Source organism: Scomber japonicus, chromosome 22 (genome assembly GCF_027409825.1).
Source record: "Scomber japonicus isolate fScoJap1 chromosome 22, fScoJap1.pri, whole genome shotgun sequence".
NCBI classification, from domain to species: domain Eukaryota; kingdom Metazoa; phylum Chordata; class Actinopteri; order Scombriformes; family Scombridae; genus Scomber; species Scomber japonicus.
The window spans coordinates 8193497-8263863 of record NC_070599.1 but is presented as its reverse complement, the minus strand read 5'-3'; the positions used below and the strand labels follow the sequence as shown (position 1 = coordinate 8263863).

The 70367-nt window shown below is 39.0% G+C and overlaps 11 protein-coding genes and 1 pseudogene across 12 annotated transcripts in view; 8 read left to right on the top strand and 4 right to left on the bottom strand.

Annotated features, from left to right (window-relative positions):
• Positions 1–5535, top strand: part of chrnb1l (cholinergic receptor, nicotinic, beta 1 (muscle) like) — a 12817-nt gene extending 7282 nt beyond the window's left edge. The window contains exons 10-11 of the mRNA XM_053343005.1: positions 5010–5148; positions 5395–5535. Of these exons, the coding sequence (XP_053198980.1) occupies positions 5010–5148; positions 5395–5535 (280 nt within the window). The remainder of the gene's footprint in view (positions 1–5009; positions 5149–5394) is intronic.
• A 6717-nt stretch (positions 5536–12252) lies between these two features.
• On the top strand, positions 12253–15880 carry cldn7a (claudin 7a). The gene is made up of 4 exons (XM_053343371.1): positions 12253–12475; positions 14614–14778; positions 15538–15622; positions 15712–15880. The coding sequence occupies exons 1-4, from the start codon at positions 12253–12255 to the stop codon at positions 15878–15880; spliced, it is 642 nt and encodes a 213-aa protein (XP_053199346.1).
• A 2670-nt stretch (positions 15881–18550) lies between these two features.
• si:dkey-112a7.4 (uncharacterized) lies at positions 18551–23184 on the bottom strand. 2 transcript variants are annotated; one of them, XM_053343362.1, is made up of 3 exons: positions 22842–23184; positions 22171–22512; positions 18551–20401 (listed from the first exon to the last, which is right to left on the bottom strand). In XM_053343362.1, the coding sequence occupies exons 2-3, from the start codon at positions 22349–22351 to the stop codon at positions 20322–20324; spliced, it is 261 nt and encodes an 86-aa protein (XP_053199337.1). In that variant the 5' UTR covers positions 22352–22512; positions 22842–23184; the 3' UTR covers positions 18551–20321. The 2 variants fall into 2 exon arrangements, with proteins under 2 accessions (XP_053199337.1, XP_053199338.1); XM_053343363.1 differs by having other exon boundaries at positions 22847–23184.
• Positions 23185–26924: 3740 nt separating this feature from the next.
• Positions 26925–32414, top strand: LOC128383774 (placenta-specific gene 8 protein-like). The gene is made up of 4 exons (XM_053343361.1): positions 26925–27060; positions 28478–28593; positions 28778–28932; positions 31861–32414. Exons 2-4 carry the CDS (start codon positions 28494–28496, stop codon positions 32026–32028), a joined length of 423 nt encoding a protein of 140 aa, XP_053199336.1. The 5' UTR covers positions 26925–27060; positions 28478–28493; the 3' UTR covers positions 32029–32414.
• Positions 32415–34267: 1853 nt separating this feature from the next.
• LOC128383440 (cornifelin homolog A-like) lies at positions 34268–36762 on the top strand. Its single transcript, XM_053343062.1, has 4 exons — positions 34268–34341; positions 35578–35691; positions 36102–36256; positions 36640–36762. The coding sequence occupies exons 2-4, from the start codon at positions 35586–35588 to the stop codon at positions 36760–36762; spliced, it is 384 nt and encodes a 127-aa protein (XP_053199037.1). The 5' UTR covers positions 34268–34341; positions 35578–35585.
• Positions 36763–37796: 1034 nt separating this feature from the next.
• Positions 37797–38788, top strand: LOC128383438 (placenta-specific gene 8 protein-like). The gene is made up of 3 exons (XM_053343061.1): positions 37797–37917; positions 38262–38446; positions 38567–38788. Exons 1-3 carry the CDS (start codon positions 37797–37799, stop codon positions 38786–38788), a joined length of 528 nt encoding a protein of 175 aa, XP_053199036.1.
• A 2447-nt stretch (positions 38789–41235) lies between these two features.
• On the top strand, positions 41236–45592 carry ugt5g1 (UDP glucuronosyltransferase 5 family, polypeptide G1). The gene is made up of 2 exons (XM_053343016.1): positions 41236–41297; positions 43893–45592. Exon 2 carries the CDS (start codon positions 43896–43898, stop codon positions 45480–45482), a length of 1587 nt encoding a protein of 528 aa, XP_053198991.1. The 5' UTR covers positions 41236–41297; positions 43893–43895; the 3' UTR covers positions 45483–45592.
• A 3294-nt stretch (positions 45593–48886) lies between these two features.
• Positions 48887–50734, top strand: si:dkey-165a24.9 (G-protein coupled receptor 4). Its single transcript, XM_053343560.1, has 3 exons — positions 48887–48980; positions 49082–49943; positions 50219–50734. The coding sequence occupies exons 2-3, from the start codon at positions 49363–49365 to the stop codon at positions 50634–50636; spliced, it is 999 nt and encodes a 332-aa protein (XP_053199535.1). The 5' UTR covers positions 48887–48980; positions 49082–49362; the 3' UTR covers positions 50637–50734.
• Positions 50735–52152: 1418 nt separating this feature from the next.
• Positions 52153–53295, bottom strand: LOC128383437 (prostaglandin D2 receptor 2-like). The gene has a single exon (XM_053343060.1). It carries the CDS (start codon positions 53293–53295, stop codon positions 52153–52155), a length of 1143 nt encoding a protein of 380 aa, XP_053199035.1.
• Positions 53296–55887: 2592 nt separating this feature from the next.
• On the top strand, positions 55888–57184 carry LOC128383436 (G-protein coupled receptor 4-like; annotated as a pseudogene).
• Positions 57185–58733: 1549 nt separating this feature from the next.
• Positions 58734–59885, bottom strand: LOC128383435 (prostaglandin D2 receptor 2-like). The gene has a single exon (XM_053343059.1). It carries the CDS (start codon positions 59883–59885, stop codon positions 58734–58736), a length of 1152 nt encoding a protein of 383 aa, XP_053199034.1.
• Positions 59886–64168: 4283 nt separating this feature from the next.
• LOC128383434 (prostaglandin D2 receptor 2-like) lies at positions 64169–65320 on the bottom strand. Its single transcript, XM_053343058.1, has one exon. The coding sequence runs from the start codon at positions 65318–65320 to the stop codon at positions 64169–64171; it is 1152 nt and encodes a 383-aa protein (XP_053199033.1).
• Between the last annotated feature and the right edge of the window lie 5047 nt (positions 65321–70367).

Here is a 70367-nt window from a genome sequence, read left to right as displayed (position 1 = left end):
ACTGTAGACTAGTTTTGTTATTATTCTGCAATGTGTTTTTCTTATAGCTGCTTTCTGTTAATATAGTTGTAGTCTCTGTTGTTGACAGCTGGCACTGTTCCTTAACCGTTTAGCCAAGATGGTCATAATGCTAAGACTTACACAGTTACTCTCCTGAATGTACCAGAAAACGGGCGTTTAATTGAACAAATGTCAAGGCTTTAATTAATTGACTGAGCAAAGGATAGGTTATTACCAACGAACTATCAGTTGGTGATGGAGATCAAAATACACATTACCTCAAATTCTGCTTCAGTTTGTGTTGTCTCTCCAACTGTGGGGGCTCCACTTTAGTTAATCTGCCAGTAGGCATCAGCCTTGCCACCCAGCCCTGGCATTATAATCAGTTCCCTGAACCAGGCCTGGTGCTGTGCACCTCTCATCCCGTTCCAAAGGCATCAGATTCAGCCCCGACTAAGCCCCACACCCCCGTCCACAGTCGCCAGCTACTAAGCCTCTGTTTAGTTTGGGCATTAGGGGGTAATCCCACAGAAAGGAGGTGGAGGGACAGTGAAGATTGGATAGGGCTAGATGAGTGGAGGGGAAGACCAGTGCTGAGTGATCAGAGCAGAGAAGGATTTTGTCGTTTTTGATGTGGAAGAGTTGATGGTTGTGCCATCAAGGCAGATAGAAACACAGGCACCAGTGTTCAGTCTGTGTATTATAGATGTTTATTCCTTCATCTGTCTCACTTTATCTTGTTATTCTGACAGAGGGCTAGTTAGAAGCCAAGCATTGTCCATTACAGCATAGAATTTTCTGGATGTTTGATGGTGTGAGCTGCTTCATTTGTCTGTATTTATTTAGTGTCACCAGGCAAGTGAGAGTCTGCCTCCTGCTATGGATGTGTGTTAATGTGAGTATACAGATATAAATCAATATAGATACTTTCAAATGTACAGTATAGATACAGTATCAGTAATATATGTGTGATTGCTTAAGTGTGTGTGAGCGTCATAGTGAGAAGGGTTCCATGAATCTGGCGGATGAATGCAAGCTGTGGAATGTGGATGGCATGCAGCATGTAGAGGACCACATAGCTCTGCCGTGAGCTGTGGCCACACAAACACACACACACACATACACACCACAGCTTTTGGTCACTCATTTTTTATTGTTCAGCAGTCCATCTGTTGTCACTCTGGCTCTTTACGACATTGATAACTTATCCCACTCCTTCACTGACGCCTTCCTCTCTCTGGAGCCCGACGTTCTGCACGTTATTAACACCATACACACCATACACACACTGTACAACCACACACTGCATACATGGACCGTATTGTAGACAGTGAAGGTGCCAGTCTGCACGAGCCAGACGTCCTCAAGGGGGTTACACATTTGTGTTCTCCCTCTCCCTCCCTCTCTCTTTCTCTCTCTCTTTTTTCTTTCCATGCTTCAGTGATCATTTGATTATAATGATAAAGAATGAATGCAAAGCCAGTGAAGTTAGTTAGTATTCTTAATATTATCCCCCGTTAGCAAATGAATGCATAAGTGAGCACAGCCCATAAATAAACAAATTGATGAGCAAATTAAATAGAAAAGCAAGCAAGCAAAAAATTGTATGAGTAAAATCATTAAAAGAGAAGACAAAACACCAATAAAGTACAGACAAACACATAAATCAACTAAGTAATGAACAACAAACAATAAAACATAACAATTGACATGAATGCCAGCAGAGGAATTTTTGATATTTATTCCAAAAATCTAAAATACATTTTTTATATATTTCAAAATCAAAATAAGAACAAAGACAAACGATTGTGACTCATAAAACATGACTTACTTGTTGGAAAGATATATTGTGATAATAAATAAGGACACTGAACAGGACTTAAAAGCAGGCAATATTCTGTAATGCTTTCACATATAGTACTGTATGTACACACAATATTAGACAGAAGTGTATACAAATATTGACATCTTATACAGTAGACTTATACATAGAATAAAAAACACATTAGAAGGAAATTAATCTACATGTTGGTCATTTAATACCAGTACAATACCTTCTATATGCTTATGCTGTTTCTTATGTATGTAATAATCCCACACGCAAACACATATTTGTATATATGTGTATCTGCGCTACATGGTGTATGGTTGAGAAACAGGACAGGTGTACTAAAACTTGCCTGTTCATCACACCACCTCCACGAATGAGTGTCCAATCACCACTCACAAATAACTTTCCCTCCTCAACAGTCATGGTATGTTTTTTTACAGAACAGAGCGAGAGAGAGATATCTCTTCACTGTGTGCAGTGAAGAGATCAAACCCGTCATTATACTGTTACACGCTCAGTAATGTGACATTTAGCCGAAGGCTAGACATGTGCTGTTGACATGTATATACATGTCACCACAGGCCACATATGTCCCTTGTTACTGTAGCGATGTTGATGGATTGATCAGGCTGTGATGGTGACTGGTGTAAGATCATAGCATTCAAATATAGCAACAAAAAAGACATGTACTAATGTACTGTTTAGCATCATATGGATGTGTTCTGATGAAGATATGTGCTATATAAAATATTATTAATATAATTCCCTGTACAGATTTTTTGTGACATATCCATATACTGAAATACTCCTCATTCTCTAGTGGAAAACATACAGTAATGTTCAGATATGATTGTTGTCAGGGAAAATGGAACCAACAGAGTGGGTTGGAATGGTTTAATTGGTTTCATTCTGTATAGGAGAGAATCTTTAAAAAAAGTTAATCTCACCTGACACTGAGGGTATACATAATAATACTAATACTACTAATAATAATGTTTTAAGAGAGGCAAAAGGTGAATGGAGTGGCAGAAAACACAGGGCAGCAGGAGGAAGTAGAATTTTTACCAAGTAGTTAACACCCTATTTAAGTGTTTGCTTGAACTTGTGTGACGTGTGGTCAGGCTGTGACCTCACCTGTAAGGGTCAACTATGAAGGAATGTGCACTTCTACCCAGAAAATAGAACATTATTATATATATATATATTACGCACAAAAACCTTGAAAATAATGTCTGAGTCTGTTAGAAATCTATTTTAAGATATTTTCTGTAAAAGAAAAGGCAATGTGCAACAAATCTTCTTCAATCCCTTTCAAACTGTAATAAACTTGAATTTGACACACTCTCCTTATAAATGATTAATTATATACATTGTTATCTTTTATTTGAACCTGATCATTTCTGAGATACAGAAAATGTATCCCATATTGTAATTTGTACTTTTGAGATTATAGCTTGTGCAAATATATTTTTCTGTTACTTTACTTGCTATCTCTGCATTTATGTTTTGTTTTTGTTTTTTTAGATTCCTGAATTACAATTAAAAATTATTTCTAATCATAATTCTGACTGAGCAATGAGGTTACAGAGTGACCCAACGAAAGCATGTTTGTCTGGTGCTGCAAGAACGCTGTCAATACAAACCACTCCCTCTCTCACTCATATGTTTTGGTTTATGGAACAGCTGTGCGAGCGTAAGAATGAAGGGGTCAAAGATCACGGCATCGCGTAAATATTGACCCAGTCTTTGTGTCAATGTCACCTCTGTGTCGGCCGTACGCTGCTGCTGCCACTCAGTGCTCAGAGGAGCTGCAGGGAGCCTGTCAGTGGCTAGAGGGCACACAAGGATACATGCTGTATGTTAGCAGGAATGTATGTTAGGAGGAAGGCATGAAGAGGCAACACCGACATCTGCTTCTATACTGTGTGTCCTCTGCTGGACAGCTAATGTCAGCCGTGGTTTGTTTCATCAGGGGTGAGCAATGCTGCGCCCGTGACTCATGACGTACAGTACACAACATAAATCTGAGCTAATGGAGCTTTTGTGAGGGGTGTTGTGCGTTTTTTTAACTTCATCCAGAGGACATGTGTCTAAGTATTAGCATGACATCCATGAATGTATGAATGTGTTGCCTCTGGAAAAATCATGGGACATTTACCACATGTCCACTTCAAAACAAACAGCTTATAATAAATATATAAACTAATAATAGCTGTGAGGGGGGGGGGCTTTCTCACAATAGCACTAAAATAATAATTAACTGCAGAATAATTTTAAAATGTTATATTTAACTAATATAAAATGAATTGAGATTGACTGCAGTTATCCTAAAGGAAATGTTTGTGTCAAAAATACAATATACAATTATACAATATGGTCTAATAGTTCATTATGGTATTTATTGTGCTATGCATTTAAGTGCTCAGCCCATGTGGATTGTACTGTATTATGTGTATGTGAGGTAAAGTAAGGTAAGGTGTCATTATTGATCTCCCTAGGGAGAAATTCAAGTGATAAAAATAAATAAAATAAAATAAAATATAAACAATGTAAATAATCTGTAATTATAGAAATATGCAATATGCATAAATTCCTGATATGATATACATGTGTGCAATGTTCCTGGGATTTACACAGTAAGGACAGCCCCATAACTTCTTACGTATAACTTTGCATATAAAAAAAAAGAAAGTTGCTTCTGTCCCAAGCTTGACAATGAAAATTTGCCATAAAAAAGATTACCCTCCAAAAAAAAGTAAAATAATGAATTAAGCCCATTATACTAAAAGTGTGGCACTCTCACATAATGGGCATTACAACTTTAAATGGAATAGCTACATAAGAGAAATATCCTGTGCATACATAATTAAGTTAAATATACTAAATAAGGTCAAATAGTTAAAAAACCTAAAAAGAAGGTTGCATGTATGAAAGTAAAAATATGTAAATTAGAAAATTTAAAGAATGAATAACCCCTCAGCCAGAGATAACTACATTTTTGGTGTAGCTGTTATAAATGGTTTTACTTGTTAAGTAAAAACAAGGGAAGATAGTCATCTATAATATCTGCAGTAGGGCTACACACAGGAACTCAGTGTTCAGTGTTCTATATGTCTTCTTTCATGTGCATCTCTGTTTCTTTACATCCCTCCTCTCCCTCTGTGTCTGTGTGTTTTAGGTGTGAGAGCACAGTGCAGCTCCAGAGGCTCCCGGACACTGATGGCTACTGTCTGATCCTCCCTCCCAACCTGAAGTCAGCCATCGCCGCTGTGACATACATGGCTGAGCAGCTGAAGAAGCAGGACACGGACGACACGGTGAGTACCGTGCATGACATGACACACACTGTCAGGCAGCTTGTTATTCAGGTACTGAGTACAGAATGTTCCAAACATGCCCCAGTGATGTTCATGTGTCACTGCATACATACAGTACACTGCTGACTCAGTGCTTACAGTAAGTCCTTTTGTGTGTGTGTGTGTGTGTGTATGTGTGTGTGTGTGTGTGTGTGTGTGTGTGTGTGTGTGTGTGTGTGTGTGTGTGTGTGTGTGTTCCCTATACAGATGACAGGAGACTGGCAGTTCATTGCCCTGGTGGTGGATCGTCTCTTCCTGTGGTTATTTGTTATCATCACCACTCTGGGAACCCTGGCCATGTTCTTGGATGCCAGTTTAAACTATACACCCAACGAACCCTTCCCATAGAAGACAACATACACACACACATAAATATATATGCACACACACACAACACCTGGATACTATGGTATTTGCAACAAAATCTTAATGAGATATAAGTATATTTTCTTGAATCTTTTGAACTCTTTACTGTTTGTTCTTTGATAAAAAATAAACCATGTAAAGCATGTATAAATCTTGAGAGATCCAGGTCAAACACGTATTACAACTTCCATCTTTTGGTCGTCACTTTTAATTCTTGGTGCTTTCTTAGATCACCAGATCTGACTTTCCATAATTCCATATTTTTCCAGCCGTTGAAATGTAGCAGACAAAAAAGTGTCACCTTGCATAAACTAATAAAATAAGTATACCAGCTCCATTATAATAAATCCATGTATTTGGATCTACAGTATAGAAGGTAAATGCATCAGTAGTTTTTGCATTATTTCTGTCTATATCGTTTATTTATCACATTGTGATCTTTGTTATTTGAGTTTAAAAACGTGAAAATACATGTTTCTTGAAAGTGACAGTGTCTGTGTTGTTTACTGTATTTTGTGAGAGAACATGCAGAAAACTAACTGTTAAAACTAGTTTATCTCTAGTTTGTTATTTGGCTGCTTATCTGCCCCAATTTTACTAATAATAATCTTATTGAAGTAGAGTCTGTCAAATAGTTTTCCACCAATCAACCAAGACAATAAGAAGAGATCATGTAGGTTGTAATGTTGGTGTTTGAGCAGTAGGGGGCAGTAATATTAAAGTAATTCATCAGAGAGCAATGCTGGTGAAAGAAAGCTGAAACAGTTACATTTTAAGAGTCATCACTTTCATCATATTACACATATTATAATGTAAAATATTATAATGTGTAAACTAATCTAAACATGATTATATAAAGAGGGCAGCTGGATTTATAAGTTCTTGACCTAAATGTTGCCAACTTTTGAGACATTGTTTTCAGTGAGTGTTCCTTTGTGCACAATCAGTTTGAGTCAAGAACAAGAAAAATCCATCATGAGTCATGCTGCCATCTCACTTATCACTGTGAATGATTCAATGACTCAAATCTGACTTTCATAAAAAAGTCAATGTCATTCTCCTTTCTGCCAGGCTTACACACACACACACACACACACACACACACCTACACACACACACCAACACACACACACACACACACACACACACACACACACACACACACACACACACACACTGCAGACCTTTATAAATCAAATGGCTTATTTCTTTGTAGAGCTGCAGAGCCTCACACGGTGATGTTACACTGTTTAATCAGAAATCATAATGGGTCTTGGTGGTACACAGTAACAACTACATTTAGTCAGGTACTGCACTTAAGTACAATTTTCAAGTACTTGACTTGAATATTTCCATGTTTGCGCTACTTCACACTTCTTCTTCACTATAGTTCATGCTTTTTCATACATACTTTTTTTCCAATTTAAAATTCATGATCAGGAAAATGTTTAATGAAAAATGTAAGTATCTGAGAAACAAAAGAGCAGAACTAATCAAGCAAGCCACGCAGTACAACAAAACAACAAAAACAAAAAAGGGGGACTATATGCATACATTCACATACATGTGTTTTTTACTCCATAACATATATATGACAGATGAAGAGTTTACATTCAAAGCATGTGATAATGCATTTATATATTCAACCACCAAAGTTATGTTAAGTTATCATATTAGAATATATGATCATATAGAGAACTGATGGCATTATCCTGTATGGAGTGCCTTTACTATTAATACTTTAAATACATTTAGTAAACATGCATTTACCATAAGTAGTTTAATAGCTGAAGATTCAAGTTTCCACATCACACTTGTACGTGTAAGTTGAATGCTCGACTGTGATTGGCTCCAAACGAGTTGTTATGTCACAAAATTCTACTAATACACAAACATGCATAACAGATTTAAGGAAAGCATTGAGAAACATTCCCCTCTTCAAGAGATGAATGTGAAAACAGCCCTCTAGTGTCAAACTCTGCACACACATCAGTCTGCACAGAGGAGCTCAAACATCTAAGTAATAGTAGAATAACACATTTTTAAGAGAAGGAGGGGCTTTCAAGTTCAGAGGCTACTACATAACCATGATGGCTCTTAGCTGTGCTGATTAAGTTGTCTTGAACAGAACAGTCCATAGTTACACTGAAGCTATTTTCACACTCACTGATGTGCAGCGTGAGGCCGCACAATCTAACATTGTATTCATTGTGTCCAAACTGTGCAAATATGTTTCTACCCAATATGTAAAACTTGCCAAACTCTTAAGAGAAAAGAATGCCTCTCTCTCATTGCTTCAGACAAGAAGAAAGAGTCCACAAGACCAACAACACAATCTATTGGCTCTGTCCTGCTGATGCTGCACAAAAGCCAAGTCATGTTGCATAAGAAGGCTGGAGGTGAAAAAGACAGAGGACATGGAGAGAGAAGGGCGCCATCCCCCTCATTTGCGCACTCGGAGCTTTTCAGAGAAAAGCCGTGGGCCCAGCGTGTTTTATTGCTAATGCCTCAGTGACTTCCAAGGGCACTTAAAAGACTTCAGTCATTGGATTTGCACTCCCCTTGCTCACTTCATACCCGCAGGAGGCCTCAGAGACGGGAGGGAGAGCCCCCGAGAGAATGTTGTTAGTGCCCTTCTTTGGGGCTGATTTAGCTGTTTTCTTTTTCGCCTCCCATTGAGCGTTGAGCAACGGCTAAACCAGCAAGATGAATGTGTGTTTACGCTCCTAAAAAATAAAGTAGTGAAAGTCGAAAGAGGCGCGAGGGAAGACGGGAAAAGCACGGGGGGGAAAGGGCAATGTTCATTTTGTGGTCTTTACAATGCAAGATCTGGGTGGAGAAGCAGCCAAGAGGACATCATATAAATCAGGTTGCCAATAGCAACAACACTGGTAGGCCTGTGACTGTCCTCATACTGTGCTCCTAACTTTTCTTCCTCTTCTTTCCTCTCATCTAGCTGTTTGTGCTAAATACATGTTTCTCTCCATTAACTTTCCTTCATCTTTCTCCTTTCACCTTGACCTCAGACCTCTCATCTTCCAACTAACCCCCTTCATCTTCCTCCCTTCTTCAGACCCAGATCAAAGTGAAAGATTCCTTCGGCTACGGGGTCACTCCTCCTTGGTAACAATAGGATATTTGTTGGCATCCACAGTTAAACCTTGAGGCCTATTACCCAATCCTGGATACAGTAGAGGGGCTAAGAGTTATAGTGAGAGGAGAGGTGGAAGGAAAGGGCAAGAACGTGAGAAAATGAAAGTTAGTGCAAGGCAGAGGAGAGACGGAGGAGGAAAACAGGGCCTCCTTACCTCTATAAGTGAGATGATAATCCAGCCAGTTGGTGAGCACATTCCCATTAACCTGGCAGTGGGGGTAACTTCCACCCAGCTTATGGGTTATTACTTCCTCTCCCGTTACTACAGGAGTATTGTTTCTCCACAGTGTGAAGTCATACAGCCCGCAGTGCCAAAGCCTGACCTCTCAACCTCTCATATGGACAATGCTTCCTATTGTCTTTGGGTTTTTGCCCGTTCACTGCAGGAACCGGCTACGGTTGGCATTTTAATGGATCATCTCCAGTTAGGTCATGAACATTTGATTCACTGACTGGAAATAGATTGTACACACAGTTGGCATGGATCAAACAAAATGCTACACTACAAGGTGTGTTGTACAACTTGAAAACCACTACTAAATTTATTATCGCCCAGAGGAGATCATGTGTTTTGTGGTGTTTGTGTATGTCCAAGTGTGTATCTATCAGCCTGAAATTTTTTGTGCACACATACAAATGTGTGCTCAAGGACCTCTCATGGTAGCAGTTGGAAAATCTATTTCATAACTGGGCTTTATACCGCCAGAAGGGGCCCCAAGTAGTCAGCAATTACAGCAAAAGGCATTTCCAGCAATCGGCTAGGCTAACAACTGTCTGTTGCATGTCAAATTTTGGCTCAAAACCTCTAACGAAAAGTTTGCTCTCATCTTGAACATCTGCAGATGAATTCCATACCTGATATGTATGATCCACTAAAGTTAGGCATGATACGGATGATGATTAAATCCCAGTTTTTGTCGGTTTCACCGTAAGGTAAGTGTAAGGGAGCCAGGAGGTTGTTTGGGAGTGGAGAGGAAGGTAATGTAGGTAGTTTTTTGTGAATGGTGCGTTCCAATAAAATGTTCTAAATAAATAACAATGTTTAAATTGAGATGTTTGGACTTATCGTCCCATTTATTGTTACATTTATACAGTTACCTGAACCCTGGAGGACCCTCAGTTACAATATTATAACACTGTTCTATAGATCTTAGAGAAAACTTAGATATACCTGGTGGAGATCTGCAGTCTGTTGAGTGCACTCTTCTAGTTAAATGTGTGACTTGTTGGAGAATACCTGGTTTTACTGTGAGGTATGCTAATGGTCTGTGTAACCCAGCTGTACTGTAGAATATATACTTTCTGCAGGACAGTTTCATTCACTCTTCTTTCTAATTACACATCATGAAACAAGCAGTGGTGAAAGAGGTATTCAGATCTTTTACTTACAATGTAAAAATAATCAGTTACAAGTAGAAGCCAATCAAAAAACACTAATTATGCAGAATGGCGTATTTCATAATATTGTATATATATATATACATATATATCATTGGACCACTAGTATTGCTATACTAACTTGTAAGCAGTACTATTGAGTTTAATCTTTGAAAATTCATTATACTATAAAAGCTGGCCATTTATTTTGTATGTATAATCTACAAAGTAACTAAACTCTCAAATAAATGCAGCAGAGTGAAGACATTTCCATCTGAAATGTAGTGGAGTAGAAGTATAAAGTAAAATAAAATGAGATAACTTTAATACAACACATGAGTAAATGTGGATAGTTACATCACATCACTGGAAACATGGAAGTTATTACTAAATGCGTCTTTTGTTGCTGTTTGCAGTGACTTCACTTGTTTTTAGTGGTTTCATATTCCGTCATGGTTTTCCAGTTTCCTTGAACCTACTATTACCCTATTACTGTCTGAAAAGTAATGCATCAATGAATAAGTCACACATGATTTAATGAATGTTCATGATTCATCATGGTTAATTTAAACCAACTGAGTTTGTTATTACAGAAACATTGTTGATGATCAAGCTTAAGGTTTCAGTAGAAGATCAACATCAGCATGTCATCATGTTTTCTTCTTTTTGACCTGTGGAGAAGCCTCCCTCTTCTTCAGATATCTCTCTGCCAGCACCTCTCAGCTGCTCAACTGAAGCTGGCTAAATGCTCTTTATGGTCTCCTCATCGTAGAGACATGTTGCCCTTCTCTGGCACTAAAAGAGCTTTGTCTGTAGTTCCTCTGTTGCTCACCTGTTGATAGTTTGAATGCCACCAAAAATTGAGCAAAAAATGGGAAAAAGAAAGGTTTTAACATCTCAATTTTCCTGGTAATCTACTTCTTTCTGGTATCTGAAGCTATTTTAACATGATGATACAGCTTTCACTTCACGTTATGAGATTTCAACATTGAATTTTTCCACTTGTACCCAGCAGCTAACGGTTTACAGTTCCTCATTAACACATCAGTGGCAACACAGAGGTTGTGAATCTGTGCTGAGCCGGTCAGCAGCATGTGACTGGTGATCTGTGGTGAGAAGACGGTTGGGAGTTTAGTCTACTTTGTTCAGAGACAGGGACTTGAGTTATAGCATCAATATAGGTCAGTGGGTATTCTGTAGGCTTCATATAGTACAGGTATGCATACAGAGTGTGTAATTAGAAAAAAGGGATGATACTTGTACATGAGGCTGCTTATTGTTCAATTTTGGAGTCATTTATTTTGGCACTGTTGAAAGAATAAGACATAACCTCTTGAACCTTCCTTGAAGGCCTCCTAAGAATATTTTAACCCTTACATACTGTTCAGGGTGAATTTTGACCCATTTTTCACATTTGTGAGGTGTAAAAGTACCCTACACATTTCTTTTAGCTGGACTTTTCCTAATATGACTCACAGTATGCAAAATAGAAATAAAATGAAAGTTTATACCTGTTTATTAAACAAAAATAAAAAAACAGCATTCATCTAATTATATATAGGGCCTAATGTTCTCCTGCATCATAAAATAGTGATAATAAATTCATCATCTTTTTTTTCCGTAAGATTATTCACACAGTTATTAATGACTGTTGTTTATGAATGTGAATATGTGTAGAGACTAATAATGAGTCATAATATAACGAGTATGTGAGGGTTAAACAAGAAAAAAAACATAGCCTACCTCATATAAAGATTATTTTGCTATTTTATGTCTTGTACACATTTTAGACTAATTTCAGGTTTGGATAATGTGTAATGATGGAGTTGAACAGGTTAAAAAGAAAGAAAGAAAAGAAACAGTCTTGAGTGGAGGAACAACCTGTTGCTGTGCTGGGAGCGGAGGGAACATTTCCCAGCAGCGACCCCATGCATCAGCAGGCATGATAACTACACACACCCACTTCACACCATCACCCACATCTTGCATGCCCATCCCCGAGCAGAAGACCCCCGGTATTCCACTCAGGAGCAGGCACGGATACCACCAGCTACTTGTGCATCACTTAAAGACACTTTACAGTAGTTTCAGGATCTTTGCAGTTTGCAGAGGGACACTGACTCATCATTTAAGTTAACTTAGAGACTTAAAAGAAGAAAAAAAAAACGATGGCAAACTCCGGTATTCAGCTGCTGGGATTTTTCTTATCGCTAATAGGTATTGTAGGACTGATCGTCGGGACTATTCTGCCTCAGTGGAAGATGTCAGCATACATCGGGGACAACATCATCACAGCTGTGGCCATGTACCAGGGGCTTTGGATGTCATGCGCTTTCCAAAGCACCGGACAGCTCCAATGTAAAATCTACGACTCCATTCTGCAGCTTGACAGTAAGTAATAAAACAGTGTGGTGATAGTTTCGTCTTTGTTGCGTAAAACTAAAATGATGCACGCTGCAAATCTTCTTATCTTATCTGAAATTAACTTTGCTTGTCTGACTTGACAAGTATGACAGATTGTGTGCAGTTTCTCAGTTGTTTAATTATCGCAGCTTCTCCACCTGGAGACCCACCTGCTCCATCAAAGCATCTCCTTCACCTGACACCTCAATGGATCACACTGTAGTCAGTCAACCTGCTCGTCACACCTTAATTACCTCTCATCCATCCACTGTAGTATATTACAGTGGGACATTGTGTTCTTCATAAGGCTTCCTTTGATAAAGACACTATTGTGACTAACACAAGATATCCATCCATACTGAGAACTCCATTACTAAAGCTTTCTTTAGAAACTTCACCCACATATTGTGAAACCCTCCCACCCTACTCTACATCTCCCAGCATTTCCCCATATACCCACTCTTCAATGCACTCACATGCAATAGATAAGACAAGTTTCACAAGATCATTCTAAAAAGTTCCACCGCAAATATCCGATAACATAAGGTGTTTAAAGCTGCAGCAATTAGTCAATTAGTTGATTAATTGATTGATAGGAATTGATCGTGAACTATATGTTATTCAATTATTAGTTTAAAATGATTTTTTAAAGAAGAAAAAAACACCCAATTCTTTTGGTTCCAATTTCTCACATTTGAATATTGTCTAGTTTTAGTTTTGGCTTTATTCTTCAATATGACAATAAACTGAATATTTTTGGGTTTTAGAGTGTATTATTCTAGGTTACATTTTGGACCTTGGGAAATGGTGATAATCATTTTTCACCATTTTCTGACATTTTTAGACCAAACAACTAACAACATCAGAAAACAATCATCAGATTAATCGATAATGAAAATAATGGTTTGCTGCAGCCCCATGGGTGTACACAACTTCATGGGTAAGGGTGGCCTTTGTAGATGCAGCACAAGCATCCACTGACACACACATACACACAAGGGTTTTCCACACTCAAACTCAAACTGCACCTCTGGGTTTAACCTTTTCTTAATACCACCTGTCCTCTAGTCTTAACAGCTGAAATATTGCAGACTTTTGTTCTCACTGAAGGAAATCTACCTATTTACTTATACTTAACAATAGTAAACTGTGTACAGGTCTATAAACTATAAAGTCATCGTGACCAAAGCAGTGTCTTTCTCAGGTTCATTTTATTTTCTGCAGTAGATTTCCATCATTATACCAGATGTGCTACATTACTGAAACAACTGCAAAGCTTCCATAGAAGGCTCACTGGCAATAATGAGAACACTGTGCCGACTCTGAGACAGGATACTGTGCATCCTTCTCTGGATCTGCATTCACTGTAATCCATCCTATTGTTTCCCCTTCTTCACTATTTTATAGAGTCCACCCCCCTCCTCCCTCCTCTCTCTCTTCCTCTTCCCTTCTGCCTTTCTCTACCCATCCCTCCTTCCCTCCCTCACTGCTGGAGGGTTTTGTTTGTTTGGGCAGGGCAGGGATGGCCTAGACTGGCACAGACTGGTTCTAGGTGGACAGAGAGGGAAGAGACAAAAGGGGGGGGGGACTCACCCTGTGATAGGTTTATAGGATGAGGAGGAGAGGGGGGGTGGCTGACATATGAGGGTCCTGACAGTAGTGTTTCAACAGTGTGTATTTCCACCTCTCAAACAACAATAGAAAGAAAGACTGTGAGATGTGTGTGGGTTTTTTTTCTAGCTGTTTTTGTGTGCTAGCGTGTGTTCATATGTATCCCATGGTTTCTCTTCCAGGAAAAGCTCACATTAAAGTAGCCTGACAGGCTAATGTGAGTGTAATTCACAACCCCTGGATACACACACACACACACACACACATAAAACCCCTGTCTGATAGGTTGAGGCCAGTTTTCTCTTTTTCATTTCCCACTTTGTACCTCCAAATTTGCACTTTGCATACAAAATTTATGCTTTGACTTTATATGCTCTTTGTTTTGTGCAAGATGCTCTATTATCTAACCTTTTCATGCTGTACTCCCACATTCCACAAAACTAAAGGCCACCTATTTAATGCCAGAACCAACACTGTCTTCCTGTGCTCTTCTCATACATTTTTGTCGTCTTCAGGTTCGCTCCAGGCCACTCGTGCCTTGATGATAGTCGGCATCATCGTGTCCATTGCGGGGCTGGGTGTGGCCTGTATGGGAATGAAGTGCACCACCTGTGGAGGAGGTGACAAACTACGAAAGTCCCGCATTGCCATGACGGGAGGCATCATCCTACTAGTGGGAGGTGAGGATTAAAATGCTCCTTTTTAAAATGTCTCAGTACGTCATGCCACAATGATCAACAGTCTTTGGTCATATATTTGACATTATATGTAAATATGATGCAAAACATGAAAAACCTTTCAGACACTTAAAAAGTAACCCATCAGAAAACACATCAAAACAGTTCACTGGGAAGCAGTGCTCATAAATACATTATCACTTGAATTTTTTTAGAATTAGAATGAGCTCCTAGCGTGTCTAAAAGAACATATCAACCTTGCATTAGGAAAATTCAAAAGTGTGGCAAATTGACTTATGAGTAGCTTATATGGTAATATGATACATTATGTATACAAATGTGTGGTTCAGTTCCAGTTTCTGTTCAGAACCTAAAATCAAGGTTATTCTTTGCTGACCAAATGGCAAGCCCTGATAAACAACATATACCTGGTTATGTAATATCATCAAAAACACCCAAACTCACTTCAGATTTTAGATCTTATGTGCACCATACTGTAGGTAGGAGGCAGTTTGATCCTGAGTCCAGTAAGCTTTCTTCCCACTCCACTGCTTCGTCCCTCCAGAGGTCATTACACTGAATGAGTCCGGTGCTGCTGGCACTGATTCTAACATTAGAGGTCTAACTGCCTCTGAAACGGACAGAGACACTAAAAGCTAATTGTGCTGGAGTCAGTAGTGAGGGGATAAAAGCATGTCTGGCCTCTCAGCTTTTGATGATGTGCTGATGGTTGATTGATCTTTGTTGTCGACTTCCTTTCAGGGCTGTGTGCCATCGTAGCATGCTCCTGGTTTGCTCACAATGTGATCCGGGCCTTCTATAATCCCTACACTCCTGTCAACACCAAGTAAGTAACCTGAAAGCACCTTGTCCTCACTTGACCACCATATTTGTATGTGTTTTATGTAAGATTCATATCATGAACTGCTATCCCAGGTTTGAGTTTGGTGCTGCCATCTTCATCGCGTGGGGTGGCTCCCTTCTTGACGTCCTGGGCGGGGCCATGATGGCCGCTTCCTGTCCACGAAAGAAGCATGTCTCCAAATACCCATCTATGCCCAGTTCCCGCTCCGGCCCACCCAGCAGCACTAAGGAATACGTCTGAGCGCGCCCCTTGCAGTCTGGGAGTCCAACAGAAGCTGCTGAAGAAGTTGTTTCAGCACCAGTAAAGAGTGAAACTGAAGGTGTACGGACAGTTATGACTCATAGACAGGAGAACTACTGAAATGGGACTTTTCTTTACTTTTTTTCCAGGCAGGCCTTCGAAAACCCTCTGATTATCATGCAGCACTGTCAGTTATTTCATGAATGATGTCTCTCACCCCGTCCAAACATTCCACAATTGTTTACAATTGGTCTTCACAAATACATTATAATTAGATTGCCTGACTTAATGGACAAGCCCTCAGGGTGTAACCTCTTGAATCGTAGCCTAAATGGTGGATTATGGCCAACACTTGCACCTCCATGTCAGAACCAGCATCTATTAGCGTTTGCCATGTAATTGAATGCAATCAATTCCAGTTTGGTGTCCAGGCTTCGGCTCAGGGGCTCACAGCAGAAACACAGGGTGACAATACTGTGTTTTATATCAACTGTTGGTGGGTCTAAAATAGACATTACAATGAGCAGGGTGTGACTTCACACACAGGGCATACTGTGTAGGGTGACCGTGGGCCACAGGCCTTTTACTACAACACTCACCACAGGCCCTGCAGCTCTTCATACCAGTCTGTTACAAACCCTGCTCATATAAGAAATATTTTATAATGTAGTCACTGTGTCATTATCACTCTAATAGCTTATATATCAGCCACTATGAGATAGTTTTGAACTGCCTCTATTTATTGTGTCAAATGCAGGATGAAGCTTTTGCTCCATTGTAGATTTACATAATTGGTAGTTCACTGTGGCCCGATTCTAGCTTTCAGAGATTATAATGTCATATTTTTATTACAATGTTTTATGCTCTGAACAGCATCTGCTGTTTTTTTAAAATGTCATAGTTGTATGTTGCGTACACGTGGCACATCTAGCTGATGATGGTGTACTGAAAATGACTGGAAGAGACTTTTTAACATGTCCAACAGTACTTAATAATAAAGAAACATTGTTAAACATTGTGTGGTGGTCATAGTAGCTGATTACAGTTGTTTTCTTTTGTGAGAAACAAAGTTACCAGTTTTGATAGTAGGTGACACGAAACTGTCTAAAAAATTGTCAGTTAAGGCAGCAAAAGAACCTTACTTTCATAAAATAAAAATAGAAAATACTTCTACTGACTAATAATAAAATCAAAATAAATTCCCCTTCCACTCAGAAACATTTTTTGCTTATTGTTACTTCACTTGGTTGTTTGAGCTCACAGATTGATGTATTCACAGACTTTGGTTTTCACATTCATCTGCTTAAAGGGGAAAGTTTCACTCTTAGTTTAAGATTTGTATGTTCTGATTTTATCACATTACAGCTATTTCGGAAGCCAATAATGTTACTGAGTACAGAAGTTGGATGTTGAAACTTGAAACCACCAGTCCACACACTGAGAATGGACATGTCCATGTCTAGCTGTTAAACATTTGAAATGGAATGGATTCTCATAAATTATGGATTTTTCAATTCAGGAGAAGCCATCAATGTCATTTTAGGATTTTTTTTACAAGGTAATTATGCTTGTGGAAAAAATGCATCAGGCACAAGTTATTATTCCAAGCAAAGTAATTTTTAATATCTCAAAACATGTATGGAGGGATACTTCTGATGAATCCAGACAATATGACCAGGGGCGCATTAACATCACTGGAGGCTCCTGGGCTACAGGACTTTATGAGCCCCCCATCCCTAAGTGGTTGACCCACTATACTTTGCCTATAAAAACTCAATAGAAGGTCATCTTTGGCTCTGTGCCATTTATTTGTACCATTGTATGTACCATTAACTATGTGCATTTCACTTTTGCAAATGAGCCAACATATACTTATTTACTCACATATGTAGACTAATCAGTTGTGATATTATGAGTCATCTACACATTGATCTCATCAAGGTAAGGCTATAGTCTTACTTAGATGTAGGGGCTGTAGTAAGGCTATAGCCATAATAATTAGATGTAGGGGCTGTAGTAAGGCTATAGCCTTATGTAGATGTAGACTAATTGTGCTTTTATTTTTTTTGTAATCAACTTTTTTATTTATTTAAATACAGTTTGCAACATTACAATAACTACTACCAAGTTAATAATAGTATTCAACATTAATATCACTGGTGCGGTGGAAGCCACCTCATAACACTGATTTTCTTTGCTGCAGTCATGCCAGCCAACCCAATTTTACGTTCTATCTCAGTGATCTTGAGCCTGGAGTCATCATTTAGGAGAAGAAGTGCAGGTTCCAGTTGGAGCTTCATCCCTACCAGATCGGACACCCTATCCACACCTTTTACCCAAAATCTTTGCACATCTGGACACTCCCATAAGACATGCATCAATGCGCCCATAATGCCTTGGCTACAGAATGTACAGTAGAGATTGAGCACTAAACCCAACAGATGTCTTTTACGTGGTGTTAAATGCCACAGATAAACCTTTTTATAGGGTTCTTTGCTTCTTTTTTCTTTTCTTTTCTACTTTATTTTCTGATATATACCTTTAGATTTTATAGTTCTGGAGTCGAACATTTTGTAACTCTGCATATGTGCAAGGAATGAGTCTTCCACTGGGATCAGGATTGAGAATACTTTAAGCAAATACTCATTTGAAGTCTATGTGTGTGTAAAAATGCTCTACTACACTGCATTCAATGCGATAGAAAAGAGGACTAGTGAAAAAACAATTATCACTGAAAGTTATGTGAATGCATCTGATGCTGTTTTTTTATCACCTCATCCCTGGATTCGCCCTTTTAGAACACATTTAGCAGAGAAAACATGTCAATGGTATATTAAAATACCACACTATACAAAATATTTCACAAAGATTCATCCTTTATTTCCCGAGATGCATTAAGAAAAGTCGACCATTTCCATGCAAACGGCCACCACAATCCAAACAACAATCTTTGAGTCAGAGAATGAGCTGTGAAACGCAGTGCTTTGATGACACAGAAAAAAAAGTGAAGTAGTAACAATTTCACAGCCAACAAAGTAACATGACATCAGCATGAGCCTTTGTAAGCAAAAATATGTCATTAGGTGCATCTTTTAAAAAAACCCAGATGACCCAAAGCACGTCAGTGTAGGATTGTCTCAGCAGTGAGAGCTAATTATAAGCTGTCATTTGCTTCCCATGATCCCATACTGTAATTATAAAGGTGCAGGCTGACATTATCTTTAAATAGTCCACCTCAACCTCAAACACGCCATTACCTCATCTAGCTGTAGTTAAGCAAGCACTTTGTACTGCTACACAACTACATATTCGTACAAAATAGGTGTTGTTCATCATGATAAGCCAATCAGAATTACGTTGAATGATTTCAATCTGATGTAGCGTTAAATATCATTTGGCAATTTATTTAAAACATTTAGAGCTGTACATATTCTTCTTTTTAATCACAGTTGTCTGGCCAATTCGGGAAACCCTGCCTTTAAAAAACAAACAAACCCTCCATAAGTCAGTTGTTTATGATATTTTCCTGCTGAGTCTGCAACTCAAGCTAACAATGAGCTCGAGAGAAGTGTTGACTCCGCAAGATCTAAAGAGCAAAACGGTGGCGTGGTTTACTACATAGCCCTTAATAACGGGATACCAGTTACGTGTTTTGATGCTTTAACAGACTTCATGCATAGAATTCTGCAACATGTCACTGCACATAACAGGCATTCCCACAAAGTGCACCATTTGGAAACATAATACATCTCAGTTATAGATGACTAAAGCAATATTCATTCGAAAACAAGTAAAAAACATGTAGAAGCCATATCAACACAACAGAGTGTTTCTTCTCGTTTTTTTAAACAATAAATAATTAGCAGTAGTTTTTTCCCCCCCTGTATATAGCGAGCTTTCATCCACTGGATAATAGTACATCACTTGCATCAGTGTGAGAGTAGAGAGTGATAGTCATTGCACAACCTAAGCGTAACATTTCACCTGTGTGGTACACATTTACAGGCTTGTGTTCCCTCACACGACCAACCCACAGACAATCAGTAACCCATACCAGAAACCAGGCTGGTGAGAGGCTGCTTCTCATCTAACCATTTGCTTAGTGCAACTTTAGAAATGTAGCCCTTGTTAAGAAGCTCTGAAAAAATATAGACACTTCCTTCAAATCTTTCTCAAGTCCTGACAGTCTAGTACCTACCGAGGTATAGAGTAGAGGGCAATGCAATACAATTCATTCACAGTCTGACCAAAGGTTAAGTTAAATAAAGACTATTTACAAAGAGGGCCTAGGCTTCAGCTGGCGCTAAATAAGCCATTTTTGTGCCTTGTTGAGCCATCAGAAGCTTCGTTAGGACACTTGACAGGATCAAGGCCAAGAGCACTGATGAGGAGTTTTGGCATCCCGGGGGGATTTTTTCTTTTTGGCACTTCTCGGTGAAGTTTAGGAGATGGGTGACAGGGATACAGGACACTGCCCGTTGTTGTTCATGATGTCATCCAAGTCCTCATCGCCCAGGTCCACTGAGGAGGAAAAGTCAGAGTCAAGAATGTGCGACTCTAGGTGAACTAACACCAGATACTAGAAGGCTGAATCTGTTCTGTCAATTTAGAGAGATGCCTTGGAATAGTTCTCTTAAAGCACTAGACATTTGAGAAATACACATATATGCTTCCTTGTAGGGAGCTCAATATCTATCCATTATATATGAAGCTGCTGCCAGCAGTAGGTTAGCTTAGCTTGGCATTAGGATTGAAAACTAGGGCAGCGGCTATGAGTGTAAAACATAAAAAATGTGGTTTTACAGGGCAACCTGGAGGTCACTGCAGTGCACCCAACCTAGAAATACTATAAATTCCGCTAAATATAAAACATCTTCATTTGTGAGGGCCAGCGGCTTCCCTTCCAGCTACATACATACGGGTGACAAATGTAAGGATCAACCTGAATAAATTAGTGGAGAAATTAGTTTTCACCAATTGAACACCTATGGATGATTTTGGACCAATATGATAGACAGCGCTCTCCATCACCATCATCAAAACACTAAATGAGGGAATATCTTTTAGGAAGAATTGTGTTGATCCCTCGGAGAGAGTTCACAGACTTACAGAATTAATGCAAAGGCACATTGAAGCTGTTCTGGAGGCACATGGTGGAGCAACACCTTACTAAGACACTTGATGATGGTTTTTCCTTTAATTTTTCACCCGTCTATATTTTGTGTACAAAATGACATGAGAGTGGTACCAATCTTCTCAACTAACTCTGGGAAAGAACATGCATTTACAAAATTGTCAAACTATTGCTTTAAATATTTCAATCACAATCCCTGCGTCAGAGGCTGCAGTATTTGCAGATTTAGTTACATGATAATCTAATTGAGCTCAGTCCTGCTGACATTCAGGACTGCAACTATCAGCTATACTTTAAACAATCTGTGAAATATTCATCAAATATTCTTCAAACAATTCCAATCAAACTTTGTCCTCTTGCTCTAAGTAAATACAAGCCATGTAGGTAGATATAAATAGTCATTATAATTAAATAATAGAAGTAGTAATACTGTTCTCCACATGAGAAGATAATGAGATACTCTAATAAGATATGAGTTTTTGTGGTTTTGTTCTAATCAGTAGGTTTTCTAGTGTAGCATAATGCATTGTGATGAACTTCTCAAACTTGTGACTCCTTTCTAATTTTCTCAAAAGGGGCAGAGATAAAAATTCCCCATTCTTTACAAAACTCTGTTAGACTGGGAACCACTTGATGTTAAAGACATAAATATCAATCTATTATCACATATAACATAACACTAATTTCTATCAGAAATGTCAGAATGACATATAATTCTAAATATTGATACAGTTAATTTACATATGGTAGGAGAAAAAACAAAACTTGTCTTATCTTGGAGAAATACAAGAAGGGATTCACTCGTCTCGAGATTACTCAAAACATTGTGTGTCTGATTTTAAATTTTTTTTGAAGAAGGATCTCCTGAAAAGACACTTCAGGTAGAGTTAAACAATTTGGTATGGTGCTGATTGTTATAGTGCTGGGCTACTTCTTTCTTTCTTTCTTTCTTTCTTATACTGTCCGTGTCAGTCTCATGTTGTCATTGTATACTTATGTAATAGACATATTCATTTCAGCTCAGGACTATGAAGGTGCTTGTATGATTGCTATTTACATTACATGATAAATGTATTGTCACTATATTTGTATATGGTAGAATAGTGTTAAGCAGCAGTCAAACTAACAGCTTGCTTTGAAAGGTACCCTCACTCACCTTTCTTGGACCGACCAATTTGACCCAGCTTTGGTGCTCTCTGCCCGAGTCTCTGAGGGTTGGACCCACCGCCGTGGCCGTTGACCTGGGGGTGTCCCGGGTTGTACTGTCCAGCCGGGCCGGGCTGCCGGGGTGGCCCGCTGGGTGGGATGAGCTCGGGGATACCTGAAGCTCCGTACATCTCGAGAAGGCGTCTTCTCCTGATTGGCCACTAGATGTCCTCACTGCCCAAGCGTTGTGTCGTGTCGGAAAGCCTCTCACTTCCGTAATGGCATTCAACAATGAATGTATGGACAGCCGGCGACAAAATGTTGGAAATAAGATCGAGAAAGTCCTCGTAACCTGTGAATGAAAGTAAACACGTTTGTCATAAATAGCTGTTGTGCGTCAGAGAGCGGCCGGCTTTTGGCAAGTGCGCACACACACTTCTCCGCTGTTTATACTGGAATAACCGATGTACTCCTCTGTGTTTCCACTGGATTTCAACTAACAGGTGTAGCAAATGCCTTCCTGGCCATTACAATGGCTGAATAGTACAATAACCTGTCTCCTGTTAGATCCGCTCACTATAATAAACTGCTTTTCCGTCCGACCCTGAAACCAACACCAACAATAACAGATCGCTTTCTCTACAATCCTTTCAATATACCAGTAAACATGATCAATATTACCTCACTTCTTCTCAACCGAGGCCGCAGTAAAGAGCTGAATCCGGTAAAAGCGGCTTCTGAGAATCGTGTTGTTGTTTATCAGAGCTCTCTCGCTCTCTCTCTCTCTCCCTCTCTCTCTCCCCCTCTCTCTGTCTCTCAGCACAACAGCGAGGAAGCGTCGATTTAAAGGGGCCTGTCGTTGTTTTCTTGGCCTTGGGGATTTCCTCGTATTTTGTCTTGACTCATATCGGCATGCGGACGTCACCGTGCGGTTGATATAAGCGACTATGCTGACACTTTGGATTATACAGCGGAGGTGTGCCAAAGTTTCGTGAGCTCAGCGCGTAATTACGCACCTTCAATAATGAGAGAGTGACTCGGGCGCCAGCCAATGGTAGATACCGTTTAGTAATCCCCTTCCCACCCCTCACCACAACCCATACATAACACATGTAATGCTTCATGTCACAGACAGTAGTTCAAGTCTCCTCAGTGAACAGAAGCCCTGGAGTCATAAAGACAAAGACACGATACATAGAAATCAGGAAACTTCATGAAAGTTCATGACCACTAATTCTTTAACTGACTGAAATAGTGCCATTGTTGTGTTCAAGTGTTTCCCCTTTAAATTCAGAATAAGAATCAGTTTTATTGTCACTCACATAAGAGGAAATTGTACTTCCCCCGTACTTACAGTAATGTGAACTAAACCTTACTCTGGCCCCAACCACTTATTTCTTTAACATTTAGCCTGCTTATGTAGACTCTGACACAAAGGGGATACTGAGAAAAATATTTTAGGGGAAACCTGACTAAACATCAGTTCCTTCTTAAGAGTACTGCTGTCATATAGATTCATGAGGTTTTGTCGAGAGCTTTACCTCTAAGATGCAAGTAGTCCATTTTATCAGCTTTATGTGTCAACTTTGGACAAGAAGATCAGACCTGGTCATACATACAAGTCATACAAACTCATGTTGTGCAAACTTTTTTCAAACCACACAAAGCTTTAGTTAAGATGTGAGGGAAGGGAAATATGGGTCAAACAATATAACGAAAATGAAAGTAAAATGATCATAGGAATAAATAAGATTTAAAAATGAAATTTCCAATAAAATACTCTTAAGAAATGGTTAGCAGTGCAAATGTCAGTCATTTTTCAAAGCAAAAATGCCAAATATTTGTTGGGTTCAGCTTTTCAAATGTGAGGATTTGATACTTTTCCCTATATATAATAATATAATATAATATCTTGGGTCAAAACTAGACATTTGAAGATGTCTCCGTGAGCTCTACAAAATTATAATGGGTCTTTTGTCACTATTTTCATGACATTTCAAACAAACACTGTAATCATTAGTTGCTGACCTATATTGTGACAGCTCCTTAACTTTGCTGTACTTTTTACTGCTCTGTAGTTCTCTAACTACAGGGGAAGGTTCCCGAGAGCACATTGATTAGAAGAATATACAGTAGATGCTGCGGGGTTGAGGGTGCATAATCATATGTTCGCAAGTGAGAAATCCATGGAAATGGATAAAGTAATGGACAATTAATAGCTGAAACGCTATTCTGCTTCTGCCACTCTGAGTGTTTATAGTATGAACCCAGACTTGATGAAATGAAACCAAGACATGAACAAGGAGGTTAACTCCGAACATCTACAATTCCAGCACTATCTCCATCTTCATCACATTTTGCAGATGAATCCATCCACAGTTGAGAGATTATCACCCCTCCAAAAAAACCTTCCCACTGTAGACTTGCCAAGACTGGTCTGTCAACAGATCAAACACAGCAGACCCACGTGGATGTGGACTTTCTGGGCTGGTATATAATTTCCAATTCTTGATGCCAAATCACAAACAGAGAAGACACTAACTGCTGCGATCATGTCCAGACTCATATATGTGGCTCTGCTGTTGGTAGTTCTGATGGACAACTTCTACGACAACGCAGGTAAATACAAAGAAAATTTATAATTTAATGAACATTTACTTACCACCTGTGCTTGTACAAAATTCACTATAATGCACCATTCTGTCAATAGGTTAGTATGTATTTAACAATGAATGTTAGGAGGCGTGGATGAGTAACATATTATTGTTCCACACAAATGATTTCTTGCTATTTGTCTTTTTCCACTGTTTACAGTTCAGTCTGCTAGTTTACATGTGACCAAAGTTCATCTCCGCGCCTGCAGGTGCAAAGGTGAGTATTCACTGTTCTTTAACGCTTTTTTGTTAAAAATTTGCAACAATAAAAATAAGCTTAAACCGGCTCCTGTTGGTCATCAAAAATGATTGAAATCAATCAATCAATTATTAGGATATCTGTGTGCAGCTTGGTTTAAGTAACTTAAAATCAACTAACTAGACTTTTCCTGCCATTGTAAATAGTACTACTAAACAGGTATTAAGAACAATTATGATCACAATATCTGTGAGGTGAATTTTATTGTGTTCTCCTTTCAGCACTTCCCAATGGAAGACTTAAGTGTCGCTTTCCACTCTCTCCTAAAACCCGCGCAGAGGAAATGGAACTGACCAAATGCCTCTGCAGCAGGGAAAACCAAAGCAGTGAGTGAACAGAAATTGTGTGTGGGTGTCAGATGCAGAGATGATCTCTTTCCCTCTGTTGTTATTCAGTTGAGGAGTCTAATGTGTTGCTTTTGCTTCTTTTTGTATGATTCCAGGGTTTCCAGAGTTTCAGGGAGTCTGCGGGATATGGCATGGTGGTCCACTCACCCTGCTATGAATTAGTGGAATTGTGCAGAGAGACGTGGAGTGAAGGACCTTCTACATATCACACTGTAAAATGAGATCCAATCACCTGATAATATCACATGATGTTAAACATCCCATTATATTCTGGTATGTCAGGTCACATGACAAAAAGCACAAATATTGATTGCATTACTTGGAGATTGACTTAACATCAGGCTGTGTAACTAATTCCTGTATTATTGTTGCATATTGTAAATAAAGACATATTTTCAATCATATTACAGTTTTGTTTCTGTGATTGTGTAAGTTTTGATTGGTCAGCAGAGCTCCATTCAGGCAATCACAATACTACCATCAAGCCTGAAGGAACAGTGTGAAATTTTGGAAAGTATGTGTATTTGCTTCTCTGCCAGGAGTTAGATGAGAAGATTTGTATCACTCTACTGTCTAATATCGATCCTCTTAGCAAGCTATTCCTTCAAAGGTGGCTGTAAAATCCATATACTGTGAAAACCTTTATGAAATATTAATCACAGTTGAAGGTTTTTGTCTTTTGTCATACCTAAAAAACACAATAAAGATATGGTCAGTTCATTTTAAACTTTTTATTAAATCTTAAATCGAGACATAAACAGCTAAATATGGCACATCCCTTCAATTCAGTTTCCTTCATTTTCTAATGAATGTGCCGTTATCAGTTGTTTATCATTTTTAAATGAATGTGAGTTTAGACTTACCGTTAGTGTCACCTCTGTTTATCTTCTATGTGATCTTCTGTGTCAGCCACAGCCCTTATTCAAGACCAGACTGGTTTTGCTCAGTGAGGGTAGGATTCACGTTAATGTGTCCTTTCTCATCTCTGTTATAATCACTTCTATATGATTAAAGACAAATTAGTTATCCTGAATGATCTCTGAAATTGTTAATGTGGTTCAGTCTCAAATAATAATGAAATTCCAAATTTATAGTCCCACTACTATATTCCATATACATCATGGGTTCTTTTTACTAGACACTTAGATACTGTTTTGATAAAAGTTTCTTATAAGTGAGCTGTGACATTTTATCATTTTTCATTTCTTTTATACTCAACTGTTAAAGATCAGTATCTGCTGATGTAACTCTCAAGCCAAAACATCTTCTTTTCCATGGTGGCACAACTGATGGTTACTGATAGAAGTGGAAATGACTAACCCACTGTTTAGGAAAAACTTTGACTACAATTCTTGATGACATCTTTTAAAACATCAACTGGTCTCCCAGTGGGTATTCCAAATACAGTCTCAAAATGCTTCAGGTCAGCAGAGTAAACTCTCGTGGGATCAGGGTGCCTTATTTACCCGTCTTACTTGACAGTTTCATATTTACACCAAAACACTGCAGTCAAGCACAGAGCACACAGAAATGTGACATACAAAGTAGGAAGATATAAAGAGAGTAAAAGTCAAACGTAGTAGAACAAAAGTGTACCCGATTCATGGATTTCTAAAGATTTTTAACACTTTTTAACACAGGTAAGTCATCTGCTCTTTAACAAACAAGGTTATATTTTCAGCTGGACTTCACTCTACCAATAGAAACAACGTAAATCATTTGTTAAAGCAAAGCAAGCCAGCTCAGCCATGCATGTAAAAAAAATGTACAACATTTTGATGGTGGTTTCCGGTGGATGTTGATTTAAGTTTATGTCAGGATTACAGGTTTTTGTAACAGGTAATCATCACCTCACTCATAGCTTCCTCTTGATGCAAATTTGTACTTTAGATGGCAATGTTACCCCTTTAAAAACAGGCTTATGTAATAATAATTTGTGTTTTGCCAAATAGGTTGTGGTTCACTGTATTACATTCACGGTTTGTGTTTTGCGTCACATGTGCAGTCAGGTTTACGCTACTAAAACTGGTTATGGTACGATGCAGTTTGATTAAATATTTACAGTGGATGTGCCCTGTCCTGTTGTCAAGTCATCTTAAATTACATCTTCAATATTAAACCAATACCACAATCTTTATATAACCTTAAGCAATTGCTTTGAATTGCCTAACCATATAAACAATAATATAGTTGCTGGGGAAAAACAAATTAAATACATTGAAAGTGAAAGCTTTGCAATTTTGTGACAAAACAAAACATAGCCACCATTATGTTTTTAACTGATGCACAGCAGTTGTACAAGACAGGGTTGCGAAAAAGACACCTAGCGACCCATCATCCTTTAAAGCTGCAGTAACTCTTTATTCATTTTTTGGATGTGTTTGTTTTGTTTCATTTTTTTGTGTCCTTTGGGGGAAACATTAGAATTCTTTTTGTTAAAACCTGATCATTAACTTCAATTTTCAATATTTAGCAAGAGAGTTTTTAGCTTATAACTGTGACTGACCACTCTCACGTTAAATGTCATTTGATCCCTTTGTTTATACCAACATAGTTCTTAGACCAGCTTTAACTTTCCACAAATGAAAGAAGGCTTTCTGGAGTATTTTATCCCAAATATAATTCATAATGGTAAGTAAGCATACAGGTGAACAATCGTATCAAGGCTCATTTGAAGAGTAGTTGAAATATTAGTTAAACTTTGACAAGTTTGGTCAACCGATCCTTTCAATTTACAAGATCTGAACTCATAATAATAACTTGTGAAATGGCTTTGAATGTAATACATAGGCATTTGAATTGATCTGATTTAAAACTGATAAATGTATCTAATTGCACCAAGTTAAACTATGAAAGATGAGTTAATTAAATGAGACTGATAATGAGATCTTACTGTGTATATACCATATGTATATATACAGAATGAAAAAAGAAAAATATTTTCCATATGATCAACATCATAGCAATGAATGTTCTTGGAGTTATAGTATGACTGTGACCTATATCCTCTAATGGTAACAGTCGCCTTCTATGTGTCCCCACCTCTTTTTTTATCAGTTGTGGCACGTCAGGCATGTCCCGACAGGTGGTTCAGGTCCAGCCACGAAGCACCCATCAGGATGCAGGGCAGTGGAGCACTGGCCTGTGCGAATGCTATAAAGACATGGGAGACTGTAAGTGTCCAATTATGAACCATTCAGTGTGGATTTAAAGTGTATTTGACCAGTTGTGCTCAGTGCCAGCTAAAAGTGCATTTCCTGAAATGTTGGACTGTTGTGAAACACAAACAGAATAAACAAAAACTGTCAACTGTCATGTTTTTGTGTACTGTGACTTGACCCAGTTTTGTGTGTGCAGGCTGCTTTGCCCTGTGCTGCCTCCCAGTGTTTACCTGTAAGGTGACCAGTGCAGTCGGGGCATGTCCCTGCTTGCCCCTGCTGGACTGTATCGGCTGTGTACCTCCGGCTTCTTTGGCCATGAGGGCTTCTGTCAGAGAACGATACGGCATAAAGGTAACACAGCAAAAAACAACAAAAATGAAATATACAGTATCATTATTTGCTTCATTTACTCCGCAATTGCCTGTTACAGTTCATCTTTAATTTGAAACTATTTCTTGAGTAGAGAATAGTTCTAATAGAAAGAAACTGTACTAAGTGGGAAAGATATGGGTGATAAATTAAAGGGAAAACTGATATGTTCCTTCATTGTGATAAACATGGCCTTTGTAGTTCAACATGAGTTCTGGTCCTAGTTGCATGAATCCTCACTTGTGCAGCAGAGATGTATTCATCCACTGAAAAATAGTCCCCAACAAATGCACTAATTACTCCTGTTTGAGGGACATTTACTAAAAACTACACTGCCCAGCTGCTTTAGGGAATTGTTATGAAAAACTAAAACTATATATTTGTGACCCATTTTTAAAGGTTAATATCTTCAGTAGGAACAAATGGGCTTGAGGCTGAACGCTATAATTTAGGAGACAGGCTAATTAGTTGGTTTTGATCTTGTAATGAGATTTGTTGACAATAATGCCGGCCTTATCCTTTCATATACAACATTTAATGGACTCACAGCACTTTGCCTAAACTGAGAGAACAATAGAGTCATGTGCTTTGGATATAATGGAAAAAATTAACTTAATTTGTCTTCCATTGACTTCCATGTTTTTTTCATTACTTTAATCCCGTGGGAAACATTAGTGATGTCAAACACTGATACCACGGCTGTGCTCGAACAATTCACTGATAACATTTCATTAAGTTGCGCGACAGCTTCAACCGCTTAACGTTTGACAGCTAACTTTGACAGCTTTGCTCATGCGGCCTTATCAGATGTTTTCCTCGTTTGCGTGGGAAGATGAGGGGTTAAATTTCTCTCTTACACGTAGTGATTGAATTCTTTCAGTCAAGTGGAGTGGCCCCTGTTGTTTGTGATGTCGTTATAAATGCGGGCATGAACAATGCAGCTGATTGCTTTCATTCGTATCACATTGTGCCCCCAGTTCAATTACACAGAGCTGCTGGAGCTTTGAATAATTATGATTACTGCTGAGGGGATGGAGACAGTTCAGTGATGAAACACAACAACAGCACACATGGGAAATAGTGGCAACAATAACTAGGTGTAGCCTACACTTTGTTTAGTAGGTGTATTACTTTATTATGTAACACAAACAATGGCTAAGTCTATATAGTGACATCAGGAAAACTTTATGTTGAGAATGCAGGATGAATTTATTAAATTAATTAAATAAATCTGCACTGGAATTATAAATAACTTAACAAATAAACAACATTGTGTTAGTTAGTTTAAGATACAGCAAGCTACTCAGGCTGCCTACCCACTTTTTCAGTCGTGTGCTTTTTTACCAACATTGAGCACTCATACACCTGCCTGCATAATCCTGACATTCTGATAGACATCGGGTCTCCATCACTGATCCATACCTATTACGAAACAGCTGTTCCACAAGCAAACAGCAAATTCCAGGACCAATGCTGTGAGTTTGATTTTGGATAAGACATTGCCGTTTCTGGGACAGTGAAGAGAAGGAGAGATAAGGTTCGGTATAGTGGGAGTGGTTGGAGGCCAGGCAGGCATGAGCTGGAGAGCTGCCATCCTGAAGGAGGTGGTTGGTTTCGGCTTATTTCTGGGGGTGGAGTGGGCAGAGGATCGTTGTCAATACTGCAGAGCAAGAGCTCGGAAGGTGCCAGAAGTGATTATGAAAGCAAGTCTCAGCATGTAGGTTGTTTGTAAAGCAAGAGAACGGCTCTCTCATGGCGGGAAGACGACATTGCTCTAACAGAACGTATCATGAGATTAGAACTGTAGATTACACCATCGTCATTTGGATATCGACCAACATTTGTGTGTAAATGCGTTAGTTGAATTACGTGCATACCACCACATTGTCTTGTCTTTGTTCTGATAACCTTACAGTGACTCATAATCATAATTGTCACGATGTCTTAATGCACTAAATAAACCAACATATTATTCAAACATAACAATGCAAACTAGTAGCTGAGATGCTATATTTTCCTCTGATTATACAACTTTATATCAGAAAGTTGCATGTTGCATTCACATCCCCAGACCTGTAATGATATTTGGAGGCGGTGTGATAATTTTAGTTGTTAATGTCACCCTCCCACAGTAAATAAGGGAGGCAGAAGGAGCAGAAGAGAGATGGTGTGATACTGAGCAGATCCCAGGTCTGAGTGTGCTGCTTAACAAAGACAATCATGTAAATTTCACAATTTGATATTAATGTGTGTATTTATAATGAATATCGTGTTGGTAAAGAAGACACAAATGCATAATGGTCAAGGTAAAATTGAAGTTTTTCTTTTGAGATGTTATATGTTTTGACTTGACAGTGATGAAGCCAACATTACTGCAACAGTAAAAGCTGATTGGGATCGAAGTTACCGTGCTGACTCAGTATCATGAAGGAGTGATCACATGCACGGGCTGCACGTGGTACAACACGGACCTGCCTTCTTACTGTGTTTATCAGACTTTATTGATTTTCCAAATCTCACCCACGAGCATTTCCATCTTGTCATTACTGATGAGGCCTTTAATCCTGGTTATTGCTGCTAAGAGCAAAGACTTCAAGCAGCCTTTAACTACCATATATTACTGTTACTTTTTTATTAGTATTAGTGCATTTACTCAATTTGGTCATCTGTGACACTTGCTTGTTTGTCTTACATTTATCAACAAAAAAACTATAGATTTTACCACCAGACTAGAGTCTAATTCACTATAAATAAGACTGTTCGTTGCAAAAGACGCTGAAACCACAGGTAAACAAAGTGCTGAACTGCTACATTATATATCACCGAAATGTTTTCTTTTGCACCTAAATGTAAATGTTCACCTTTTGTTCGCACCTCCCACCTGTGTTCATGCCTCTCTGTGTCTTACAGGGGAGCGTGTGGAGCGATTGCCTGTACGGATGCTGCTGCTATCCTCTATCTTGGCTCCAGATCTCCAGAGAGTTGAAGAGAAGAGCAGCATCCCACGCCTCCTCCTCCTCCTCCTCCTCAGCCAGATACACTGCCCTGACCTCCCTGCAGGGGGCGCACTTGGTCTAGACACGTCCAACATTTTCTTTCCTCTGGCCTCTGCTGCCGCCTGTCCCTGCAGGGTACAGGAGTTGATTTAATCACACTTCCTCCGGTCTGCAGCCACTCCTTTTTACCTCAGAGATTTCAGCGGGGACACAATGTGTCCCACAGAAAGAAAAGTTAAGTCTGCACTAAAGTGACTCATGTGTTGGAGCAGAGGGAATTTGGCATGCAATGTTGAGTTACTGCGTATTTCTTTTGGGAGGATGGATGATACCACAGATGATGCCTTTAGTAAGCCTATACATTAACATAGACATAAAATACAAACACAATAAAACCTGCATTTCAAATTGTAAGTTTAACTTTGAAAGAGAACTTCTCATGCTTCTCAACCTTCTGAAATTGACAGTGTGAACCTTTCCTGAAACCATGGAAATCAAATGTCACATTCAAGTCTGAGTTAGTTTAGCTTTCTTATTTTGTGAGAACTAATCAATTAATGTGGACAAAAATGTGTCAATACCAAACACTGCTACTGCTTAAGTAAAAACATTTGATGAAATATATTGCTGAAGTTGTTGTTATCGAAGAAAAATGAATGTTATTTCAAAAACTCGCATGCAGTTGTAATTAAGCTGAAATTATACATTTAGTCCACAGGAGGTTTTATTCAAATTCTTCAAAGACCTAATTGTGTAACTGAACTGCTGATACTGCATTATGTAAATGCATAAAAAGTTATCTCCTTTTTGCACTTCAAGTCATTTGTGACTTTGCATTTATTTTATTATGAGCACATTGTCATGGCAGAGAGAGAAGGAATTATAATGAACTGAAGCAACACAGACACTCACAGTCACATTCAGTGGCCAAATCAGAGGTTGCTTTATTAATCTCATAGCTATAGCTTAGTAACTTATTTTACTTTAGTTTTATAAGGAAATAATAAACCACAAGTCATTTTGGCTGTTTTCATGTCCACAGCCTGCTAGCAGCTCTGTGACTCTGTATAACTGTTAACTGTTGTTTTGAAGGTATCATGTTAATCTTCATAGTTCCATGTTAACATTAACATTTGCTAATTTACCAATTTATTAAGCAATTTTTTGGGCATCATGAATTTCTGTACCAAAGTTTTTGGTAATTCACCTAATACTGTAGTAGTTTAGACATACAACCAAAAAGGCCAAGCTCATGGTGGTGCTGGAGGAATAGTCAGGAGATCACAAAAATCATCCTGTTGGGACCAAAAAGGTCTATAAAAACATGTGGCAGTCTTTCTAATAGATGTTGAGATATTTCTGTCTGGACCAACCATATAACAAACTGACTATACTGACTATCTCCTCAGCTATCTTCAAGTTTGGTTTGACTTTTTGATTGGGCCCTAGTTCAGGCAGGCAGTCAGAAAACAGTTTATAATGACATGTTTCATACACACTACATTCAGGTATGTCCACTACCTGCTTCTCTCAATAGGCAGTCTATAAGAACGTTTTTTTTTCGTTCAGTCTGCATACATCCTCAGTTTCCTTCTGTACACCATTCATTTGTCTCTGAATTTTGAGTGTTTCCTTTGAATATGTCATGTCCATTAAATGTTATTTGTCTAAGGCTCTTGGGGGATGGGTGGGTGGATGGGTGGGTGGGTGGGTGGGGGGGGGGATCATGAGGTCAGGGACAGCCTGAGCCAAGTTTGTTCAGATTTGTTCCCAGGCATCACATGAAGACAGCCACACCACTGAACCAAAATGCATGTTGTTACAATAAATGGTTAAAATCTTGACTGTCCTGACTGAAATGGACTCTAATAAGACACCCACCTCCAATGTTGCAGTGCTAATCTGGAAACAATGAGGAAATGTGAATTCAAGGAAATAGCTAAATCAACAGCTTCTCAGTGAACGTGACAAAAAACTTTGAAACATCCAAACAAAGGCGTAGAGCTGCATGTCACTCTGGCAGAGAACAGGAACATTGTCCTAGACGTTCTCTTTTGTTCTTATCACATACCGCTGTCTAAGAACAGACACTACAAAAATGAGGTAATGTGCGTATTGCCACGTAATGACGCCTGCAATGTCAAAAGACATGATGGTCAGATGGTTTGATGTCTGATTTTCAGAGGTGTTGACACATGTCAGACTGGACAGACCAGTTGGTAACATGCATTCTCTGCCGCCTTGTCACACTCACTGCTCTCTAGTATGTGTATAAGATGTCACGTTCACTACTCTCCACTGCATATATATACATGCGTCTCCCCATAAAACTCACCACTCATCTGCTTTTCAGCTTTGAACAAACACTGCTCCCTCTCCCTTGAAGAACAATAAGGTAAGACTCATCCCTGGAATACTAAGATATTGACAGCATTTTAAATTTGCATTTTCTATTATTATCATAGGAGATAAAAAAAATACATTTTGGCTCAAATGGATGAAACACTAATTTCTATTATAAGCATGGGCTCTTAGGTGACTTTCATGTTTTAACTCAAGGTTGCCTCATACTGTACAATATCTGTATTATATCATAATAAATTCTGAAACGCTTCAAAAACGGAAGTAGCTTAGCTCGAATCTACACACCGGTCCTCCTTCCACCAAGCCTTTTTTTCTTGGAGATGTGAAGTTTTTACTTAACAGAAATGTAATTTTTATGACCCAGGGCACTGTAGAAAAGTTGCCTGAACCTGCATCACTCTTAATGCTAGAACCTGAAAAAACTGAGCCCTGAATTTATAATATTACCAGGATGTGAAGTCTGGAACCGACTCATAGATGACAAATTTGGCACTGAATTTGATCTTGCATCCAACTGATAGGAGAATACACAACTTAGCAACTCATGTCCCCATGTCCTGTTATTGTCCAATTTAATGTACCAGCACTAAATCAACAACAGCTCTGACTTCATACAATAGGTGAAATTGCCACACTTGGGTAGTGCATAGTTAAAATACAAAATATCTAAACCATTGTTCTTTAAGGTTTAGTGACAATTCATATTAAAGACAATCCAGTTGGTTTCAAGAGAGTTTCTGTGGGAGGCCCATCATCCAGTTTATTCATATACAATGAAACTATATCCTTGTTAGAATAATAAGAACATAGCATTTACTGGGACCAGGGAAGTGTTTAACCTAGTCATTCACCTGCTTACTATTTATAACAACACACAATTGTTGCATGATTTACAGTTCATCCTTAATGTCAGACCTCATTTCAGGCTGTGTCTGAAACAAGCTGTTTTAAATCCTGTCTCATTAAGGGTCCTTCTTAGTGAGTATACTCTGTTATGATTGGCCTACACCCAGAAGGGAAACAAAGTGTACAGAGGAGACTGAAGCCCCAGTTCTTGGCTTTCAGGAAGCATTTTTTTTACCAACGTTCACTTCAAGTTTTTAACCATTGTCCATTTTTAACATTGACATGTGACATCACAACAGTATACAGAAAATCACATGATATGTTCCCTTCAGGAGTCCAACTCATATTGCTTGCATATATGGTTTTAAGCAGTTTTGCCTTGCCAGTTACTATATTCTATGTTATATGTTTCCTTCCGAAGGTGTTGCCATGGCTGAAAAAATGGTTGTGACCCAACCTCGGCCTTTTATCGCAACTGCTACAACCAACCAGTGGACGTCTGGCATTTGTGACTGCATGCAAGACCTGCCCCAGTGTAAATTAACTTCTTTTTGATGTTGGTTCTTAACTAGGTTACAATTTCCAGGACACGTGTTGAGACAAGCACTCACGTGTAAAGAGTTGAAACCACACTGATCATTCAGACTGATCTGGGTTCATAGGAATGCCAACAGATGGCAGATTGGAGATCGTCGGTGGGTGTAGTGAAGTATGTGGGCATTGTTATGCATTACCGTTCCTGATGCCCCCTACGATAATGCAAACTAACAGTTGACCTGTATGAGATTAACTTCGTCACTTGAAATTTCATATCCCAAAGCTGACATTCTGACCTGCTTTCTCTTTTGATTGTTGATTGTTTCAAGGCTTAAAAGTTCAAGCAGGCATATTTGGAAACAATCTCTACAATGAGCACATTCTTATGCCCTAACCCTCTTTTTTTAGGTTGCTTCGCCTTTTGGTGCCTTCCCTGCTTCACCTGTAAGACATCGCGTGAGGCTGGGGAGTGTCTATGTTTACCTCTGCTGGACGCTTTTGGAGCCATTCCACCAATGACCACAGCCCTCAGGGTGTCAGTGCGCCAGCGATATGGCATTGAGGTAAAAACAAGTTCAGTTCAGCCATTACTGAGGCTTTTTGGCATTGGACAAGATGTAAATAAGATGCACTTCACCTTTGTCAATACTGAACAGCATAATATTTTCTAGCTTGAAATTTGGTATTCCCATCATAGTCTATCTGATCTCTGATCAGTCTTAGCCTTGGTTATATTTACGTTCCTCAACAACATCCAGCAATTCATGTGGTACGGTCATTAAAGAGGATTGCAGTACACAATGTTCCTTTGTTCCAGCTCATTTGTTAACGTGGAATTTGACAATGATTAATGACTGAGGCAGAAATATCAGCAACATTATGAAACTGGTTTACCATTATTGTTTGATTCATGCATGTTTAACAATCTCACCCCCTGTCTTCACAGGGTACAATCTGTAATGACTGCGTGTACTCCTTCTTCTGCGGGCCCTGCACCTGGTGTCAAATAGCAAGAGAAATCAAAACAAGAACGAGTCCCATTACCTTCATTAACATGATTGCCTCATAAGCACAAAGGCTGAAATTCATCAATGCATCAAAATGGGAACAAATGTCACCACCACTATCACGGACTTCTTTTCCTCATCAGGATCAGGGCTTTCATGCTATTTGGAAATAAGAGAGACAGTCATTTGTACCAGTGAGGAATGTCACTGAACAGCTGATTACAGTTCAACACATGAGGGTTATAACTAATGAGGCAAGAGAGTTACAACTTATGTAACATTCATTGTTTTCATTACACATTATTTATCTGATACTTTAGTGTTACTGTTCTGTTACTTTTCCTGTTTCATACTTGCCATTTGTATTTACCTTCATGAATTCTTCTGTTTGTTTAAATGGTTAGAATGTTTCATATCCATTGTTACTCAAATTTTTCATATTTATAAGGACAAAATAAAATTTGTATAGATCAAAGTCTGCCTTTGTAAAGTTGATCATGTGAATCTCAGTGTGCTCAACTCTATGCAAACTGCATATGCAAATCTCCTAATCCTCCCTTGATGTGCTAAATGCCACTTCTTGCTCCACTGAGATCCAACCAGTGTTCACAGAGGGGCTCACATCAACATTAGGTAAGTGGTTATCAAATTTAAATTTAAAAAAGGATTACAAAGAAACGCTAACGGTAAGCTACTAGTAAGGCTACAAGGCTATGCATGCAAGGAAGCTCAATTGCTGAGACATTTACATAAAAAGCAACTTCACGTTCCAGTGAAATTCTGTTTTGATTAATAGTAAACAGCTGTCACCTTATGATAGTGTATGCAGGACGTGTGAGTTAATGGTGTGAACACTGTCATGGGGATTTAAATGAGCCATATCATGACGCAGAACAATTGAAGGAAGGAAAGCTTCTGAACCACATCTAAGTTGCGTTCAGATATTTGGGCTGGAGATCAACTTTGACAAGGTGCAACGTAGAAAGACTCCCGTGAGAAATACAAAGAAGAAAAGAAAAAGTTACGATTGTTTTTTTATTTTCATTTTCAGGCCTTCCTTATTTGTTTTCAGGCCTTCCTTATTTGAGGGTGCACCATGGCAACCAATGTGTTCATCAGTAACCAGCAGCCTCAACCTCAGCCTCCGACGCTGATCGCTGTCCACTCCAACCAATGGAGCACAGGCATCTGTGACTGCTTTGATGATTTAGAAGTCTGTAAGTTTATTTCCGTGCAGTCTCATGTTTTTTTCCCCACTGAAACATTGAAACGTTGCAAAAGTGAATATTTGAGTCTTTCAATGTGAAGAATGAAAACTGCAAACTGCTTGACAAAAGGTCATTCACACTGGCTGCTTCAGCACCTTTATTCTACTTTCACATAGTAAAGAATAAACAACATATTTGACCAAAGTCTCAACTTAGAATGTGCATATCTGAAATCTCAACTCTTTTATGAAACTATCAAGGCTATTTTGAACCTTCCTAAGATAAAGATACCCTGACTGCATTTTGACATAAAGCCTGTTATCGCCTGTTATCTGTTATCTTTTCCTCATCAGGTTGTTTTGCTTACTGCTGCTTTCCTTGCTTTGCCTGCAAAACCACCTCTGATTTTGGGGAGTGTTTCTGTCTCCCCCTGCTGGATATGTTGTGGACCAGCATGCAGTTTATGTGCGTCCCAACATGCACTCCTCCTATTGCAATGTCCATGAGGGTTGCTGTGCGTCACCGCTACGGAATTGAGGTACATCTAGACACAAGGAAGAGCCAGCAAGTTCTATTAAGTCAACAGTTTCTATAAGCAAAAGAAAGCTTATATTAATCTTTTGTGTGTATGTGTATGTGTGTGTGTGTGTCTCTTCAGGGTGGCATGGCAGCTGACTGCATATATGCCACTTTCTGCAATTTGTGCTCCTGGTGCCAGGTGGCTAGAGAGATCAAGAGACGCAAACCAACACACACTGTCATCAACGCCCAGCCAGCTTTCGTGGGTGCCCAGCAATATATGGTAGCCAGCCAGCCTGGGGTCATCACCTCACAGCCTATGATCTCAACTGCTCCTCAGGCTGTCCTAACTCCCATGTAACCCTCTGATAAGAAGCAGTTTACAGTGTATGAACCTCAAAAAAAGGATTCAATACGCTTTGTTGACTGTGTATGATTTGGTCTCTAAAGCTATCTTGGAAATCAGCCTAAGAATGATTCATATTTTGTTCTACGTTTTTTGACATGAATGTAGAAGAATTTTATCAACTTTCCTACCCTGGGAATGTCATCTTATCTCCTCCATGATTTAAGACAGCTGTCCTACTGTAACATGTTAGAATTCGGTGAAAGGTGACACAGATTGGACAAACATATATATAGCAACATCAATAAGGACGTTTTCTTTGGAAGATGTTGGTTGACTTCCATCGATAAAAGAAACAAAAAAGAACAAATTTGCTTGATATTGCTCCAAAATTTAGTATGGTCACACTCTGATGAACTTAAATACTTTTACTTTAATAATTAGACATTAAATAAAACATTATACATTTTTTTAAAAAGAAGACTAAAGGGAAAATTTGTAGTTTTATTTATGCCTTTACAAATAAAAGTGTGTTTCTGTCAATTATTTTACATCAAATTATGCATCCATGTCTTAATAAAAAATCTTTATGTTGTGATTAACTTCATTGGTCTTCTCTGACTTTCATAAAACTGATGCCTTTCATAGTTCTTGCTGAGTGTGTAACTGGTTCCAATAACTTCCTGCAGTTTCTATATCATGCCTTGTAATTGATCCCAGTCAAGAAATAGTCTAGCATATAACTCCTCCGAAACCTTGCCTTTTTTACACTTGGATTATTGTTCAGATTAAACAAGCAAGATATAATGTATTAATTAGTGTGTAGTGCTTGTTATGATTGGACAGAGCCAGGCTAGCTGCTTCCCCCTGTTTCCTATAACCATACAGTAGCATGCATCTTCTAAGATATTTTTGGCATAACTGTGTAGCATTGGTCACAATAAACAATACATTTTATCATAATAAAGTTATCTCAAGTAATATATTCAGTTCATCTCAATATACTAGTTGTAACTGTTGCCTCCCTGTATGAAGTTAACCTTTGATTGGAGGTTACACCACTTTTTTGAGCTTCTTGGGTACATGACAAAAGCAGTCTCCTTGTCATGCATATCCTTTATCTGAACTTATTAATGTGTCTCTCGATCCTCTTTATGATAGATTTTCTTCTCTAACAGTAGCAGACTTTCCTTCCTGCTTCAGTTTGGTGTTCTTTTTGTTTTAATTTCCGCCGGTGTCCTATAATTCATTCCCCCATTTGTATAGTTGGCCATTTGTTTCTGTCATAGATATTTAAGATAAAGACTAATAAAATCTCACTGCACAGCTTCTGCAGAGAATCATGTAAGGATATTTTGAAGAATTAATAATTTGACTGATGTAGATGTAAATGAATCCCTTGTCTCTGATTGGCTATTGCTGCTCTGAGCATGTGTGATATGATCCAGCTAGTAGATCAATTGAGCATATTGCTACATTTTACAGCAGGTAGTAGCAAGTTGCTTGAGAAATGTGTATTATTTCTTACTTTTAGCCATAAAACTCCAAAAGGTTTCCCCTTTAGAGCATTCTAAAAGGTAATACATATAGTAATATAAACTGTACTTTGATACACACAAGGCCTTATCTGCACAGTCGCAAAGTAAAACATTAGCTCATTGGACAGGTTACTATTGGCAAACTGGTTGCAAAGCAACACACAGCAGCATATATGCTCCTAGTAAATACTTTAGTCACACGAGCCACAAGCTGACTGTTGTTCCCTGGCTCAGGTTTATATAACTCCACAGAGGCAGAGGAGAGGAGGGGAAGGCTGCGGTTCACTGATATGACTGCTCATTTTATTTTCCCTCCGCTATGTGACCTTGCTGCTTCCTCCTTCCCTCTTTCCCTGCCACTCCCGTCTCACACACTCTGACTGGGTCTCAGTTTGGATTTTTCCCCCGTTCCTCCTGAGGTTTCCTCATCAATCACAATAGCATAAACGTCAGTTTTGAATTTCTCAGACAGATTGTGAAGCATGTAAATGGGATTTGCCAGAGAGCACTCGAAAGGAATGTGGACCTGTGCAAGATATAAGAGACCTCATACTGTATCCACAATTAAATCAATTAAATTGAAATGTGTCAAGTCAGGTGATTCAGTTAAACGCTTTACTTATGAGTACGTTTTGCTGTATACTGTATATTGATTGGGTAGAAGACTTCATCAGTCAGCACTCACTTATATCCCTGTGGTAAACATATATTTTACTAAATAAATGTGTGGACATATAGACAGTATGTTGGATAATTCATAAAAAACACACTACTATACTTTCACAAACCACTGCTTTTAACTTTAACCTTTTGTCTTCATTACAACATCTTAGACCTTTTGTGAGTAACTTATCATCGACATCCTTGGACTTTGGCTGGAGATAAAATTGTCAGTGTGTGTATAAGTTAAACAGTGTGGAAACACAGGACCTCACTCAGGAACTATAGCTCAAACCAAATGCCTGGACTGAGACAGAAAGGACCAGGTGAGGCATTTGATACACTTTTAACTGAATTATATTACAAAAACAATCGTTATCTAGCTTTGACTAAGCACTTTTTTACAACTAAATAAAGTTATATTTCAATACCTCAGTTTCAATGATTTTATGAAGATTAGGAAATAAATGCAGAAAAGAATGTAGAAAGTCATATTAGATAGCAATCATAGAACACATAATGAGAAAATCAGTGGGTGGGTAATAACGGGTTACATATACTTAATTACATTTACTTAAGTAACTTTTTGGATAACTTGTACCTTTAAGAGTATAATTATGAATACAATAATGCAGTATATATAGAACTGTAACTGTAATGGATTGCCTTTACATTCTGCAAAACATGCTCTGTGTTTGCCAGATGAATGTACAGTGAATTTGGTCAATATCACTCCTTGCAATAAAGAGTTAATGTTCAGTCACTTTTCGGCAGGAGAATCCCTGCTGAAAAGTGACTGCACCCTGTAACTCAAGATTGCAAGGGGTTACATTCTCTATCTTTTCAGTATGAACAGTAGAGGAAACCAGGTGCATGTACCATGGTTTACCATGTACCCTACCAATCCAGAGTTATATGGTGCAGTCACTTTTCGGCAACTGTTGTTGCAGTTAAATGGTCTGTGGTTTGAAGTGCATGTTCTTTACAGACTCCTACAAATGTAAAGCTGTAAAAAAGATTGCATCCATTATTTCAATGGAGGTTGAATTATTGAATTATTAGTATTACATACTTCATATATGTAATATTCTCTGGCCTACAGTAAAGCATGCATTACAAAAACATCAACTTTTCATGAGCAAAGAAAAACAGCCTTGTTTTTTTTGTTGTGACTTTACACTTTGGGGCTTTTCAAATTGATTATGTAACTTAAGTAAGGTCATTTCCCCAATGTATAATAATAGAAAAAACCCTCAGAAGTGACACATGGTTTTCTTTGGACAGCTACTAATAAAACCATGTTGTAAATGTAATGTTTAAATGATAATGTATGTTTAGATATACCAACACCATCATCTTACAATATAAAAAGTATATATATATATTTTATTTTTTATAAGCATATGTTCATTGTATTGCTGTACTGGGACTGCCCCCGGGCTTCTGTGACCCTGACATTGTCAGGGGTCTTAGAAAATACTGTTTAAAAATAGGAGAGGTAAAAAAAAACAATCTTGTAATTCCCGCTGCGGTCCATGCCACACTGTGATGTGTGACCAACCACACCACAGATTAGATGATGTTACACTGACACATATTAGACATCTCATACATTTTCACAGGCAAAATTTCAAATCTTCCTCATTATCAAGGACCTATAATATCATTTCCTTGACCATTCATTACCTTTAAATTAATTCATTATGGACAACAAAATTAATGCTGCTGTTATGTTTAGGTAAAATTTGACCAATGTCAAGTTTATATGTATCAAACTTACTTTAAATTTTCTCTGATAAAAACAAAGCTTCATTACATCTTCTGCAATGGTCTACTGAAGACAATAAAAAACGTTTCTTTAGTGCTTAAACCGTTTTCTGATACAATACCAGGGTTCAATTCCACGATTTTGCCAAAACGTTTGATGATTTTTCCAGGACTGGAAAATAAAAATGTAAAATTCAGTGACTTTTCCCAGTTTTCCATGACCGTGGAAACCCTGAGACATGTCATTTTTGTTTGTTGCCATACAAAATGAATTGATGGTTTGGTTTAGGATGTCATTCTTGTTTGTTGCCTGACAAAATTAATTGATGGTTTGGTTTAGGTAGATGTTAAGATTCAGAGCCGGACAGTAACGGAGTACATTTACTTGAATACAGTACTTAAGTACAATTTTGAGGGGTCTGTAGTTTACTCGAGTATCATTTTTGGGGAGTACTCATGACTTTACTCAAGTACATTTGAGAGGCAAATATTGTACACTTTACTCCACTACATTTCTATCCATAACCGTGAGTACCTGTTACTTCTACAAAAAACAAAACAAACAAAAAAAAAACTCAATTTGTTGTTTCCCTCTCAAACGTGATTGGATTGTGCAGGCACCACTGATTGGCACAGCCTATCAGCAATCACCTTCAGCCAAAGTCAACTCCATGGTCAGGTTAGATGAGAGACGAAACCATGGAGGAAACAATGGAAGAAGACGCAGCAGGTCCATCTTGGCCCGGGATGAAAATGACTTGATTTTACTTTCAATTCCTTTTACATTCTCCAAGGTATTAACATTAAAATTTTTCATAACTCCATCTAGGACATTTCTATACATAAATGTAAGCACTGTGGCAGTAGTAATGCAATATTTAGAAAATGTACTCTTGTACTCTTGATACTCAAGTACTTTTAAAAACAAGTACTTCAGTACTTTTACTTAAGTAGACATCTGACCATAGTACTTTTACTTGTACTTGAGTAAAATTTAGCAAGGGGTGTACTTTTACTCAAGTAAGGAAACTGTGTACTCTGTCGGCCTCTGTTAAGATTTATCAGTCATTTTCATTCCAGCATTTTCTGCTACATCACAATGTGTTTCTGGGTTTTTGTCAATCTAACTATTGCTACCTGTTGTTTTTTCCTAGGAAATGTCAAGCTCCATCACTATAGTCCTGGTAGCTCTCTGCTTCCTGTTTCTCCAACCCACTTGTTGTAATGGCAGCAAGATTCTGGTAGTGCCTGTAGATGGCAGCCACTGGATCAACATGGAGGTGATCCTCCGAGAACTGCACTCCAGAGGCCACGACCTCACTGTGCTGCGCTCTGCCAAAAGTTGGTACATTCCCAGTAATTCTTCCATTTATACCTCTATTGATGTGCCCATGCTGGAGGATGAGTCAGATAAAGACTACTACAATAATATGCTACAAGAGGTGATGAAGTGCCGCAAGTACCCAGCTTTTATACGGACCTTTTGCCAACAACGTTTGATCACAGACATGTTGGCATTGGGCCATCGGGTCCTTGCTAAAGCAGCTGCCACAATGTTGGATGACCCTGTTTTTGTGAAGAAGCTGAAGGATGCCAAGTATGACTTAATGTTAACTGACCCTGCTCTGACAATAGGGGTTCTTCTGGGTGGTTACCTCAAATTGCCAATGGTTTTCAATGTGCGCTGGATTAATACTGGAGAGAGCCATTTCACCATAGCTCCTTCCCCTGTCTCCTATGTCCCTGTGCCAGGAAGTGAACTTCATGATCAAATGGATTTTTTGGAGCGGACAAAGAATATGTTACATTATCTTTATAGTGTTGTTGAACAGCATGTTTACATTAATCCTGTGTATTCAGATCTGATGGAGCGGCACTTCCCTCCTGGTACAAACCTGCTTTCTTTGCAGCGTGCTGCTGATATCTGGATGGTGAGGGAAGATTTTGTCTTTGAGTTCCCTCGGCCGACCATGCCCAATGTGGTCTACATAGCGGGGTTCCAGTGTAAAAAGGCCCGCCCCCTCCCTGCTGATCTGGAGGCCTTCGTGCAGAGCTCAGGGGAGCATGGGGTGGTGGTCATGACTTTGGGGACATTTGTGTCAGCCTTGCCTCGTGAGGCCACAGAGGCAATCGCTGCTGCTTTTGCTCAGCTTCCTCAGAAGGTGGTGTGGAAGTTTAGGGGTGAAAAGCCTACAACTTTGGGGAACAACACCCTCCTGGTGGACTGGCTGCCTCAGAATGACCTCCTGGGGCACCCCAAGACTCGTGCCTTTGTAGCCCACGGGGGCACCAATGGCATGTATGAGGCCATCTACCATGGCGTCCCAGTTCTGGGCCTGCCGCTCCTCTTTGACCAGTTTGACAATGTACTCCGTCTAAAGGTGCGTGGTGCAGCTCGCATGTTGGAGGCCACATCACTCACCAAAGACAACTTCCAGGAGGCTATAACAGACATCCTGGAGACTCCTTCATTCCACAACAACATGAAACGTCTCTCTCGGCTACACGTTGACCTTCCAATGTCTCCTATGGATACTGCCATCTTTTGGATTGAGTATGTCATCAGGAACCAAGGAGCAGCACACCTGCGCTCAGAAGCTTTTAGCCTGCCTTGGTACTCCTACTTCTGTCTGGATGTGCTTGTTTTCATCATGTCCCTCATTGGAGCCTTTATCTGGGCTTCAATCTTAGTCTGCAGGATTCTCTGCTGCCGGAGGTCCAGGAGAAAAATGAAAGCAGAGTAATTAATTGGAACATAACTCATGCTGAGTGACTGCCAAACATGTTGAACAGTGGCTGACATGCATTTCCATGTTTAGGAACTGTTTATGGAAAATAAAGGTTTTAATCATTATGTAAATAGTTTCAAATGTTTATTCTAGACAATCTCGTAATGAAAATGTTTTTGCCAGAGATGAATGAGAAATAATCAGTGAAGTGAAGGGTTGTCATATCCCTAGGAAAATGTGTCAGTTTTGGGAAATACTTTCACTTACTTGTCATGCACTTTATGGGTAAAATCCATAGGTTTCCACCACTTGTTATTAGAGACTTCTGACCTAAGAATAAACTAGTAACAAATGGTACAGTATGTTGCCCAAACAGAGTCAGATTTAACCCTTACATACTGTCAAATTTGACCCGTTTTGACATTTGACAGCAGTAAAAATACCCTAAATGTCATTCTTTTAGCCTGAAATTTGATGACTTTTCCTGAAGTGACCCAAAATACATAAAAATAAAAATATTTATAATTTATATGTCTGTATAGATGCTACACATTTTTACACACTGAGGCTGTTACGGGCCAAATTTGACCCGTATCTATTCAGATGGATTTTAGATCTACTGTACCAGTGTGGGTCAAATAAAGGAAAATTGTGGTTTTATGGAATCTTGAAACTATGAGAATGTACATGTCATGTTTTGTGGGAAAGAAGTGACAGAGTTCAAGGGGACCTCACCACTGTCACCAGAACTGTCTGTGTTGACAAAACATTTGCCCAGGTTCCTGCAGAGACAGACACCTGCTGGTCTTTGAAAGGTCAGGTAGAATCCCAAAATATTGAAATAGTAAACAAGCAACATAGGAGTGATCATATATGGTGCATAAAGGGAACAGACGTTATCCAGAGGTCATAACACAGACACAAGATATGCACCTGCAATGTAACAAAATAATGTAAAAGTAACCATCTTACACTCATGTCATGGAAAGTTTATATTTACCACTTCCTGTACAACACAGATGCAATGCATAAAAAGGAACATGCTGAGGGCTCACTTGTGTAGCTATAAAAAACCCCTCAAAAAAGACAAAAACTTGAGCTCTATTAGATCTTATTTTTACTAAACAAATTTTAATATATTCTCTCACAGAAATGTTGATAAATGTAATCACTGTAGTAATTGCATATTTACTTGACATTATAGCAAACATTACAATTTTGCTAATGCACATGTCTGTGCTTGTATCAAGATAACATGAACATAATACGAACATACTAATGACCTTAAAGTGCATGCATTGTTGTCAATTTCAGATACTGTTACGAAAGCTATACTGTCCCTTCAAACAGATTATAATTGCAAACACATGTGCAGTCTTATCATGAGATCTCTCGTTTCAGTGCTGCAAACCACAAAGAAATGTGTTCTCATAATGCACACAATTGTTCTTGTTGCTGCTAAATTTGGAAAACAACTTTAGGCCTGGTCAAGCAGGAGGCTGAGGCGCTGACAATGAAACCACTCAATGGACTGCAGTAGCAGAACTGACAATATACATATTGCATTAAATGTTTTTACATATCTGTTGAATATGATCTCACCAGATTTTGAAAAAAACAAAACAAAAAGAAAATTAATATTTTTGTTCAGTGAAGTGGCCGTATGTACATGATGGTGCTGTAGAGTTAAAGAGCAACAGCTGAGCAGTGAAACTGACAACGGGTTGCGTGTCATCAGAGCACGTACATGAGTTCATAACTCATACCACAGAGCAACTCATAGAGGGCCACAGATGTGGTATTAATGTGATGATGCTAAAGTGAAAGCCTCAGTACCTGTTTTTATAACTAATCAAGCTACACTACAACACACTATTACAAGAAAGACCATATTGAATAGAGTGTTGTAATCCCTCTTCAGTCATTAATTTTATACTAACACTAATATATCAAATTACCCATTTCTTTTTCCCTTTACTAGAGTTCTGACAGGGGAATCAGCCCAGATATTTTCTGTTTTCATGTTATGATCACAACAGCAAAACCGGCTTTTTGAGTTTTTGACTGTGAGGTTGACAGTTCACTGCAACTTCCTGTGTGAGCATAATTTCGCAGAGCTCTGAAGTGACACCAGACTAAGAATTAAAGCTGGAACTTTGTTTTTACTGACCTACTATTCCCTAGGGGGATTCTAATAAGCACAGTAGCTCAGTTTACGACTCCTTCTCTATGACAAGATGAAATTCCAGCAGAAAACAGAGGACTTCCTTTGATATGCAGCCAGCCTGCTGCAGGAACAACTTGTCATGCTGCCTCTCCACTGGAAGCTTCTCCAGGAGCACTTCCCACTAGACTTTCCGTTTATGTAGTGTACAGCTAATATTTGGCCCATCAAGTGCTGGTCTATATACTGCAAGGACATGGAGACTTTTATGCAGGACTCTGGAAAGCATAGGGTGGAATGTCTCAGGGGACTAGTCAGTTTATTAGTAACCATCTTGGATTATTCTATAAATCAAAGATTAGTGACATTTTAAAGGAAATAAAATGACTGATTAGACCCTCCTCCCCTTGAAACCGTGCGGCAAAAATACTGCCTAACACCCATTGTCTCAACCTACCCATTCTTCCCCAAAACAATTTCAATTGTGTACGTTTTTTTCCTCCCTGTGGTGCCTGAGAAATGTTCACCCTGGCTAAATTAAACATGTTCACTGTAACCTACTACAAATAAAATTAATCGCTTTCAGTTCACTTCGGTGACATTGCATTTTAACTACATATACTTTTACTGCAAAATAAAGTACTGTATACCACAAAGCTGGTTTTATCTGGTCTGTATTCCTTTCTTCTAATCTTATCTGTCAGTCAGCACTCTGCAGTAAATCATATATGTGCACACACTGCCATACATAAATGTTTGTTTTTGTCACTAAGGAGGACCCTGCAATGTTCTTATCCATAATCGCTACAAACAATCTAACTCTCGTCCTAACCCAAACCCTAACAAAGAAAGTCTCTTAAGTTCTAGAAAGCAAATCTAAAATTGCTGAATAAAATTTGTGCACACTGCAGTATGTAGTAAAAACAATATTCAAATGTGTTGAAAAGCCTGTTTTAAGACAGCATAGGAGAAGGGTTAATGTGTTTAATGGCACATAGCCAGTAACCAACAATCTAAACAGCATTAGTGGACACCCTACATCAGTTCCTCCCCTTACAGCCCCTGTCCACCTTAATCATTGTGTCCACTACTGAAGTAAGCGAGAGGGAGACGCACAGAGAGGGAGAGAGAGAGTGTATGTTTTTGTTCTGGGACAGAAAGGCGTTCTCCTGCCTCAGGATGTTGCCTTTAAAGCTGAAGAAGTGGGTTTCCTGTGGAGGAAACGATCACAGAATAGACAAGGCTTAGTTGAAACACCATGTTCCCAACATTTATTGAGTACAGGTCACTCAGTTGTAGAGCAGGCAGCACGCTTTTGTGGAACAAAGTTGGTCTCATGATCTTCAGCGGTGAGTAAAAAGCAGAGATTGCATTATACTGTCTGATTGAAATCATCATGCACTTGCTGATAGTAAACCACGTGAGAATGATCTTTATATCTTCCTTGCAGGTGTTTGTTGCCGCTGATGGATTGTGGTTGCTTTGAAGACTGGTTGACTGACAGCACAAACCCTGAACCTGACCTTTCCCACAGGAGAATGCATTTATGAAGATTACACAATGGACAAATAACAAGTAGTTGACACAAGTGAGAACTTTTTTTCACCTTTTTTTTTGCTTCAAATGGATGAATGGGTATTTCTACACCGAATCATCAACCTGCAATTATCAATCGATGTCTGAGTGAGGTCACCTGTACTTTCTCATGTCAGGTATTTGACCAAAAGAGACATGTCCAATGACAGCTGCAACCTCCCCTTGAACACGGACACGTTTGGCCTGACCTGTATCTATGGCCTGATCTTCTCTTTGGGTCTCCCGAGCAACCTGCTGTCTCTCTGGGGACTGTACCATATGGGCCGCTCCGGTGCGGGAGGCTGCCAGCTGGTCTACATCCTTAACCTACTGCTGTCAGATCTCCTCCAACTACTTACCCTGCCACTGTGGATCCTTTACCTACAGGGTGGACACCGCTGGCCCTATGGCCAGTTGACCTGTGAGCTGGTGGGCTATGTGTTTTATGTAAATGTCTATGCCAGCGTCATGTTTCTGTGCCTGATAGCGCTGGACCGCTGCCTTGCCATAGTGTACCCACTGAGCAGCCGCAGGGTGAGAACTGTCAGGGTGGCAGCAGTGTCAGGAGTGGCAGTGTGGAGTCTCACATTTCTGTTCTGCCTGTGTGGGCTGTTACCATCAGTCTTTGACCCAGACAGACTACTGTGTCTGGAGCAGTACCCTGTCAGCCCCAGATATGCCCACTTCAAGATCACCACGGTGGGTCTCGGCTTCCTGCTGCCATGTTCCATACTAGGGTGAGTTATCCAAAGATACCAGTAAAATACTCTTAAATGCTCAAATTAGTCTACCATTTTCCAGAAACACATTAGTTTCTTCCATGTCTGAGTCTAAGTGGTCAAATTTATGGCACAGTAAAAAGACTACCTTAAATTGAAATGATAAAAAAGTCTAGAATCTGTGAACATGAAGTGAATGTACTTTAAATTTTATGATTTTTTATGATTAGTATACTTTTAGCAAGGTCTTTAGGGGATAACATTTTCTAATCTGCATATGTCTGTCTCCTCAGTTACACCTCAGCCCATATTGGGGTAACACTCCAACGATCTCCCTCCCTCTCTGACCATGAGCGGCACAAGATTGTGGGGATCCTGGTTGTGATCACTGTCAATTTTATTGTTGTGTTTGGACCTTATCACTGTGTGGGTGGATACAGGTTTGTGTCCTTGCTGCTGACTGATGAGCCATGTGGATTGGAGCGTTCCATTTTCCTCATCTATCGCCTGTGCTACGGTCTGACGAGCCTCAACACCCTGCTGGACCCTCTTTTCTACATCTTCCTGTGCCCTGATGCTCGACTAGAACTGCAAAGGTCCCTGCCCTGTTTACGAAGGGGCCAAAACACCCGCAAAAAGATGGTCTTCAGTACCAGAGCTCAGACAGACACCCAGAGAGAGAGAGTGAAACTGGACATAATAATCTTCTAGCAATATAAATTGGATCACATCACAGATCCTACTGTTATCATTTAGACAAAGCAATTGTGCCACCCAGTGGAAAAGCCTGTGGAGTTCATGATTGCAAAGGCTACTTTGCAAGTAGCACACAAATGCCAAAGTACAGACACTTGAAGTATTGCTTTTAATTCTCTCAAAACATTTAACCCAAAAAGAATAGAAATACATTGTGTCATATTTGCAAAAACAAATGTTTTCTAACAATCCATTAAACCTATTGTGGCTTCAATTTAGAAATATACATCCAAATAAGATATAATCTAGAAATTGAACCTCATTCATTCATTCATTCATTCATTCATATCTTCTACATTAGTCTAGGTTTGTTTTTGATGTCTTGGCAGTGTATGGATATGTGCCACTGTGAAAATGTTTTTACTGTTTTGTTTACAAGCATTAAAAATGATCTAATTGCTTGTTTTTCTGGTTAACATTTTAATAATAGAGTGCAAGTGAATTATTGAGGAAGTTCAAGCATGACCGTGGTTGTAGTGTTAAAAAGGAAGTGTCACACTGCAGAGTCAGAGGTTTCTTTTCCTGTTTATTAATATAAACAAAAATATCACTTTTCAGTATTAAAACGCATAGTCATTAAATAAATTCAATAACAGACATAAAAATGCACAACATTATATTAATATGTACCACATCTGCTAAACTATGAAGTCTTTTTATACTTATAAGAAACTAAAAAGCAACATCATAAGGCTCATTCTGCAAAATATACATATCAAGCAACAAAATAAGGAAATCACACATGTACAACCCTGGTTTGAGTATTTACTGCATGTTACATCATAATGCAGAGTAATCCCTTGAATGCTCTTGTGAATGTAACAAATTAATGGATGGATGAAACAATTTAAGTACCATTAATTAACCAATATTGAAATAATGGTCATAATAGCTGAGGAGCATGGCCATCACAAGCAAATTAAAACCAGTCACTAATAAAGGCTGGGTAAAAAATATTGAGGAAGGCTTGAATAACCTGTGCTTACATAAAAAATGTTCAATACAATTAATTCCACACCACTAATCCCATCGCTACAGCAACATCAAGGTGATTCTCCACTATGTACCCCTCAATGACACTTAAGACATCTTGTTTCTTGCATGTCTCAAAGTGAAAGCATGCCAGAAATAGGAATAATGCAAACTGAGGTGCTGAGTGACTATACAAATAATGTTGAAAATGTTGAAAATGTACGCAAAGGGAAATAGGAAGCGACCAGAGGTGAATGAAAACTGTATTTCTGTTAGAGAAGAGGAGCAGAATGGTGAGTATGAAATGATTATCGTTGTACTGATGGTGTTGTGGAGTGTACCGTATCCTGAGGTTATCACGACAAACTGAAGCAAACAACATAAGATGCAAATTCAAACATGAGCACAAGCGCAAGTTTGTTTAAAAAAATGTGAGGTTCTCTTCGTAGTTGAAGTAAATACAATTCTTTTCACTAGTTGTGAATCACGATATGTATGTTCAGTTCTGAGCAGAGTTAGTGAAAACTTCCTCCTGCTCTTGCTCCTCTGTTTTCATGGATGTGGTTTGAATGAAATTCCTCTGCTGTAACACAACCTCAGTGGTGTTGATGGAGCGTGCGGTGCTGCGGTGCCGGGTCAGCTCTGCTAGATCCTCAGCCAGAACACTCTCCATCACCGCGCCTAAAGATTGTCTTATCTTTTTGCAAAGGTCAGGGCAAGTGAACACATAAAGAATGGGGTTGAGGACGCTGTTGAGGAAGCCGATAGTTGCTGAAATTGGGAGGGCTTTGGCTACTAATTTCTGTGCAAGATGTTCTTCTTGGGCCACCACCTCCATAACACCGAAGAAGTGGAATGGAGCCCAGCAGAGTACAAAGCTCACCACCACAGCCACCACAAGCCGAACAAAACGAAAAGAGCGTCGGCGGCCTCTGCGCGCCAAACTGGCATTCACAGCAGTGTAGCTGAAGATGATGATTATAAGAGGGATCAAGAAGGCTAGAAAGAGCTTCATGAAGGCCAAGCCCTTCTCGCGTTGCTCACAGTAAGATATCAGGTTAGAGGACCCATTTGGGAGGAGTCGAGCGAAGTGGTAGTAACACATGATCTTACCATTGGGCAGTTTAATGGTGTCATGGTATATGTAGAAGGGGATAGTGCAGAGCACAGCCAAAGCCCAAATGACACCACACACCCTCCCTGTTCTTTGGATGTTCCTGTTGTTTTGAGCCCAGACAGGTTTCAACACAACAAGGCAGCGATCCATAGAGATGGCTGCCAGCAGGAAGGCACTGACAAACATGTTGAGAATAAAAATGGAGGAATTGATGCGGCAGAAGGTTGCGCCCAAATTCCAGGTGTTACCATTGGCCATGTAGAGGGTGAAGAATGGCAGGAAGGCAGTGGCCAGCAAGTCAGAGGCTGCAAGATTAAGGATCCAGATGCTGATGACAGAGCGGCGGACATGAAAGCCCACTACTATGATGATGAGCAGGTTTTCCAGGATACCAATGGAAGAGACTAAGCCATGAAGGGAAATGGCAAAAACATTCATGGAACTCAGCGTACTTGTTTCATTAGTGGTGTCATTTATGATCGTCTGGATGAGAGGACAGTAGACAATTTCATCAGAGGAGACCATCTTGGAGAGAAAAGATCCTTCTGAGCTGATGTCCTTGAATTGAGCCTTTTGCTTTGCACTGCTGAGAACTACAAAAGAGAGTAGAGCATGTTTAGCTCAACAGGAAATTTACAATTTTGATAACAGTTTAAATTTATTACAAAAACAGTTTGAAGTTGTTCGTGGCATTAAAAAAAGATGTTTGTGGTTATACTAATGGTGAAACTGAAACACCATTGCATAAAACAAAAAGAGGACAAGAAAAACAGCAGAGGTGAGAGGAACATGGAGGTGTTGTTTCTCAGCTGACTCAGCTTCAACATTCAAATGATCAGTGAGTGTTTGGTTCACACATTTAGTGACCAACAGTTATTTGTCTAAATATAAATTATTTTCATAACTCATTTTTGATGTTTATGACTCACTTTTGTGTCTTTTTCAAGGATCTCTACTGTTGAGCTGTACATTATCTCTAAAAGAGGAATTTGTCATTTTGTTTGTCACCTTTGAGCTGACACAGACAGTCTTTTCAGTTTTATCGCCTCCACACCCCACATCCTCTCTCCTCTCTTTACTGGCATGCTTGTATAACTGTAAGCTTGTCTTATTGGGCATGTGCTAAAACATGAATCAAAAATATCTCTACCTGATAATGAGTTTCACATGTGCTGTAGTGGTCAACTTAAAAACTCACATAATTGCTTCAATAGAGAATTTAATGAGTAATTAACTTGGCTTGTTCTGTTAAATGAGGGAAATCTATATTTGGAAATCAACTATGTAGTTGCAATATTTAAAAGCAAATATTGAAAAGGTCAGGATGAAAAACCAACAATGAGGATTCAGTGAAAGTTTTTTTAATCTCAATGCATAACAAATAATTTAAAAATGTCTGGCATTGGTATTTTATCAGATAAAATAATCATGTCAGTATTTCCTCCTTTCAATTATACTGATGTAAGAAATGACCCTAGTGGATTTAATGGTTTCACTGCAAGATAATGACATGTATAGTCTCTATTTTAACCCCTTCCACTAACCTCTTTATGCCAACATGGAGGCAATCTCTGTGCAAAAAATGTATTTACCTGTTATTCTGTCTTCTGCAAGTCCAATGAGGGCTCTGTCATGTTACCTTGACATATGACACATACGACACATACCTAGCACGAAGGGGTGTAGAAGTCAGCTATAGGAAGTCATAAACCTCAAAAGAAACCAAGTCTTGTCATAAGATGAAGTGTTAAACCAGTCTCTTTGAAAGGACCTCTGGCAGACGTGTTAGATATAAACAAAGTCTCTTACTTTTCTGGTATGCGAAAATAAATTCTCAGAAAATAAGGGTTGCAATTCATAGAACTTATGTGTTATATGAGAGTGTTTGTGGGTTATAATTTGACAAGTTCATATGATACGTCAGTACATGAAAATGTTACTATTACACGATCATTCATTTTCCTGTGTGATTTATTGTTACTATACGAGTTTCTCATAAGAGGTTTGTTTAAATGTTCTATCATAGTTAAACTGAATCTGGTAACCTCTGACCAAAGCACAACCAAAACCAATTCATGACTCATTTATAATCATCAAAGGACGCTGACAAAACAGAGCTAACTAAACTGAGTATGATAATATAACAGCATTACAGCATACCGTCAGGACAAGACAGCATATAGTGTATTATAAACAATGTCTTTCTGTCAAGTTTATTTTAATGGGGTTTAACACACTTGGCTTGGATGATTGCCAGACATCCCAACCAGCAAAAAGTCATTTCAGGTAGCCTGATGGGGGGGGGGGGGGGGTTGGTCTACTAAGCAAGACAGTGCAATCAGGAAGCTTTCTCTTTCTCTCTCTCTCCAATGCTGCATGGACAGTCAGACATGCAAGACTGTGTTCATGCCATACTATTCTCCCACAATTACTATGCCTCTCTCTAAATACATAAATATTTAGCAGCCTCTGTGCACCAAACTGGCATTCACAGCAGTGTAGCTGAGGATGATGATTATGAGAGGGATCAGGAAGGCTAGAAAGAGCTTCATGAAGGCCAAGCCTTTCCTAAGGATTTTCTCCTGCCTCAGGATGTTGCCTTTAAAGCTGAAGAAGTGGGTTTCCTGTGGAGGAAACGATCACAGAATAGACAAGGCTTAGTTGAAACACCATGTTCCCAACATTTATTGAGTATAGGTCACTCAGTTGTAGAGCAGGCAGCACGCTTTTGTGGAACAAAGTTGGTCTCATGATCTTCAGCGGTGAGTAAAAAGCAGAGATTGCATTATACTGTCTGATTGAAATCATGCACTTGCTGATAGTAAACCACGTGAGAATGATCTTTCTTGCAGGTGTTTGTTTCCGCTGATGGATTGTGGTTGCTTTGAAGACTGGTTGACTGACAGCACAAACCCTGAACCTGACCTTTCCCACAGGAGAATGTATTTATGAAGATTACACAATGGACAAATAAGTAGTTGACACAAGTGAGAACTTTTTTTCACCTTTTTTTTTTTGCTTCAAATGGATGAATGGGTATTTCTACACCGAATCATCAACCTGCAATTATCAATCGATGTCTGAGTGAAGTCACCTCTACTTTCTCATGTCAGGTATTTGACCAACAGAGACATGTCCAATGACAGCTGCAACCTCCCCTTGAACACGAACACGTTTGGCCTGACCTGTATCTATGGCCTGATCTTCTCTTTGGGTCTCCCGAGCAACCTGCTGTCTCTCTGGGGACTGTACCACATGGGCCGCTCGGGCGCGGGAGGCTGCCAGCTGGTCTACATCCTTAACCTACTGCTGTCAGATCTCCTCCAACTACTTACCCTGCCACTGTGGATCCTTTACCTACAGGGTGGACACCGCTGGCCCTATGGCCAGTTGACCTGTGAGCTGGTGGGCTACGTGTTTTATGTAAATGTCTATGCCAGCGTCATGTTTCTATGCCTGATAGCGCTGGACCGCTGCCTTGCCATAGTGTACCCACTGAGCAGCCGCAGGGTGAGAACTGTCAGGGTGGCAGCAGTGTCAGGAGTGGCAGTGTGGAGTCTCACATTTCTGTTCTGCCTGTGTGGGCTGTTACCATCAGTCTTTGACCCAGACAGACTACTGTGTCTGGAGCAGTACCCTGTCAGCCCCAGATATGCCCACTTCAAGATCACCACGGTGGGTCTCGGCTTCCTGCTGCCATGTTCCATACTAGGGTGAGTTATCCAAAGATACCAGTAAAATACTCTTAAATGCTCAAATTAGTCTACCATTTTCCAGAAACACATTAGTTTCTTCCATGTCTGAGTCTAAGTGGTCAAATTTATGGCACAGTAAAAAGACTACCTTAAATTGAAATGATAAAAAAGTCTAGAATCTGTGAACATGAAGTGAATGTACTTTAAATTTTATGATTTTTTATGATTAGTATACTTTTAGCAAGGTCTTTAGGGGATAACATTTTCTAATCTGCATATGTCTGTCTCCTCAGTTACACCTCAGCCCATATTGGGGTAACACTCCAACGATCTCCCTCCCTCTCTGACCATGAGCGGCACAAGATTGTGGGGATCCTGGTTGTGATCACTGTCAATTTTATTGTTGTGTTTGGACCTTATCACTGTGTGGGTGGATACAGGTTTGTGTCCTTGCTGCTGACTGATGAGCCATGTGGATTGGAGCGTTCCATTTTCCTCATCTATCGCCTGTGCTACGGTCTGACGAGCCTCAACACCCTGCTGGACCCTCTTTTCTACATCTTCCTGTGCCCTGATGCTCGACTAGAACTGCAAAGGTTCCTGCCCTGTTTACGAAGGGGCCAAAACACCCGCAAAAAGATGGACTTCAGTACCAGAGCTCAGACAGACACCCAGAGAGAGAGAGTGAAACTGGGCATAATAATCTTCTAGCAATATAAATTGGATCACATCACAGATCCTACTGTTATCATTTAGACAAAGCAATTGTGCCACCCAGTGGAAAAGCCTGTGGTGTTCATGACTGCAAAGGCTACTTTGTAAGTAGCACACATATGCCAAAGTACAGACACTTGAAGTATTGCTTTTAATTCTCTCAAAACATTTAACCAAAAAAGAATAGAAATACATTGTGTCATATTTGCCAAAAATAAATGTTTTCTAACAATCCATAAAACCTTTTGTGGCTTCAATGTAGAAATATACATCCAAATAAGATGTAATCTAGAAATTGAACCTCATTCATTCATTCATTCATATCTTCTACATTAGTCTAGGTTTGTTTTTGATGTCTTGGCAGTGTATGGATATGTGCCACTGTGAACATGTTTTTTACTGTTATGTTTACAAGCATTAAAAATGATCTAATTGCTTGTTTTTCTGGTTAACATTTTAATAATAGAGTGCAAGTGAGTTATTGAGGAAGTTCAAGCATGACTGTGGTTGTAGTGTTAAAAAGGAAGTGTCACACTGCAGAGTCGGAGGTTTCTTTTCCTGTTTATTAATATAAAAACAATTATCACTTTGCAGTTTTAAAACGCATAGTCATTAAATGAATTCAATAATAGACATAAAAATTCACAACATTATATTAATATGTACCACATCTGTGACCTAAACTATGAAGTCTTTTTATACTTATAAGAAACTAAAAAGAAACATCATAAGGCTCATTCTGCAAAATATACATATCAAGTAACAAAATAAGGAAATCACACATGTACAACCCTGGTTTGAGTATTTACTGCATGTTACATCATAATGCAGAGTAATCCCTTGAATGCTCTTGTGAATGTAACAAATTAATGGATGGATGAAACAATTTAAGTACCATTAATTAACCAATATTGAAATAATGGTCATAATAGCTGAGGAGCATGGCCATCACAAGCAAATTAAAACCAGTCACTAATAAAGGCTGGGTAAAAAATATTGAGGAAGGCTTGAATAACCTGTGCTTACATAAAAAATGTTCAATACAATTAATTCCACACCACTAATCCCATCGCTACAGCAACATCAAGGTGATTCTCCACTATGTACCCCTCAATGACACTTAAGACATCTTGTTTCTTGCATGTCTCAAAGTGAAAGCATACCAGAAATAGGGATAATGCAAACTGGGGAGCTGAGTGGCTATACAAATAATGTTGAAAATGTTGAAAATGTACGCAAAGGGAAATAGGAAGCGACCAGATGTGAATGAAAACTGTATTTCTGTTAGAGAAGAGGAGCAGAATGGTGAGTATGAAATGACTATCGTTGTACTGATGGTGCTGTGGAGTGTACTGTATCCTGAGGTTATCACGACAAACTGAAGCAAACAACATAAGATGCAAATTCAAACATGAGCACATCAGAAAACACAGCAAAGTCTGGTTAAAATATAAAAACGGGTTTGCACAAGTTTGTTTAAAAAAATGGGAGGTTCTCTTTGTAGTTGGAGTAAATACAATTCTTTTCACTAGTTGTGAATCACGATATGTATGTTCAGTTCTGAGCAGAGTTAGTGAAAACTTCCTCCTGCTCTTGCTCCTCTGTTTTCATGGATGTGGTTTGAATGGAATTCTGCTGCTGTAACACAATCTCAGTGGTGTTGATGGAGCGTGCGGTGCTGCGGCGCCGGGTCAACTCTCCCAGATCCTCAGCCAGAACACTCTCCATCACCGCGCCTAAAGATTGTCTTATCTTTTTGCAAAGGTCAGGGCAACTGAACACATACAGAATGGGGTTGAGGACGCTGTTGAGGAAGCCGATAGTTGCTGAAATTGGGAGGGCTTTGGCTGCTAATTTCTGTGCAGGATGTCCTTTTGAGGCCACCACCTCCATAACACTGAAGAGGTGGAATGGAGCCCAGCAGAGTACAAAGCTCACCACCACAGCCACCACAAGCCGAACAAAACGAAAAGAGCGTCGGCAGCCTCTGCGCGCCAAACTGGCATTCACAGCAGTGTAGCTGAGGATGATGATTATAAGAGGGATCAGGAAGGCTAGAAAGAGCTTCATGAAGGCCAAGCCCTTCTCGCGTTGCTTACACAAAGATTTCAGGTTATAGGGCCTACTTGGGAGGAGTCGAGCGAACTGGTAGTAACACATGATCTTACCATTGGGCAGCTCAATGGTGTCACGGTATATGTAGAAGGGGATAGTGCAGAGCACAGCCAAAGCCCAAATGACACCACACACCCTCCCTGTTCTTTGGACGTTCCTGTTGTTTTGAGCCCAGACAGGTTTCAACACAACAAGGCAGCGATCCATAGAGATGGCCGCCAGCAGGAAGCCACTGACAAACATGTTGAGAATAAAAATGGAGGAATTGATGCGGCAGAAGGTTGCACCCAACTTCCAGGTGTCACCATTTGCCATGTAGAGGGTGAAGAATGGCAGGGAGGCAGTGGCAAGCAAGTCAGAGGCTGCAAGATTAAGGATCCAGATGCTGATGACAGAGCGGCGGACATGAAAGCCCACTACTACGATGATGAGCAGATTTTCCAGGATACCAATGGAAGAGACTAAGCCATGAAGGGAAATGGCAAAAACATTCATGGAACTCAGTGCAGTTGTTTGATTTGTTGCATTAGGGGTGTAATCTATGAACCTCTGGATGAGAGGACAGTAGACAGTTTTATCAGAGGAGACCATCTTGGAGTGAAAAGATCCTTCTGAGCTGATGTCCTTTAATTGAGCCTTTTGCTTCACACTGCTGAGAACTACAAAAGAGAGTAGAGCATGTTTAGCTTAACAGGAAATTTACAATTTTGATAAGGTGTTTGTGGTTATCCTAATGCTGAAACTGAAACACCATTGCATAAAACAAAAAGAGGACAAGAAAAACAGCAGAGGTGAGAGGAACATGGAGGTGTTGTTTCTCAGCTGACTCAGCTTCAACATTCAAATGATCAGTGAGTGTTTGGTTGAGCCTTGTGTGCTCCCTTTTTAAATTAAGTGTATAAGGCTGTGGTAGTGAAAAAAAATGTGTATATTGCATTAGAAAACTTTTGGGTTGTACCATGATAAAATGATGCTGTATAACAATCACACATTTAGTGACCAACAGTTATTTGTCTAAATATAAATTATTTTCATAACTCATTTTTGATGTTTATGACTCACATTTGTGTCTTTTTCAAGGATCTCTACTGTTGAGCTGTACATTATCTCTAAAAGAGGAATTTGTCATTTTGTTTGTCACCTTTGAGCTGACACAGACAGTCTTTTCAGTTTTATCGCCTACACGCCCCACATCCTCTCTCCTCTCTTTACTGGCATGCTTGTATAACTGTAAGCTTGTCTTATTGGGCATGTGCTAAAACATGAATCAAAAATATCTCTACCTGATAATGAGTTTCACATGTGCTGTAGTGGTCAACTTAAAAACCCACATAATTACTTCAATAGAGAATTTAACGAGTAATTAACTTGGCTTGTTCTGTTAAATGAGGAAAATCTATATTTGGAAATCAACTATGTAGTTGCAATATTTAAAAGCAAATATTGAAAAGGTCAGGATGAAAAACCAATAATGAGGATTCAGTGATTTTTTTTTAATCCCAATGCATAACAAATAATTTAAAAATGTCTGGCATTGGTATCTTATCAGATAAAATAATCATGTCAACATACAGTATTTCTTCCTTTCTATTATACTGATGTAAGAAATGCAAGATAATGACATGTACTGTATAGTCTCTATTTTAACCCCTTCCACTAACCTCTTTATGCCAACATGGAGGCAATCCCTGTGCAAAAAAATGTACTTACCTGTTAGTCTGTCTTCTGCAAGTCCAGTGAGGGCTCTGTCATGTTACAATGACATATAACACATACATAGCACGAAGGGGTGTAGAAGTCAGCTATAGGAAGTCATAAACCTCAAAAGGAACTTAGTCTTGTCATAAGATGAAGTGCTAAACCAGTCTCTTTGAAAGGACCTCTGGCAGACGTGTTAGATGTAAACAAAGTCTCTTATTTTTCTGGTATGCGAAAAGAAATTCTCAGAAAATAAGGGTTGCAATTCATAGAACTTATGTTATATGAGAGTGTTTGTGGGTTATAATTTGACTAGTTCATATGATACGTCAGTGTACAAAGCACTACCAAAACTATTACACGATCGTTCATTTTCCTGTTTGATTTATTGTTACTATACGAGTTTCTCATAAGAGGTTTGTTTAAATGTTCTATCATAGTTAAATTGAATCTGGTGACATCTGACCAAAGCACTACCAAAACCAATTCATGACTCATTTATAATCATCAAAGGACACTGATAAAACAGAGCTTACTAAACTGAGTATGATAATATAACAGCATTACAGCATACCATCAGGACAAGACAGCATATAGTGTTTGATGCACAATGTTTTTCTGTCAAGTTTATTTTAATGGGGTTTAACACACTTGGCTTGGATGATTGCCAGACATCCCAACCAGCTAAAAGTCATTTCAGGGAGGCCCCACCCCGATCTGGACCGGGGGGGGGGGGGGGTTAGTTGGTCTACTAAGCAAGACAGAGCAATCAGGTAGCTTTCTCTTCCTCTCTCTCTCAAACGCTGCACATGGACAGTCAGACATGCAAGACTGTGTTCATGCCATACTATTCTCCCACAATTACTATGCCTCTCTCTAAGTACATAAATATTTTGCAGCCTCTGTGCACCAAACTGGCAGTGTAGCTGAGGATGATGATTATGAGCGGGATCAGGAAGGCTAGAAAGGGCTTCATGAAGGCCAAGCCTTTCCTAAGGATTTTGTTGAAAAATTGGCCTTGATTACATTACCAGTCATTTGGGACCTTAAAAGTCATAGAGTAAGTAAGCAGAAATAAGTCATAAGGTGGTCTGGCCTTGCCTAGCAAGTTGGTAGAAAAATCAACATATTATTATGCCCATGTATGGCCATACTCGATGTATCTACAGTATGTGGAGTTTGCCTATTCGTTTGTTATTATACAAACAAGGAAACACAGTCACCCATCTGTGGGCTTGAGGGAGTCAGAGAGTCATATCCTTGACCTTGATTGCCACAGCAATGCTGCGTCACCATTATCAAAATGACAAAATGCCTTCACCATCTCAAGGTGAGTGACAGTATGTGTCTCTGCTAAGGTGATAGTTCTGCCTTTACTGTGGCCTCAAGGCCCATGCTTGACCCTAAATATGGAAAATTCCCTAACAGCTCCAACTTAAAGATGATTTTTAAGTTGATTACAATGGTTCTTATGAGGGAAGTACTCATATATGACATTAAACTTTCCTCTGAATTTACTCTATTAAAATGTACCTCTAGCAATCGGGAAAATATGACACAAGTGTATTTGGAAGAAAACTAGTTTCATGATATCATGTTGGAATCAGATATGTGGCACTACTGTTACAAGTATATAGGTGAAAGTGTCCACGAGAGCTGCTTTACAGGCACAACCAGAGTAACTTTGCAACATCAACCAGTGACTGTTGAGGATCTTCAGGAAGACATGAATGAAGACACAATTAGTTTTGACTGTTGATTGTGTCACAGGGATAATAAGTACTATTAAAGAATGACTGAAAGGTATTTACACACAGCTTCAATCTAAAAAATAATCCAAATGTATGTGTATCTGATGACCAAACAAGTAGAGACTTTGTTTATTCAGAACTTTCAAATCAGGAAAAGGGTTAGGCTGTTGATACATTACAGCCTTATAATATCACTCGTGAATGTGTTTTCACACATTGCATCCACCCATAGGCATCATTTTAAAGATTCAAAGCAGAAGTTACCAAACACTATAACACATGAGGCTGTCACATGATGAAACATTGAAAGATGAGCAGTCTTTTGCATCAGTGGCAAACATCACTGTTAAGAAAAAGAAAAAGAAAAATCCAAAAAATGTGGGCTCATGTTTGCCTGATATGAGAATGTGAATGTGATGTATCAGTGCAAAGTAAATGCAACCTTCAGGTTTAATTATGTTCAGGTCTGGGTTTACAGTGACACCTGCTGGTTGATTGGTGAGATGACAGACTCTACATTTTCTAGCAATTCCTCTTTTGAAAACCCAACAAAGCTGCCCAGTAGTTGCATTTTAATGATAAACCTCTGTCTCTTCTTGTGTTGACATAATATAAATTATTTCAACACATAATATAAATTATGTCAACACAATAAATACATGATTGCTATTCTATAAATACATAAAACTGCTCATAATTTATTTCCATATGGCGAGTAAGCCAATGATAATGTGACAAGCATTTCTTATTCATATCTCATTTGGATGTATGTTTGTGTGAGAGAATGTGTGTTTCTCAGTTTCAGAAGTGATGGCTAACCATTTTGTCTCAAGAGCTATACTGATGACAGCATCTTAATTAGAAGTATATTGCTTATCATTATAGAGGTTGCTGTGTCAACAGATCAGTTAAGATTCCTGCCACATGTCAAAAACACAGAACATACCATTTTCCCTTGACAATATAGAGATCAAGTCACATTTTTTAGCATAAGTGAAACACTGTGAACATAATATGAATACAAAGGCTCAAGATCCAAACTTGAAAACAAGTATAATGTCAACTGAAGTGCTGAGTGGCTGAGCAAATAATGTCGAAAATGTTGCAAATGAATGTAAAGGGAATTAGGAAGCGATCGGTGGTCAATGAAAACTTTATTTCTGTTGGAGAAGAGGAGCAGAATGGTGAGTATGAAATTACTCTGTCATTGTACTGATGGTACTATGGGGTGTACAATATCCTGAATGTATCATTACAAACTGAAGCAAACAACATCAGATGCAAATTCAAAAACAAACTGATCAGAAGACAGAGCAACATCTGACTAGAAGATGATGAGAGAAGAAAAGCAGGCCTGAATCTTGCACAGGTTTGTTTAAAAAAAATAATAATAATAATTGAAGTTGTGAATCACAATAAATATGTTCAGTTCTGAGCAGAGTTAGTGAAAACTTCCTCCTGCTCTTGCTCCTCTGTTTTCATGGATGTGGTTTGAATGGAATTAATCTGCTGTAACACAATCTCAGTGGTGTTGATGGAGTATGCGGTGCCGCGGCGCCGGGCCAGCTCTCCCAGATCCTCAGCCAGAACACTCTCCATCACCGTGCCTAAAGATTGTCTTATCTTTTTGCAAAGGTCAGGGCAGCTGAACACATACAGAATGGGGTTGAGGACGCTGTTGAGGAAGCCGATAGTTGCTGAAATTGGGAGGGCTTTGGCCGCTAATTTCTGTGCAGGATGTCCTTTTGGGGCCACCACCTCCATAACACTGAAGAAGTGGAATGGAGCCCAGCAGAGTACAAAGCTCACCACCACAGCCACCACGAGTCGAACAAAACGAAAAGAGCGTCGGCAGCCTCTGCGCGCCAAACTGGCATTCACAGCAGTGTAGCTGAAGATGATGATTATAAGAGGAATCAAGAAGGCTAGAAAGAGCTTCATGAAGGCCAAGCCCTTCTCGCGTTGCATACATAAAGATCCCAGGTGAAAGGACCCACTTGGGAGCAGTTGAGCATAGTGATAGTAACACATGATCTTACCACTGGGCAGCTCAATGGTGTCACGGTATATGTAGAAGGGGATAGTGCAGAGCACAGCCAAAGCCCAAATGACACCACACACCCTCCCTGTTCTTTGGACGTTCCTGTAGTTTTGAGCCCAGACAGGTTTCAACACAACAAGGCAGCGATCCATAGAGATGGCCGCCAGCAGGAAGCCACTGACAAACATGTTGAGAAAAAACATGGAGGAATTGATGCGGCAGAAGGTTGCGCCCAACTTCCACGTGTCACCATTTGCCATGTAGAGGGTGAAGAATGGCAGGGAGGCAGTGGCCAGCAGGTCAGAGGCTGCAAGATTAAGGATCCAGATGCTGATGACAGAGCGGCGGACATGAAAGCCCACTACTCCGATGATGAGCAGGTTTTCCAGGATACCAATGGAAGAGACTAAGCCATGAAGGGAAATGGTAAAAATATTCATGGAACTCAGTGTAGTTGTTTGATTTGTTGCATTAAGGGTTGCATTTATGAACATCTGGATGAGAGGACAGTAGACAGTTTTATCAGAGGAGACCATCTTGGAGAGAAAGATCCTTCTGATCTGATGTCCTTTAATTGAGCCTTTTGCTTCACACTGCTGAGATCTACAAAAGAGAGTAGAGCATGTTTAACTTAAAAGGCAATTTATTTTGATAACAGTTTCAATTAGTTACAAAAAGAGTTTGAAGTTGTTCATGGCATTTAAAAAATGGTGTTTGTGGTTATCCTAATGCTGAAACTGAAACACCATTGCATAAAACAAAAAGAGTACAAGAAAAACAGCAGAGGTGAGAGGAACATGGAGGTGTTTTTTCTCAGCTGACTCAGCTTCAACATTCAAATGATCTATGAGTGTTTGGTTGAGCCTTGTGTGCTCCCTTTTTAAATTAAGTGTATAAAGAAGTTTATAAGTGGTAGTGAAAAAAACTTTTATTGATATATTGCATTAGAAAAACTTTTGGAAACACCCTAATATACCCCATAATAAAATTATACCATATAACAATCATACATTTATTGACCAACAGTTATTTGTCTCAATAAACTTATAAAGAAATAACATAAATTATTTTTTATACGTTTTTTTTATTACTCACATTTGTGTCTTTTTCAAGGATCTCTACTGTTGAGCTGTACATTATCTCTGAAAGGGGAATTTGTAATGTTGTTTGTCACCTTTGAGCTGACACCGACTGTCTTATCAGTTTTATCGCCTACACACCCCACATCCTCTTTGCAATTCTTTTCTGGCACGTTTGTATAACTGTAAGCTTGTCTTATTGGGCATGTATCAAAACATGAATCAAAAATATCTCTACCTGATAATGAGTTTCACACATGCAGTAGAAGTCAACTTAAAAACTCACATAATTGCTGCAATAGAGAATTTAATGAGTAAGTAACTTTGGCTTGTTCTGTTAAATGAGGGAAATCCATATTTGGAAATCAACTAGTTGCAACATTTAAATGCAAATATCCAAATGGTCGGGATGAAAACCCAACAATGAGGATTCAGTGAAAAAAATAATAATCCCAACGCATAAAAAATATTTTTAATAAGTCTGGCATTGGTATCTTCAATCAAATAATCATGTCAACATATTTCCTCCTTTCAATTATACTAATGTAAGAAATGACCCTCGTGAATTTAATGGTTTCACTGCAAGATAATGACTCTGACATAGATAGCCTCTGCTTTAACCCCTTCTAACCTCTTTATACAAACATGTAGGCAATCCCTGTGCAAAAAAATGACTAACCTGTTAGTCTGTCTTCTGCAAGTCCAATGAGGGCTCTGTCATGTTACAATGACATACGACACATACCTAGCACGAAGCTCAGGGGTGTAGAAGTCAGCTATAGCAAGTCAAAAACCTCAAAAGGAACCAAGTCTTCTCATAAGATGAAGTGTTAAACCAGTCTCTTTGAAAGGACCTCTGGCAGACGTGTTAGATATAAACAAAGTGTCTTATTTTTCTGGTATGTGTAAAGAAATTCTCAGAAAATAAGGGTTGCAATTCATAGAACTTATGTTGCATGAAAATGTTACTATTACACAATTACACGAGTTTCTCATAAGGGTTTGTTTAAATGTTCTATCATAGTTAAATTGAATCTGGTGACATCTGACCAAAGCACTACCAAAACCAATTCATGACTCATTTATAATCATCAAAGGTTGCTGACAAAACAGAGCTTACTGAACTGAATATCCTAATATAACAGCATTACTGCATACCATCAGGACAACACAGCATATATTGTATTAAACGCAATGTTTTTTTGTGAAGTTTATTTTAATGGGGTTTAACACACTTGGCTTGGATGATTGCCAGACATCCCAATCAGCAAAAAGTCATTTCAGGGAGGCCCATGGTGGGGGTGGGGGGTGTCTACTAAGCAAGGCAGAGCAATCAGGAAGCTTTCTCTTTCTCTCCCTCTCTCTCACACGCTGCATGGACAGTCAGACATGCAACGGGTCTGTATTAATTTTATAAATGTATTACTATGTATTACTATTTATTCGGAAGCAGCAGTTTGTGTTGTGTGGCCTGGGATCATAATCATCACAGGTCAGTCTGTCCCCCGCCCCGAGAGTGAGACTCACACACGTTGATCCCCCGCCCCGTCCCCTTTGCCTTATCTTCTGACACACACAACCTGTAGGCTATACATGACTCACAGCAGCAAGTTGACGTGATGGTAGGGGCGCCACTGCACCAACTTGATGTGGAAATGAGCGGTATTAGTCTAGAAAAAAAAAGCGATTTTTTTTTTGAGGACGCACTTTTTTTTTTTTTTTTTTGAGAGCGTAGTGCTCCCCCAAGTAGATGGCGCCCTGGGCGGTTGCCTACTTTGCCCATAGCAAAAAACGCCACTGGTCTGATGCATGATGCCACCATGATTCTGTGGACACTGTCCTCTGTAGTCTTTAAGCCTTCGCAGATAGTGCCATACATTACCACATACTGCAGATACTCAATGTATCTACATGTGGAGTTTGCCTATTCGTTTGTTATTCTACAAACAAGGAAACACAGTCACCCATCTGTGGGTTTAGGGGGTCAAACAGTCATATCCTTTGATCTTGACAGCCACAGCAATGCTGCGCCACCATTATCAAAATAACAAAATGCCTTCACCATCTCAAAAAGGTAGAGACTTTGTTTATTCAGAACTTTCAACAACAAAGGAAAAGTTTTAGGCTGTTGATACATTACAGCCTTCTAATATAACGGCAAACTATGAAACTTTTTGCTTTGTATCTTTAAGTGCAAGAAATTAGGGTGTGAATGTGTTATCACACATCGCATCCACCCATAGGCATCATTTTTGAAGATTCAAAGCAGAAGTTACCAAACACTAGAACACATGAGGCTGTCACATGATGAAACATTGAAAGATGTGCACAAATCAGTCTTTTGCATCAGTTGCAAACATCACTGTTAAGAAAAAGAAAAAGAAAAAGAAAAAGCCATGTTTGCCTGATCTGAGAATGTAAATGTGATGTGTCAGTGCAAAGCAAATACAACCTTCAGGTTTAATTATGTTCAGTTCTGGGTTTACAGTGACACCTGCTGGTTGATTGGTGAGTTGACAGACTCAATATTCTCAATTCTACATTTTCTAGCAGTTCTTCTTTTAAAACCCAACAAAGCTGCCCAGTAGTTGCATTTTAATGATACACCTCTTTTTGTGTTGACTTAATATAAATTATGTCAACACAATAAATGAATGATTTGTATTCTGTGAATACATAAAAACGAATTTAAAATAATTTATTTCCATATGGTGAGTAAGCTAATGATAATATGACACATATATGTGTGGGAGTGTGTGTTTCTCAGTTTCACAATTGATGGCTAAGCATTATGACTCAAGACGTATACTGATGACAGCATCTTAACTAGAAGTGTATTGCTTATCATTATAGAGGTGGCTGTGTTGACAGATCAAAAGTTAAGATTCCCTCCACATGTCAAAAACACAAAACATACCATTTCCCCTTGACAATATAGAGTTTGAGTCACATTCTTTAGCACAAGTGAAACACTGTGGACATGACAGGGATACAAATATTGAAATTATAGGACCTGTACATATCTTACTTTTCTTAGAAAAGAAGAGGAAGAAGAAGAAGAAGAAAAAGGAAATACTTTGTGTTGTTTGCTAATTGCATATATGACTGCACAAACATGATGTGGAGTTCCCTGAGGGTCAACACTTCTGTCCAAAGCAACATACAATTGTGAGTAGAAGAAGTAGAACAAACAGTTACTCACTGTACAGTACAGCACACAGAATAAGGGGTAGGGGTGTGTATCATTATATGGGTTGTGTTATGGTACATCACTGCCATCTTGTGGAAGGATACGGACAGTACCCTGTGTAAAAGGGCTCTGTTTTAAATAAAGATTTACTCATGAAACAAAACGTGTGTCCCGAGCTCTCACTTCTTCACTACTTTCTGTCCAGTCTAATATTACAGTGATGAAATAGCCAATTTACCTATTGTATGGTCAAGGGATGACATTTTGAATGGTTGGACAATTTTGGGAAATACATCTGATGAGATTAAATTAACTATGATGATAGGGTGATTGGGCTACTGTAGGGAACTATTGGCTGTCAACAGGATCTATGGCCATGAGAGGACATTTATTATATTCAGTTATCATTTCCAAAAACATAGCCTCTAGGTTTTGTAAATATGTGGCTACAAGTTTTTTATTTCTGACAACCAGGAAATGTTTCTACCCTAGAAAAGATAAGATGGTTTATCATTTTCAACCAAATAGTAAATAACAGAGTGTGTATTGCCAGACATATTCTACACTTCTATTAGTACAACAATGTAAGAAAACTCTCTCTATGATATTTCATGCTAAGAACACACTGCCATTAAGTCCTGGATATATGCTATTGTTGTATAGCTTGGATTATTTATTTGGCCACAGGATAAGGCTACTGTAGACAGATTAGTGGATGAGATAAATTAACAGAGGATGTGCAATCATTTTGCAGCACATTAATGTTGAAGTTATAAAAATTTAAGAAATAACATGGGTGTTGATATTTTAGTGAATTGATGAAATAATTCAACGATAACCCCACATATTGTATGCAGATCACTCTAACATCACTCTGTAGGACTGACTGCTGGCCTCAAGACAATAAACATCTCATCCAATGAAGATGATGCAGTTGTTGGCATCCCCCTCAGGCCAATCAGTGTTATGTTCAAATAAAAGAGATCAGTCATAAGAATCATCATTTGAATGCACAATAGAGACACAGGATGTGATTCTAGTGCTAAAAAAGAAAGCATGGCAAACCTCATACATCTGCTAAAGCACATCTAAACCACAAAAAGTTGAACAGAGTTCAACCAAAACTGTCTGAAGATGTCCTAGAAAGATTGTTTTAGGTTAGGTCAGTGGAAAATTATAGAAGCTGTACAAAAACCAAGCAGGTTTTGTTCGGACTCTATGGAAATACTCTACGTAATGAGAAAAAAAACTACTTTCAGTTCATCCATTTCCTTTTGTGCAATCACTGACAGCCACACATCTGCACCACCTGTG

Coding starts and splice junctions, on each gene's coding strand:
- cldn7a (XM_053343371.1), top strand. CDS start 12,253: ATGGCAAACTCCGGTATTCAGCTGCTGGGATTTTTCTTATCGCTAATA. Junction 14,779..15,537: donor CATCATCCTACTAGTGGGAG/GTGAGGATTAAA, acceptor ACTTCCTTTCAG/GGCTGTGTGCCATCGTAGCA. Junction 15,623..15,711: donor TACACTCCTGTCAACACCAA/GTAAGTAACCTG, acceptor CTGCTATCCCAG/GTTTGAGTTTGGTGCTGCCA.
- si:dkey-112a7.4 (XM_053343362.1), bottom strand. CDS start 22,351: ATGTACGGAGCTTCAGGTATCCCCGAGCTCATCCCACCCAGCGGGCCA. Junction 20,402..22,170: donor AATTGGTCGGTCCAAGAAAG/GTGAGTGAGGGT, acceptor TTTCCTCCTCAG/TGGACCTGGGCGATGAGGAC.
- LOC128383774 (XM_053343361.1), top strand. CDS start 28,494: ATGTCCCGACAGGTGGTTCAGGTCCAGCCACGAAGCACCCATCAGGAT. Junction 28,594..28,777: donor CTATAAAGACATGGGAGACT/GTAAGTGTCCAA, acceptor TTGTGTGTGCAG/GCTGCTTTGCCCTGTGCTGC. Junction 28,933..31,860: donor GAGAACGATACGGCATAAAG/GTAACACAGCAA, acceptor TGTGTCTTACAG/GGGAGCGTGTGGAGCGATTG.
- LOC128383440 (XM_053343062.1), top strand. CDS start 35,586: ATGGCTGAAAAAATGGTTGTGACCCAACCTCGGCCTTTTATCGCAACT. Junction 35,692..36,101: donor CATGCAAGACCTGCCCCAGT/GTAAATTAACTT, acceptor CTCTTTTTTTAG/GTTGCTTCGCCTTTTGGTGC. Junction 36,257..36,639: donor GCCAGCGATATGGCATTGAG/GTAAAAACAAGT, acceptor CTGTCTTCACAG/GGTACAATCTGTAATGACTG.
- LOC128383438 (XM_053343061.1), top strand. CDS start 37,797: ATGGCAACCAATGTGTTCATCAGTAACCAGCAGCCTCAACCTCAGCCT. Junction 37,918..38,261: donor CTTTGATGATTTAGAAGTCT/GTAAGTTTATTT, acceptor TTTCCTCATCAG/GTTGTTTTGCTTACTGCTGC. Junction 38,447..38,566: donor GTCACCGCTACGGAATTGAG/GTACATCTAGAC, acceptor GTGTCTCTTCAG/GGTGGCATGGCAGCTGACTG.
- ugt5g1 (XM_053343016.1), top strand. CDS start 43,896: ATGTCAAGCTCCATCACTATAGTCCTGGTAGCTCTCTGCTTCCTGTTT.
- si:dkey-165a24.9 (XM_053343560.1), top strand. CDS start 49,363: ATGTCCAATGACAGCTGCAACCTCCCCTTGAACACGGACACGTTTGGC. Junction 49,944..50,218: donor CTGCCATGTTCCATACTAGG/GTGAGTTATCCA, acceptor CTGTCTCCTCAG/TTACACCTCAGCCCATATTG.
- LOC128383437 (XM_053343060.1), bottom strand. CDS start 53,295: ATGGTCTCCTCTGATGAAATTGTCTACTGTCCTCTCATCCAGACGATC.
- LOC128383435 (XM_053343059.1), bottom strand. CDS start 59,885: ATGGTCTCCTCTGATAAAACTGTCTACTGTCCTCTCATCCAGAGGTTC.
- LOC128383434 (XM_053343058.1), bottom strand. CDS start 65,320: ATGGTCTCCTCTGATAAAACTGTCTACTGTCCTCTCATCCAGATGTTC.